This window comes from Rattus norvegicus, chromosome 3, assembly GCF_021556685.1.
Source record: "Rattus norvegicus strain SHRSP/BbbUtx chromosome 3, alternate assembly SHRSP_T2T, whole genome shotgun sequence".
NCBI lineage: Eukaryota > Metazoa > Chordata > Mammalia > Rodentia > Muridae > Rattus > Rattus norvegicus.
In genome coordinates this window covers 94,408,686-94,480,774 of record NC_141536.1, presented here as the reverse complement: position 1 = coordinate 94,480,774, position 72,089 = coordinate 94,408,686, and the positions used below count along the sequence as shown (strand labels likewise).

Here is a 72,089-nt window from a genome sequence, read left to right as displayed (position 1 = left end):
CGGAAGGGGCGGCACAGGTCTTCCTGGTTGCTGCCGCTGCAGAGAGCCCCTGGGCAGCACCCCACGAGCGAACCTGAGCCTCGGGACCACAGGTAAGACCAAATTTTCTGCTGCAAGAAAGCTGCCTGGTGAACTCAAGACACAGGCCCACAGGAACAGCTGAACACCTGTAGAGAGGAAAAACTACACGCCCGAAAGCAGAACACACTGTCCCCATAACTGACTGAAAGAGAGGAAAACAGGTCTACAGCACTCCTGACACACAGGCTTATAGGTCAGTCTACCCACTGTCAGAAATAGCAGAACAAAGTAACACTAGAGATAATCTGATGGCGAGAGGCAAGCGCAGGAACCCAAGCAACAGAAACCAAGACTGCATGCCATCATCGGAGCCCAATTCTCCCACCAAAACAAACATGGAATATCCAAACACACCAGAAAAGCAAGATCTAGTTTCAAAATCATATTTGATCATGATGCTGGAGGACCTCAAGAAAGACATGAACACACTTAGGGAAACACAGGAAATCATTAATAAACAAGTAGAAGCCTACAGAGAGGAATGGCAAAAATCCCTGAAAGAATTCCAGGAAAACACAATCAAACAGATGAAGGAATTAAAAATGGAAATAGAAGCAATCAAGAAAGAACACATGGAAACAACCCTGGATATAGAAAACCAAAAGAAGAGACAAGGAGCTGTAGATACAAGCTTCACCAACAGAATACAAGAGATGGAAGAGAGAATCTCAGGAGCAGAAGATTCCATAGAAATCATTGACTCAACTGTCAAAGATAATGTAAAGCGGAAAAAGCTACTGGTCCAAAACATACAGGAAATCCAGGACTCAATGAGAAGATCAAACCTAAGGATAATAGGTATAGAAGAGAGTGAAGACTCCCAGCTCAAAGGACCAGTAAATATTTTCAACAAAATCATAGAAGAAAACTTCCCTAACCTAAAAAAAGAGATACCCATAGGCATACAAGAAGCCTACAGAACTCCAAATAGATTGGACCAGAAAAGAAACACCTCCCGTCACATAATTGTCAAAACACCAAACGCACAAAATAAAGAAAGAATATTAAAAGCAGTAAGGGAAAAAGGTCAAGTAACATATAAAGGGAGACCTATCAGAATCACACCAGACTTCTCGCCAGAAACTATGAAGGCCAGAAGATCCTGGACTGATGTCATACAGACCCTAAGAGAACACAAATGCCAGCCCAGGTTACTGTATCCAGCAAAACTCTCAATTAACATTGATGGAGAAACCAAGATATTCCATGACAAAACCAAATTTACACAATATCTTTCTACAAATCCAGCACTACAAAGGATAATAAATGGTAAAGCCCAACATAAGGAGGCAAGCTATACCCTAGAAGAAGCAAGAAACTAATCGTCTTGGCAACAAAACAAAGAGAATGAAAGCACACAAACATAACCTCACATCCAAATATGAATATAAAGGGAAACAATAATCACTATTCCTTAATATCTCTCAATATCAATGGCCTCAACTCCCCAATAAAAAGACATAGATTAACAAACTGGATACGCAACGAGGACCCTGCATTCTGCTGCCTACAGGAAACACACCTCAGAGACAAAGACAGACACTACCTCAGAGTGAAAGGCTGGAAAACAACTTTCCAAGCAAATGGTCAGAAGAAGCAAGCTGGAGTAGCCATTCTAATATCAAATAAAATCAATTTCCAACTAAAAGTCATCAAAAAAGATAAGGAAGGACACTTCATATTCATCAAAGGAAAAATCCACCAAGATGAACTCTCAATCCTAAATATCTATGCCCCAAATACAAGGGCACCTACATACGTAAAAGAAACCTTACTAAAGCTCAAAACACACATTGCACCTCACACAATAATAGTGGGAGATTTTAACACCCCACTCTCATCAATGGACAGATCTTGGAAACAGAAATTAAACAGTGATGTCGACAGACTAAGAGAAGTCATGAGCCAAATGGACTTAACAGATATTTATAGAACATTCTATCCTAAAGCAAAAGGATATACCTTCTTCTCAGCTCCTCATGGTACTTTCTCCAAAATTGACCATATAATTGGTCAAAAAACGGGCCTCAACAGGTACAAAAAGATAGAAATAATCCCATGCGTGCTATCGGACCACCACGGCCTAAAACTGGTCTTCAATAACAATAAGGGAAGAATGCCTACATATACGTGGAAATTGAACAATGCTCTACTCAATGATAACCTGGTCAAGGAAGAAATAAAGAAAGAAATTAAAAACTTTTTAGAATTTAATGAAAATGAAGATACAACATACTCAAACTTATGGGACACAATGAAAGCTGTGCTAAGAGGAAAACTCATAGCGCTGAGTGCCTGCAGAAAGAAACAGGAAAGAGCATATGTCAGCAGCTTGACAGCACACCTAAAAGCTCTAGAACAAAAAGAAGCAAATACACCCAGGAGGAGTAGAAGGCAGGAAATAATCAAACTCAGAGCTGAAATCAACCAAGTAGAAACAAAAAGGACCATAGAAAGAATCAACAGGACCAAAAGTTGGTTCTTTGAGAAAATCAACAAGATAGATAAACCCTTAGCCAGACTAACGAGAGGACACAGAGAGTGCGTCCAAATTAACAAAATCAGAAATGAAAAGGGAGACATAACTACAGATTCAGAGGAAATTCAAAAAATCATCAGATCTTACTATAAAAACCTATATTCAACAAAATTTGAAAATCTTCAGGAAATGGACAATTTCCTAGACAGATACCAGGTATCGAAGTTAAATCAGGAACAGATAAACCAGATAAAAAACCCCATAACTCCTAAGGAAATAGAAGCAGTCATTAAAGGTCTCCCAACCAAAAAGAGCCCAGGTCCAGATGGGTTTAGTGCAGAATTCTATCAAACCTTCATAGAAGACCTCATACCAATATTATCCAAACTATTCCACAAAATTGAAACAGATGGAGCCCTACCGAATTCCTTCTACGAAGCTACAATTACTCTTATACCTAAACCACACAAAGACACAACAAAGAAAGAGAACTTCAGACCAATTTCCCTTATGAATATCGACGCAAAAATACTCAATAAAATTCTGGCAAACCGAATTCAAGAGCACATCAAAACAATCATCCACCATGATCAAGTAGGCTTCATCCCAGGCATGCAGGGATGGTTTAATATACGGAAAACCATCAACGTGATCCATTATATAAACAAACTGAAAGAACAGAACCACATGATCATTTCATTAGATGCTGAGAAAGCATTTGACAAAATTCAACACCCCTTCATGATAAAAGTCCTGGAAAGAATAGGAATTCAAGGCCCATACCTAAACATAGTAAAAGCCATATACAGCAAACCAGTTGCTAACATTAAACTAAATGGAGAGAAACTTGAAGCAATCCCACTAAAATCAGGGACTAGACAAGGCTGCCCACTCTCTCCCTACTTATTCAATATAGTTTTTGAAGTTCTAGCCAGAGCAATCAGACAACAAAAGGAGATCAAAGGGATACAGATCGGAAAAGAAGAGGTCAAAATATCACTATTTGCAGATGATATGATAGTATATTTAAGTGATCCCAAAAGTTCCACCAGAGAACTACAAAAGCTGATAAACAACTTCAGCAAAGTGGCTGGGTATAAAATTAACTCAAATAAATCAGTTGCCTTCCTCTATACAAAAGAGAAACAAGCCGAGAAAGAAATTAGGGAAACGACACCCTTCATAATAGTCCCAAATAATATAAAGTACCTCGGTGTGACTTTAACCAAGCAAGTAAAAGATCTGTACAATAAGAACTTCAAGACACTGAAGAAAGAAATTGAAGAAGACCTCAGAAGATGGAAAGATCTCCCATGCTCATGGATTGGCAGGATTAATATAGTAAAAATGGCAATTTTACCAAAAGCAATCTACAGATTCAATGCAATCCCCATCAAAATACCAATCCAATTCTTCAAAGAGTTAGACAGAACAATTTGCAAATTCATCTGGAATAACAAAAAACCCAGGATAGCTAAAGCTATCCTCAACAATAAAAGGACTTCAGGGGGAATCACTATCCCTGAACTCAAGCAGTATTACAGAGCAATAGTGATAAAAACTGCATGGTATTGGTACAGAGACAGACAGATAGACCAATGGAATAGAATTGAAGACCCAGAAATGAACCCACACACCTATGGTCACTTGATTTTTGACAAAGGAGCCAAAACCATCCATTGGAAAAAAGATAGCATTTTCAGCAAATGGTGCTGGTTCAACTGGAGGGCAACATGTAGAAGAATGCAGATTGATCCATGCTTATCACCCTGTACAAAGCTTAAGTCCAAGTGGATCAAGGACCTCCACATCAAAGCAGACACACTCAAACTAATAGAAGAAAAACTAGGGAAGCATCTGGAACACATGGGCACTGGAAAAAATTTCCTGAACAAAACACCAATGGCTTATGCTCTAAGATCAAGAATTGACAAATGGGATCTCATAAAACTGCAAAGCTTCTGTAAGGCAAAGGACACTGTGGTTAGGACAAAACGGCAACCAACAGATTGGGAAAAGATCTTTACCAACCCTACAACAGATAGAGGCCTTATATCCAAAATATACAAAGAACTCAAGAAGTTAGACCGCAGGGAAACAAATAACCCTATTAAAAAATGGGGTTCAGAGCTAAACAAAGAATTCACAGCTGAGGAATGCCGAATGGCTGAGAAACACCTAAAGAAATGTTCAACATCTTTAGTCATAAGGGAAATGCAAATCAAAACAACCCTGAGATTTCACCTCACACCAGTGCGATTGGCTAAGATCAAAAACTCAGGTGACAGCAGATGCTGGCGAGGATGTGGAGAAAGAGGAACACTCCTCCATTGTTGGTGGGATTGCAGACTGGTACAACCATTCTGGAAATCAGTCTGGAGGTTCCTCAGAAAATTGGACATTGAACTGCCTGAGGATCCAGCTATACCTCTCTTGGGCATATACCCAAAAGATTCCTCAACATACAAAAGAGACACGTGCTCCACTATGTTCATCGCAGCCTTATTTATAATAGCCAGAAACTGGAAAGAACCCAGATGCCCTTCAACAGAGGAATGGATACAGAAAATGTGGTACATCTACACAATGGAATATTACTCAGCTATCAAAAACAACGACTTTATGAAATTCGTAGGCAAATGGTTGGAACTGGAAAATATCATCCTGAGTGAGCTAACCCATTCACAGAAAGACATACATGGTATGCACTCATTGATAAGTGGCTATTAGCCCAAATGCTTGAATTACCCTAGATCCCTAGAACAAACGAAACTCAAGACGGATGATCAAAATGTGAATGCTTCACTCCTTCTTTAAATGAGGAAAAAGAATACCCTTGGCAGGGAAGGGAGAGGCAAAGATTAAAACAGAGACTGAAGGAACACCCATTCAGAGCCTGCCCCACATATGACCCATATATATACAGCCACCCAATTAGAGAAGATGGACGAAGCAAAGAAGTGCAGCCTACAGGAACCGGATGTAGATCGCTCCTGAGAGACACAGCCAGAATACAGCAAATACAGAGGCGAATGCCAGCAGCAAACCACTGAACTGAGAATAGGTCCCCCGTTGAAGGAATCAGAGAAAGAACTGGAAGAGCTTGAAGGGGCTCGAGACCCCAAAAGTACAACAATGTCAAGCAACCAGAGCTTCCAGGGACTAAGCCACTACCTAAAGACTATACATGGACTGACCCTGGACTCTGACCCCATAGGTAGCAATGAATATCCTAGTAAGAGCACCAGTGGAAGGGGAAGCCCTGGGTCCTGCTAAGACTGAACCCCCAGTGAACTAGACTATGGGGGGAGGGCGGCAATGGGGGGAGGGTTGGGAGGGGAACACCCATAAGGAAAGGGAGGGGGGAGGGGGATGTTTGCCCAGAAACCGTGAAAGGGAATAACACTTGAAATGTATATAAGAAATACTCAAGTTAATAAAAAAAATATATAAAAAAAAAAGAATAAAAAGGAATTAAATGATACCAAACAAAATTCTTGGTTTTTTTAACAATATAAGCTTTTTTCTAGTATACTTTTCTAAACATTTCTCTTAACTTCTCACTCATATATACCTAAACTGGAGATGCATTTAAGTCTTATTTCTCTTTCAGGATTGTAAATGGGAATGGCAAAGCCTTCACATCTAGACTCATCATACTGTGAATATCAAGGCAGTCATGACAAATAAGCAACCTTCACTGAATTGCTGCTCTCTACTTCAAAAATTTGAGGTAATGTAAAGACAATATGCAGCTAACTTACCATGCAGCCTCTACATGTGTGGTTCAAAGAAGTGTTATATTTCCTTTCAGTATGTTAAGCTATATTTTCCACACAGGTAATAATCAGAGTAAATTGTAAGGCTCAGCTGACTTCAACAGAATAATTCCACTTTCCTCTTGGAGATACAGATTGCCTTTTTTACATTTCATTCACAAACTTTGGTGTTAATTTCCTTGAACCTTCACTAATTAGCACCTCTCAATACCTCTTCTCCCCACTACCCTCTCCTTATTTACACTGCTAGCTTCTTTAGAGTCAAGGAGGAAAAACAGAAAGGACCTTAGGTTATTTTTATTCATTTGTTCTGTTTGGAATTCTATATTGGATCATATTGCCTTCCACTCTTTTTTGCTCTGGCAAGTGTTAAAAGGTTCACATTTTGAATACATATGTGTGTTGCTTAAATGCTTGCTGTCCTCTGTACTGTCTGTATTCAGCAGGTCTTTTCCACAGGGCATAATGAATCTGGTAACTTGCCTATGCAGTTTTTCTTAGCACACTTTTTAACCTAGAGCTATATCAATAAGTTCAACTTGGTTATTTTTGTGAATTCTTCAAGGCTCCCAAAGACATACATGCATATGTACATACATACATACATACATACATACATACATACATACATACCTTTACTGTGATAATGTGGGTTTGATTATAATTTTATTATATTCATCATTCATCTTGTGCTCTGAGGCATCTGTAGTCACCTTGTTCAGATTTTTCTAGTAGAAATAAAAGTAATCTCAATTTAGGATACAACCTTATGGGATGCACATAAGATCAAAAAGCATCATAAAAAACATTGCAATTGGTTCTGTGGGGTTCCTCTCGGGAACCCAATGTGTCTTGGAGCATCTATTGTGTTGTCTTACATCTCTTGGATAGTTGCCCATGAAGAATCAGCTAGCACTTTAGTGAGCAGTGGACACACTCCAGACACATTGCCACTTTGCCCATATTATGCTGTGATTATGGAGTGATAAGCTAAGATTTTGAAGAGAGGGTATAGTAACTTTTAGTGCTTCTGGTATGCCCAGCTAAATTAATAATTCAGTGGCTTTTTATTTAGAACACAGTTGTCCTCATTGTTTGTTTGTTTCTTTGTTTTGTTGTGCAACTTTAGTTAAAATGTGATAACAAGAAACAAGCCATTTTATATCCATGATCATATGTAACTCTAACGGCATGCCATCCACCATGGCATTCAGAATTAAGAGGTTTGATTAATCATTTCTCTTCACCTGTAAAAGGTCCTCAGGCATTCCTGTACTGAGATTACTTATATAACTTTTAAGGGTATATTTAAATTTAACATTCTTATTCTAGTACTTTTTAAATGAGCAAGAAAGTTGTAAGAGAGGGAGACACACACACACACACACACACACACACACACACACACAGAGAGAGAGAGAGAGAGAGAGAGCTGCTTAGGGAAATGGAGAAAATAACACCTTTCTGCACTGAAACTTCTTTTTCTTCAGTTTAGAGGACTATGGGGCCTCATTTGCACTTGCCTTTTCCAGATGCTAACTTGTGGCACAGCTTCCCTGCTTTTAGAACAGGTTGATACTTTTGCCTTAGCATCCAGCCTAGCGCATTTGAAATTGCTGATGAAAGGCACTGTCAAATCCCAGGTCTATTCTTCTCATGATTTTTACTTGTAAGGCAATCTGCCCATTAGTACAGAACAGGGAAGCTTGGGACAGCACTTCACAAAAGGGTCTGTGAAAACATGCAAGGAGCTCTGGAGTTAGCTGGGTAGAAATTCATACTCTTATAGCATTTTGACTCAGCACACAAATGTGGGATGGATGGGGGTGTTTGCATTTGATGCCAGATTGTTTGCCTACACCAGAGGCTGTCCTAAGAGGTTTGCTGAATCTGCCTTGCCTTACAGATGAGAATTCATGGACACGTTACTTAAAAGCCAAACTATAGCACAGACTTTCTCTCTACTTTATCTATGGCTACTCAAAGACAATGACCTGTCAATGACAGTGAGGAGTCCAAATGTGTCCCGAGGCCTGCTCATTAGACGTATTAGCCTCAGTAACAACAGTTGATTTTCTCTCTGGTAATTATACTACTAAACCAGAGGCTATTTGTATACCATGAATGCAATTGATCCTTTCCCCATCAATGCTATAAATTCATTCCATACCTCAATACGTAATTGCAAAAACAGATGTATTGGAAAACCACAAAACAATAATCTGAATAAATTAGGCATAGGTTTAAAATGTTCGTTTATGTGAGTTTAAATATAAAGTTTCCCTTCTGAGCACTTTTCAAGTAGTTACATTAAAAAAAATACCTACACCCCAGGAAAAAGAAATGAGTTACTAAAAGCTGAAGGCCAAGGAAGTTCTTTGGCATTTAAGAGTGGTCAAGACGTCTTCATCTTCTTCCCCCTTTCATGCAGGCCGGAGACTCACTCAGTTCTCTGTTAGAAGTGTTAGTAGCCTGTCACTCCCCAAATTCCAAGCACCCACTCTGATCCCAGATAGCAGGAAAACAGTATTGTGGTCTGCAAACATCTTCCAGATGGTAAGGTGGGGCTCTGCTGTTATCCTGGGCTCTTGTAGAGAGTTATATTCGAGTTCTGCAGTGGGAAGTCCTTCACATCTGCATTTGTAAATTTGGGATTTGTATTGAAGAGGAAATCACATATATGCCGGCTGCCTAAACATGGTCATATTTCAAAGGTAAAAGACTTTGTTGAGATTATTGTTAACACTAAATGCTCATGCAAAGACTGTATTTTTAACAGCACTCAGATGTTTTAACATTTACCAAGGTCTCCACTTCCTAGGTCACCTGGGAAATCACTGAAAATGAAGGAACAAGGCAGGATGGGAGAGCTGGGTGTTGTGAGCCCGTAGCAAACTTCTATTCCTGCCAGTAAACCTCACTGCTTTTATTCTGTTTCCTTTCTTCCTTCTCTCCTTTACTTCTCCTCTCTTTGTTCGTTTATTCATTCCTTTCTTCCTTCTTTGAACAAATTATCACTGTACTGAGAGTTGACCTTGAAGTTGTAGTCCTCCTACATCACCCTTCCAAGTGCTGGGATTACAGGTGTGAGCTGCCATGATCTGCTTTTGCTTTTTTCTTATTTCAGGCATTGCATTCTCTGGTTCCTTTTCTAGAAAGTGTAGGCGCCCATGTGCGTGCGCGCGTGTGCGTGCGCGCGCGCACACACACACACACACACACACACACACAAACTCATTTTGCACTTAATATAGAATTCGATGTAAGAATTACATGATACAAATGGAAGACTTTGACAGAGCACTTGACCCAAAAATGACAATATTGTTAAAACTATATGTGCTATTACTATGTGATCCTCCAGAACTTATATAAATTAGACATTTATTGGTATTATTCTGGTGTCATTAATCCATACTTAAAATGAGACCTTCAGGGTATTTCATTTCAAGAGTCTCCTTCACCTATGTAATTCTTCAGAAGCACTGAGTAATTTTACACCCTGATTTAAAATTCTTACATAAATATTATGTTGATTAGACAATTAAAATATTATACTACAACATGCTCAAACATTTGAGTTATTATGTACATCACAAAACTGTTCAATTTCCATTGGGAAATTCATTATCACCCAAGAGAAAAGGGAAATATTTCACAAGCAGTATTTTTGGGAGGCTTACTAGCAATAAAAACGAGGAGCTAGAAGTAATACAATTTCTCTGCTGTAAATAGATGTTTAAAATTCACTGCAGAATTCACAGCTTCCATCGTTTATAAAAACTAGGATTTCTTCTTCAGAACTTCAGGATTTGGTATTGTCAAGGGTTGGGGTATAAGATTCAGTGTTCTGACTTGCAACATTTGACCGAAATCACATGTTTGTTCCAGAGAAATTACTGTAAATAGTCTCTTTGCCAATGAAGTCATGGAGTATCCCAGTGTAAGACGTGGGAAACTTGCCTTGACTTACTCCCATGTGACTTGTTTCAACAGAATACTTTAGTTCCCCTCTTTACAGAACTTATTTTATACTGTCAACCTGAGCCAGGCAATGTGTTTTCCCAGGATGCCTAAGTATTGGAAGAAGAGATGGACTCACTTGGGTCATTTTGCTTTTATTCTGTGTAACTGTGATTAGGTTTAGTTTGTCTGTTTTCAAAAATTTACAAATAAGTGTGAAGGTGACAATGACCATCATTTGACTAAATAACGATGACAATGGCAACGACTCACTTGTCAATGACTGAATAAAGCGAACATTTAGGATTTTCTTTTGGCTATTCTAAGTGCTTTATATATCAAGAAGTGTTAATTACTTTACTCCTGATATGTAATTACTTTATTTAACATTTGTAAGAGAAGCAATTAAGGAAATAGGTCAAGTAAGTTCGTCAGAATGTTAAATTTGTTAAGACATTATTAAGGTGTGCATTATGGCTGCAGATCCCATATCCTTATAGATAACATCGTCAGTGCTCAAAAGGGTAATTAAGAGGCTTCTAGAATACCACTATGTACTGGTACTTCACCTGTGCATAATGATGAATATATATATATATATATATATATATAATTCACTATATATTAAAAGGTATATATATATATATATATATATATATATATATATATATAAAAGAGTCAGTATGTTCTCTTTCCTTTTTTCTCCTGATAAAGTGAGTTGCCATCTTGTCAAGTATTCCATGGAGCAGCCATGGTAAGAAACTAAGTATGTCTTATACAAGATCGTCATCAGGGAGTTGAGAAGAGCCACCTTGTGTGTACTTGGATGTTGATCTTTCCCAACGTGTGCTGTGCTAGGACTATAGCCTGGGCCAATATTTGTACGGAGGCTTAAGAGAAATTATAAAACAGAGTAAGTAATAGCTGAACTTCTGACCCTGCAAAACGGACATAATGAATGTTGTAAGTCTCTGGCTTGGAGGCTAATTTGTTACATAATATTATGACTGGTTTAATACTCTCCAGCCTTCAAACTACTGTTTCTCTCTTTTCCATTTTTTTAATTTTTGTGTTTTTTATACCCCTTTCCTTGAATTATTATTGTGCACTGTGCAATATTTTCACATAAATAAACTTTTAAATCCTTGTAACAGTCCTATTATATATATATATATATATATATATATATATATATATATATTGCAACTTTCATTTTACAGACTAGAATTCACAGTCTCAGAGAATTTATGGCTCTCATAGCTAGTAAATTGGAACAAAATCAATGGTTTTACAGAGCTCTCTGTAATCTGCCCATCTTTTATAGTTGTATGATTTCCCCCAGGTAATGTAATTCATTCCCTGCTTGATTTAATCCCTAAACCCCAATCCTACAAAGAGATGACCACTTTCTTGTTAGTAACGACTCTTTTGGTATCACATAAAACCGTCCCTACTAATAGATGGCACTGTCATATGGTTTCAACATGCCAGGCACCATGCTAAGACCTTTGTTGATGTTTTCTTATTAACTCTTTAAAAAATCTTTATTTAATTTATTGTTATTGTGTTTACATGTGTATGCTACATAGGTGCATGTGTCCATACATGTGGTGTTGGTTAGTTTTTATGCCAATTTGGCATAGAATTGGGTCCTTTGAAAAGAGACAATTTTATTAGGAAAATGCTCCCATTAGATTGGACTCCAGGCAAGCCTGTGGAAAATTTTATTAATTATATTATTGATATGGGTTGGGTTTAGTGCAGCCTTTGAGCACTTTGTTCTGAAAGATACAAGTAAGCAGGCTGAGGCCATTTCGTGGATGCTACTGCGGGACAGAAAACATCTGTGGGAGCATAGCCAGAGGGAAGCAGTGAGCCTGTCAGATTTGAGCTTGGGCCTTTTGAACTCAAGTTCTCAAAATACATTATGATTCCCGTCCCTTGGACTGTAAGATTTATGTAGGCAATCTTGGAAATAGTAGGAACAAGACTGAATTAGAACAGGCTTTTGGCTATTATGGATCACTGTGAAGTGTGAGGGCTGCTCAAAACCCTCAGGCTTTGCTTTCGACGAATTTGAGGATCCCTGAGATGCTGCTGATTCTGTCTGCAAGCTAGATGGAAGAACACCATGTGGCTGCCGTGTAAGTGGAGTTGTCGAATGGTGAAAAGAGAAGTCCGTATCATGGTCCGCCTCCCTCTTGGGGTCGTCCTCAAGATGATCACCGCAGGAGTCCTCCACCTTGAAGCAGATCCCTGAGAAAGAGAAGCTTTTCCAGAAGCCGGAGCAGGTCACTTTCTAGAGATAGGAGAAAAGAAAGATCTCTGTCTCCTTAGAGAAATCACAAGCCGTCTTGATCCTTCTCTAGGTCTCAGCTGATCTAGGTCGAATGAAAGGAAGTAGAAGACCATTTTTGCAAAAGTGGTGTACAGAAAATAATTTGATTTGACAGGAGTATTACAGGAAATTAAAGTTTTATTTGAGGCTTCATAAGCTTGGTGCACTTTCAAGATGTTTTAGCTGTTTAAATTTCTTTTGTCTTTTGGAACAGTGACACACAAAACAACGTAATTCTCTATGGTTTCAAATGGATCATATGAGGCATGTGATATCAAGAATTGTTAGTTTACAATGTTCTCTTAAGCGAGATTGAATTTTCGTTGAATTTTAGGTTTTCATAGACTGTCCAGTTTTAAGTGTGATGAACTAATGATAATGAAATTGAATAAACAATGGTTCCTCTAGTAGCAAGGTGTGGCACTGTGGGTGAAATGGTAAGCAGTCTTTAAAAGCTGCCGTGATCACAAGCCAACAAAAAAAGGGTATTTGGGGCATAGATATTTAGGACTGAGAGTTCATCTTGTTGGATTTTTCCTTTGATGAATATGAAGTGTCCTTCCTTATCTTTTTTGATGAATTTTAGTTGAAAATTGATTTTATTTGATATTAGAATGGCTACTCCAGCTTGCTTCTTCCGACCATTTGCTTGGAAAGTTGTTTTCCAGCCTTTCACTCTGAGGTTGTGTCTGTCTTTGTCTCTGAGGTGTGTTTCCTGTAGGCAGCAGAATGCAGGGTCCTCGTTCCGTATCCAGTTTGTTAATCTGTGTCTTTTTATTGGGGAGTTGAGGCCATTGATGTTGAGAGATATTGTGTTAGAATGGTGATGGGGATTACACTGACTCCTTATTTTAGTGGAAATGCTTAGTTTCTCTCCATTTTGGTTTATGTTGACTATGGGTTTGCTGTAAATTGCCTCATAAAGAGGTCAACACCTGATTTCCAAAAATAAAAAAAATCATGCACAAAAAAAAGGGTAGGAACCACACTCTGAAGGTTTTCAAAACGGTTCCTCCCTGGTTGCCATATACAGATGCAGAACTGTTAGAAAGTCTTCATTTGGAAATATAAAACTAAGATACTAGTGACCTATTAATTTAAGGATACATTGTAGAGCTGACCTTTTCAGTTACTATGCAAAGTTTTTCTTTTTAAATGCTGTCAATTGTAATATGTTTGTGAGAATCCTTGGGATTAAAGTTTGAGAGAGAGGGAGGGAGGGAGGGAGGGAGGAAGAAAAAGCAAGCGCGTTGAATACTTCATTGAGAACAAGTCAGTAAGCAGTATTCCTCCAAGGTTTCTGTTTCAATCCCTGCTTCTTGGTTCCTGGCTCCCTTGAGCTCTTTCCTGACTTCCCTCACCTATGGTGTGCTATGTGGAAGTATAAGTGAATCAAACCCTTTCTTCCCCAAGTTGCTTTGTTCATGATATTTTATCATAGCAACAGAAAGTCTAGGAACATGAAAGTCAGAAGACACTTTTGTGGTCAGTTCTTAAATTTTACATGTGCTTTGGGAATCAAACACATGAGCTCAGTCTTTTCCAGCAGACACTTTTACATTTTGCTGACTCCCTTATGCAATTTGCCCCCCCTTTTTTGAAAGTGTATCTTAAACTAAAAAGAAATGAATATCTTCTTCCCTCTAGTACCTCCCTTCAGACTTTCAAAGCTCTTCTCCTAGGTATGTTCTCTTCAAACTCTTCTATTATTACTACATATATTTATATACTTGTACATATATGTGCATCATATATATATAACCTTCGGAATCAATTTTTGGTTTTGTATATACATGATTTCAGAAATGACTACATACTATATTGAATAACCAATAAAACACTTACCTGTTATATGAAGAATATATTTAGAATAAAGTGAAGAATTATGCTTATTTAGAAATCAGGCAGTAGTAGATTCCTTTCAAAGGTTCATGACCTCACTAGCCCCAGGTAGTGGGCTCAATTTCTAATCCCAGACATGATTTTAATTCTGTTGACAAGCTTTAGGTCTAACTAGACAGCTTTTGATGATCATCCACATGGTCAATGCCACTTTTATGTGTCTCTTGCCTGGTGGGTAATTATTTTGATACATAGGTGTTGAAACTAGGTAAGGCTATTATATGTTTCTCCTCTGCATCTTCCATTGTATTTTCTGCTACTATGAAAGGTAGACTGCAGAAATGAGTTGTAGACCCAGCTCAATGCATATCCTAAGTTTCAATGCCTTCAGCAAGAGAGGGTTTACATTTAGCCTCTAATAGGTAAAAGTAATTGTATCCAATTCCACTACAGTTCTTGAGATGCTGATATGTGAAAAGAACCTCATGTTCGAAGCCAGTTTTCTGTCACATAGTGATTTCACAGTCAGTTTAAACCACAAAGACCTGATGTCAAAACTACTGCTCTAAAATATTTTGCAAATAAAGCTACTGAGCATGACAGGTGGTGAGAATAACTGGTTCCATGTAATTTGAGAGAAAAATAAGACTGTAAAATCAGGTATTTCTTTCTGTAATTTATTAACTCACATGGTATTAGGTCACCCCAATCATGTTCCCTTTACCATATCCATCCTGTTTCATCCCACATTCTTTACCACCAAAGGTGCCATCAAGATTCTACCAAATTTATAGTTATCGAATAATGAGCTAAGCAATTTCAATAGACAATAATTTAGAGGGAGAAAAATAGAATATACAAAGAACATCTAAACTAGAATTCAGATCAAATTATAGTTAGAGATTAAAATAATAAGGTAACGAGAATATCTTTTTTAAAATCTCATGCATTCCTATGCATCGAATAGTTAATAGTTTATCTTAGAAACTCTTGCCAGTGGTTCATGTTGTCTTGTAAATATTTAAATGTTAAATTATCATCATAATCTATTACGTTACCTATTTTGTTAAAATGTTTAATGAATTCTTACTACTATTAAGATATTATTTTGGCAACGATGAATATAAATTTGCGACATAAAAATTAATGAACCCTGTTCTGTATGCCAGGGGTCCCACTCAACAGTTGTGAAGACAGTCCGAGAAACACTTTTAGTTCATCTAGATGCAGAGACAGGTTTATATTTGGGAAATAAATGAAGAAAGTTTCTGTTTTCCATTATAGGGGTGTATCAAAGTATTGTTTGATATATAAAACTTGCATCCATTCTTATAATTTCCACATAAGCTTCCAAACTCTCTAGAAGGTTCCCCGAATGAGGAAACAGAAATATAGAAACTACTAAAAATAGACAGGCTGGAAAGTTTTGGTTTTCATATTGCAAATTCCTACCCTCTAATGACTCATCCAGAAACATGGCCTATTTGTGTTATATTTCTGTGTACTAACATCAGCACAGAGGCAAACCTGGAGCTGTTGGTCATGTGAGAAGAATAGGAACCCTCAATTTCCCAAATGTGCCCAACTTTGGAAACATTTGAGCTAAATATATTTGTGCCTATCTGCTGCAGTGACTCAAAGGTTTTATAAGTATGTGTCATTTTACATTGCTGGTGCTTCTTTATTAGGATGCAGAGGGAAGCCTAGCACTGGGCCAGGATTGGGCTCTTGCTAATGTACAGTCACTTCGGTCCCTGGGGGAGCTTCAACTTTAATGGAACCAAAAAGAAACAACCAATTTTCACATGAACTCATAGTCAGGGACACATCGAGACTACATCTTTAAGCAAAACGAAGTCATGAGGTTATTTTTTTACATGAAATTCATGATATAGAAAACTATAAAAGTGCTCTCTAAGGATCCTGGCTTAGGTTCTGGCACCATGGCTAAACTTACAAAGAAAGTCCGAATTATTTGGGAAATATGAGTCCCACTAGCGTCTCTCTGGAAAGTAGTGAAGAAAATGGGTCAATCCAGGCACAGTTGCTCTTTCTTCAGTAAGACCAAGATGAAGAGACAAGACTTTGGCATCCAGCACTGTGGTTCTTGCATGAAAACAGTGGCTAGCCTGGACTGGCCTACAACACCGCTTTGATGACACAGCCTGTTAGAAGATGGAAGGAAAAACTTAGAAGAGTGGAAGAAGACAGAAATGGGATACTTTATGTAAAAAGAAAGGAAAATATAAAAGCATTTGTAATTACAAAGCTGTTTATTTAACAATATTCTTGTTTGCCTTAAAGATCACAATCTCCTTCCTTTTCTTTGGAACTTGGAATGTTGGTCAGTACAGCCATCTTCTCCTCATCGGTCACACTCTCTTGTTTCTTTTCTCCTCCTTCACCTGAGTACATTCATTTGCCATGCATTGTTTGTATTCTGAACACCTACATCACCATCGTAATTAGTGTAGACATCTAAAAGTGGACCAAAACAAAGAGTTGCTTCAGAACATCCTAGGCATCAAATGGAATTCCTTATCTCCTGCCTTCAGTTTGGTTTTCTCCCTCACTGTCGTCTAAAGGTCAAGGATAAAACATTTATGTTCACACTGGCTTCTTGGCCTTTATTTTAGTTCATTCATTCCCTTATACTATTCTTCCAGGATCTCTTGCACATAGCTTCAGCCTTTTTGTCCTTGCACTGTCTCCTCCCTCTCAGCCCCACCCACAGACGCTCTTAGATGAGTTGCCTACATCCTACATGTTAGCTCATCCCTTACCTTTGACAACGCACATGTTACATCATAATTATGTCTCATCTAACCTTTCTCCCACTTTAATGCATTTTTTATTTAAAAGTTTTACCATGATATTGTAGAAAATTTGGGAAACGCTTCCATATTATAAAGGATAAAATTCCATATGTGCTTTTTAAAATATTTAGTCACCCACCCAGAATAAGAATAACTGCATTTCATATTTAAAAGTTAAGTTGTCATACATCTCTGGGAAGTTTGTTAGTCTTCTTTATAAAGCTCTGTTCTATTTTTCCTCCCTGTTTCTAGATTATTTTTGAATGACTGTGAGTCAAAACTCTTTGTAATATTTTTCTAATTTATTTTTATTGTTTTGTATAGGAATGTAAATAACCATTCATTTAAAATTTTCTTTCTCAACTCTCACCAATTACAAGAAGTTTTAGTTTATCTTCTTGGAATTTCTGGGAACATAATCAGATAGCTCTTAAATAATAATTCTATACCCTCTTCTTTTTTAAGCATTATTTCCATGGGTCTTCCAGGAAAATGTTAACTAATAACGGAAACAGCCTGCGTCATTGTCCTGCTTTTGATGCTAAGAATGACTCCAGTGTTTCAGTGCTATATTAGGCATGGCATTGCAATCTGTATCCACAAGTGTTCAAAGCTTTCTAGAGTTTTAATTGAGTAACTTAAAAACTATGCCTTTTATTTTTTTTATCAAATGCACTTTGTCATTAGATTAAATATATATATATATATATATATGTGTGTGTGTGTGTGTGTGTGTGTGTGTGTGTGTATACTCGTTATATTTTCAAATCTCTTTTGGGCATGATTTAAATATTTTAATAGAAACAATATGAAGGTCGGTGGCTCGTTGATCAACTTTGCAAATAGATGTACATTTTGTACTGCCTCAATGCCAATATTACTGGTTTCTCTTTTTATAGCCTTAATCATTTTAGACATATTTTGGTAGCCTACTCATGGATAGTGATGGGCTCTATAATGAAGAGACACTTGCAAGTACACTTACTTTAATTTGGAGTCTATGCTACACATTGCCAGATCAAAAAGCCAAATTTCTCTGGGACTGTTTCGATTTTTTCTATAATTATAAGCATTTTCGGTGATTTTTTTTGTGCTAAGTAAAGATTGTTCCCCATTGTGTCCCAGGAACATTCCTGCAAGGGGGTTTGTAAATTATGGTATAATAGCATATACCCCCTTTGCTATATACTGTTGAAATGGTATCTAGTGGAATATTGGATTTCAAAAATGCTTCTCCAGTTTTCTTGTTTTCTCTCAAACTATTGTATGATTTTTATTGTTTTTTTTTCTTTGCCTTGAGATTAAAAACAGTTTAAAATCAGATTCCCAACCTTTTCATATTTTGTTACTAATCTATTAACTTTGGAAAGATCATTTTATTTTCTGATTGACTAGCTTTGGTCTCATGTTTGAATTTAGTTAGTGTCATGACCAAAAACTATGTTTAACTGTGTTTCCTTGGGGATCTATTCTTGTTTGTTTATCTTTAATTGTATTGTGTTTATTTATATTTCAAATGTTGTTTCTCTTCCCAGTTACCATCCTCCATCCCCTCTCCATCCTGCTTTTATGAGGGTGCTTGCCCACCTACCCAGACCAGCCTCACTGCCCCAGCATTTCCCTATTCTAGGGCATCAGGCCTCCAAAGGACCAAGGGCCTCTCCTCCACTGAAGCCAGATAAGGCAACACTCTGCTACATATGCAGCTGGAATCATGCATATTTTAGCCTCTTGGTTTTCCCATATATTCTATAACCCACAAATATTGCTCACATTTAAGGATGAAGGAAACCTTTACATTGTCTCTATAGCTTGTGACTCTAGGATTCTACTGTCCCATTTAGTGATTAGTTTCAATAATGGGCAACCTCCCAAACTGATAGTTAACTGGTAAGAGCTAACTGAAATGAGTACCTGGTTAAATATGTGAACTGAAAAATCATTCTGACATCTCAATCTCAGTCTTGCCTCTTCTACAGTAACCTTTGTGTATTTATTTTATATGTCTGTTCCCCATGTCTTCTTTCTTTCATTGCCTTTGTGATGTTCATATAAAAATAAATAAATCTTTTGTGTTATTCTCTAAGACATACAGAATGAGGACAAGGGTAGAATGTCAACTAGCATGACAGCTTGGTCTCAGAACTACAAAAAAAAACCTCACTTGATTCTTTTTTTAATACACAAGCAGGTGTGTTCTGTAAATGTATATAGAAAGAAAAACACACGATGTAAACACTTAACAATCTTTGAACAGTTTTGATAGCTTAATGTACATTGTTTCGTAGAAGAGCTTAGAACTTTTCTTAACCAATCCTAATATCCCCAACTCTTAGATCCAGGAAACCACAGTTCCTTTTACTTTCTGCATCTGTGAATTTGAAAAGCTCTGTTATCCTATATATGTGAAATCATGCAGAAGTTTTTCTCTTTGCAACTGTCTTGTTTACCTTATGCTCTCATGGTTCATGTGAGTTATACAATAATATTTCATTTCTTAAAATTCTGGGTAGTATTATCATCTATTTCACTTTATGTCTTTATGAAGATATGTATGTTGCCTTTTCTTTGTGCAATTACTTATGTAGAATTCTTTCCCTTTCTTCAACATTGGGGACATTGCAGAAATGAACATGGCAGCCCAAATTTCCCATTAACAACATTTTAATTTTTTTTATTTAAAAAAAAAACACCCACAAAGTAGTAGCTGGTTCATGTGATAGTATTATTCTTATTTTTGTGTTACATTTATATTATTTTGCATAATGAATTCATGCTTTTGCATTCCTATCTACCACTCTAATCCTTTATATACTCTCGTTTTTGCGAGGGCTTGCTTTTTTTTTTGTTTGTTTGTTTGTTTTGTTCTTTTTCAAATTTCGATAATGGCTATTTTATCAGGTATGAAGCAATATACCATTTTATCATTTTTTACTTCTTTGTTAGGTTACACTAATCTCTTATATATTTCTTTGCTATTCGTGTATCTTCTTGGAACTGACTTTTTTATTAGATATATTTCTTTACTTACATTTTCAAATGTTATTCCCTTTCCTGGTCTTCTGTCCATCAGCCGCCCATCCTCTCCCACTCCCCCATACGGGTGTTCCCCCATCCATCCCCTTTACCCCTCCCCCATTCCCCTACACTAGTTATATGAGTACACTGTTGTTTTCTTCAGACACACCAGAGGAGGGCATCAGATTCCATTACAGATGGTTGCAAGCCACCATGTATTTGCTGGGAACTACATGCTGGGAACTCAGGACCTCTGGAAGAGTAGTCAGTGCTCTTAGCTGCTGAGCCATCTCTCCAGCTGCAGAATTGAAATTTTTGTTTATTCCAGTACTTTCCCTCTTAAGCTATTTATTGCTATAAAGATTTTGTGGGAGTCATTTATGCATTTTAAATACTAACTTACTTTTGATACAATTTATAAATAATGTCCTCTAGTATTTCCATCGAACATGTAACTCTGTTCGCTTGCTATCCAGAAGTCTGTCCTTTCACTTAATAAAATCTCAGTTACCTATTTTTGCTTTTGTTTCCTGCACTTGGGATCATTTACAAGCAATCATTTTTAAGACTAAATGCTTTAAATGTTTTCTTCTAAGAATGTTAGAGTTTGTTCCTTACGTGTAGATGTTTAATTCATTGTAAGTTATGTTTGTCCTATTAATTATGTTAGAGCCAACATATTCTTTGTATTTTCAGTTAGATAACCTTGCATGCCTGGGAAAAATACCACTTGGTCATGGTATATCCTACTCTTAATATTCAGTTGAAATCAATTGCCTAGTATTGGAGAATGTTTTGATGAATACTCATTATGGATAGTAACTAGTTTCTTCAAAGTGTCTTTATTTTGGTACTTTAATGTTAAATGCATGTATACTTATGAACACATACTCTTGCGATTTAACTTATGCTATATTATTAATATCTTTTTTCTTTTGTGACAATTTAAGTATGACAATCCTTGACTTCTTTTGGTTATTGGTTACATTGAAAATATTTTCCATACTTTTCTTTTTTAGTATATTGAATAATTTTAATATCTTGCTGACATTTAAGGTTGGTTGCAGTTTTAATTCATTCAGCTATTCTGTGTTTTATACAGAGAGTTTAATTTATGTGTGTTTAGTATAATCTTTGATAAGGTAGGACAAAGTAACTTCACTCTTTCATTTTACATTTTCTCCCTTCAGGTTTCATTGACTTTTTGTAGTAATATCTTTAGATTAATTTTTTCTTTTCCATTTTTATATAATCTGCATGTTTCATTTTCCTTTTTATTTACAATTAGGTTTATATACAGCGTAATTTGGCAGCCTCCTACTTTGTTCAAAAATCAACTGTTCATTTCTGTGGACACATTACTATACAGTTAAAGTTTTCAACTTCAGATTGGATTCTATTCTTTTTCTCTGTTTCTAATATCACCAACTAGAATAATTATGCACTTTATTCTTCTTACTTTATTCATATTCATGTACCATAATTTCTTTTTTATTGGACATTTTTTATTTACATTTCAAATGTTATTCCCTTTCTTGGTTTCCTGTTCATAAACCCCTCATCCCAGTCTCATCCCCCTTCTTCTCTAAGGGTGTTCCCCCTCCCAAACCAACACTCCTTCCAGCTTCCATGCCCTGACCTCCCCTACACTGCGGGTTCCATCCCTGGCAGGACCAAGGGCTTCTCATCCCATTGGTGGCCAAAAAAGCCATCCTCTACTACATATTCAGCTGGAGCCATGGGTCTGTCCATGTGTAGTCTTTGAGGAGTGTTTTAGTCCCTGGGAGCTCTGGTTGATTGGTATTGTTGTTCTTACGGGTTGCAAGCTCCTTCAGATACTTCAAACATTTCTCTAACTTCTCCAACTGGGAACCCATTCTCAGTGCAAGTGCAATGGTTGGCTGCTAGCATTTGCTTCTCTATTTGTGACCCTCGGCTGAACCTCTCAGGAGGCAATTATATCATGGTCCTGTCAGCATGTGCTTCTTGGCTTCACGTATATTGTCTAGTTTTAGTGATAATATATATATATATATATATATATATATATGCTAGATCCCCAGGTGAGGCAGGCTCTGAATGGCGATTCCTTCAGTTTCTGATCCAAACTTTGTCTCCGTATCTCCTCCTATGAATATTTTTGTTCCCCATTTTAAGAAGGGCTTAAGCATCCACACTTTGATTGTTCTTCTCCTTGAGCTTCATGTGGTCTGTGGATTGTATCTTTGGTAATTTGAGCATTTGAGCTAATATCCACATATCAGTGAGTGCATACTATGTGTGTTTTTTGTGATTGGGTTACCTCACTTAGGATGACATTTTCTAGTTCATTCCATTTGCCTATGAATTTCATGAAGTCATTGCTTTTGATAGCTGTTAGTATTCCATTGTATAACTATACCACAATTTCTGTATCCATTCGTCTGTTGAAGGGCATCTGGGTTTTTTCCAGCTTCTGGTGATTATAAGTAAGGCTGCTATGAACATAGGAGAGCATGTGTCTTTGTTGTATGTTGGAGCATCTTTTGGGTATAAGCCGAGAATGATATAACTGGGTCCTCAATGCAATGTCCAAATTTCTGAGGAACCTCCAGATTGATTTCCAGAGTGGTTGCACCAGCTTGCAATCCCACCAACAATGGAGTGGTGTTCCTTTTTCTCCATATCCTCTCCGCCATCTGTTGTCATCTGAGTTTTTAATCTTAGCCATTTTGACTGGTGTGAGGTGGAATCTCAAGCGGTTGTTTTGATTTGCATTTCTCTGATGACTAAGGATGTTGAACATTTCCTTAGGTACTTCTCAGCCTTTTGATATTCTTCTTCTGAGAATTCATTGTTTAACACTGTACAGCAATATTTAATAGGGTTATTTGGTTCTTTGGCATCTGGAATTCTTTGTATATATTAGATATTAGCCCTCTATCAGATGTAAGATTGATAAAAATCTTTTCCCAATCTGATGGTTGCTGTTTTGTCCTAATGGCAGAGTTCTTTGCCTTACAGAAGCTTTGCAATTTTGTGAGGTCACATTTGTCTATTGTAAGACTTTGGCTTCTTACCCTAGATGCACCGAACAAATGAAACTCTAGAAGGTTGACCAAAATGCGAATGTTTCACTCCTTCTTTAAAAGGGGAAAAAGAATACCTTTGGGAGGGAATAAGGAGGCAAAGTTTAGAACAGAGGCTGAAGAAACACCCATTCAGAGCCTGCCCCACATGTGGCCCATACATATACAGCCACCAAACTAGATAAGATGTATGAAGCAAAGAAGTGCAGGCTGACAGGAACCAGATGTAGATCTCTCCTGAGAGACACAGCCAGAATATGGCAAACACACTGGCAAATGCTAGCAGCAAACCACTGAACTGAGAATGGGACCTCTGTTGAAGGAATCGGAGAAAGAACTGAAAGAGTTTAAAGGGGCTTGAGACACTATATGAAAGACAATGCCAACCAAGCAGAGCTTCCAGGGACTAAACCACTACCCAAACCACTACTATACATAGACTGACCCTGGGCTCCAACTGCATAGGTAGCAATGAATAGCCTAGTAAGCCAGTGGAAGGGGAAGCCCTTGGTCCTGCCAAGAGTGAACCCCCAGTGAATGGGATTGTTGGGGGTAGGATGGTAATGGGGGGAGGATGGGGAAGGGAACACCCATATAGAAGGGGATGGGGAGAGGTTATGGGGATGTTGGTCTGGAAACCGAAAAAGGTAATAACAGTTGAAATGTAAATAAGAAATACCCAATTTAATAAAGATAGAGATAAAAGAAAGACTTTGGTGTGTGTGCAGGAAATTCTCCCTAGTGTCCATGTGTTCTGTTCGAGGCTTTTCCACACTATTTCTTCAATTAGCTTTAGTGTATCTGTTTAGATGTGGAGGTCCTTGATCCACTTGGTCTTAAGCTTTGTACAGGGCTGTAAGAATAGATCAATTTGCCTTCTTCTACATGCTGATTTCCTTTTGAACCAGCCCCATTTGTTGAAAATGCTATATTTTTCCACTGGATGGTTTTAGCTCCATTGTCAAAGGTCAAATGACCATAGGTGTGTAGGTTCATTTCTGGGTCTTCAGTTCTATTCCACTGATCCACCTGCCTGCTTCTGTATCAATACCATACTGATTTTATCACTATTGCTCTGTAATACTGCTTGAGATCAGGGATGGTCATTCTTCCAGAAGTTCTTTTATTGTTGAGGATAGTTGCTTGGGTTTCTTGTTTTTCCAAATGAATCTTCAAATTGCTTTTTCTAACTCTATAAAGAATTGAGTTGGAATTTTGATGGGGATTGCATTGATTCTGTAGATTGCTTTTGGCAAAATGGCCATTTTTACTATATTAATCCTGCCAATCCATGAGCATGTGAGGTCTTTCCATCTTCTGAGATCTTCTTGAATTTCTTTCTTCAGAGACTTGAAGTTCTTGTCATACAGATCTTCCACTTGCTTGGTTAGAGTCATTCCAAGATATTTTACGTTATTTGTGACTATTGTGAAGGGTGTCATTTCTCTAATTTCTTTCAGCCTGTGTATCTTTTGAGTAGAGGAAGGCTACTGATTTGTTTGTGTTAATTACATACCCAGCCACGTTGCTGAAGTTGTTTATCAGCTTTAGTAGTTCTCTGGTGGAACTTTTGGGGTCACTGAAGTATACTATCATATCATCTGCAAATAGTGATATTTTTACATCTTCCTTTCCAATTTGTATCCTTTTGACCTCCTTTTGTTGTATGATTGCTTTGACTAAGACTTTGAGTACTATATTGAATAAGTAGGAAAAGAGTGGGCAGCCTTGTCTAGTCCGTGACTTTAGTGGGATTGCTTCAAGTTTCTCTCCATTTAGTTTGATGTTGGCTACTGGTTTGCTGTATATTGTTTTCACTGTTTTTAGGTATGGACCATGCATTATTGACATTCCCAAGACTTTTAGCATGAAGGTGTGCTGCATATTGTCAAATACTTTTTCAGCATCTAATGAAATGATCATGTGGTTTTTATCTTTAGTTTGTTTCTATAGTGGATTACATTGATGGATTTCCATATATTTAACCATCCTGGCATCCTTGAGATGAAGCCTACTTGATCATGAGGGATGATCATTTTCATGTGTTCTTGGATTCAGTTTGCAAGAATTTAATTGAATATTTTTGCATTGATTTTCGTAAGGGAAATTGGTCTGAAGTTCTCTTCTTTGTTGGGTCTTTATTTGGTTTAGATATAAGCATAATTGTGGCTTCATAGAAGGAATTGGGCAGTGCTCCTTCCGTTTCTATTTTGTAGCATAGTTTAGATAGTATTGCTATTAGGTCTTCGATGAAGGTCTGATAGAATTCTGCACTAAACCCATTTGGTCTTGGGGCTTCTTTTGCTTGCCAGACTTTTAACAACTGCTTCTATTTCTTTAGGAATTATGGGACAGTTTAGTTGTTTTATCTGGTCCTTATTTAACTTTGATACCTGGAACCTGTCTAGAAAATTGTCCATTTCACCCAAATTTTCCTGTTATGCTGAATATAGACTCTTGTAGTAGGATGTGATGATTTCTTGAATTTTCGCAGATTCTGTTGTTATGGCTCCCTTTTCTTTTTCAGATTTTGTTAGTTTGGATACTTTGTCTGTGCCCTGTGGTTAGTCTGGCTAAAGGTTTATCTATCTTGTTGATTTTCTCAAAGAACCAGCTCTTGGTTTTATTCATTCTTTGTATAGTTTGCTCTGTTTCTACTTTGTTGATTTCAGCCCTGAGTTTGATTATTTCCTGTCATCTACTTCTCTCGGGTGCATTTGGTCTGTTTGGTCTACAGATTTTAGGTATGCTATCAAGTTTCTATTGCATGTTCTCTCCAGTTTCTTTTTGGAGCCTCTCAGAGCTCTGAGTTGTTGTTGTAAAAATATAAAAATAAAAAGTAATGGTGGTTTTTTACCCCACTAGGTCTGCACCGTGGTGCTCCAAGATATCTGCTAGATATCTAGGCGGAAACACATCCCAGTCGTACACTTTTCTACACTCAAACCCTCACATAAAAGAACACACAACACAATATTCTTAGATCCAATTGGTAAGATATAATTGCCCACTTAATCATACAATGCCCGGTACTATCCATCCTTTGAGAACATTAATAACAATACACAGAGCAGAATCTTAACATCATCTGCCATCTTGTCCTGCCACAGCTTCTCCCTTCTCTCCATCTCTCCTGTCTCTCTTCTAGTCTCCTCCTCTTCCTCCAAACTTCTCTCCCACCCATCCTTCCTTCTCCTCCAATGACAGGCCTCCTTATATCCTGTACCTGACTCACCTGTTACATCATCCTACACTGAGTCTTCCTCTTAGCACTGCTTTTATTGTGTCCCATAAGTTTGGGTACCTTGTGACTTCATTTTCATTAAATTCTAAAACGTCTTCAATTTACTTCTTTATTTTTTCCTTGACCAAGTTATTATTGAGTATAGCATTGTTCAACTTCCATGTATATGTGGGCTTTTCAGTTATTTTTGTTGTTATTGAAGACCATCCTTAGTCTGTGGTCATCTGAAAGGATGCACGGGAATATTTTAATCTTCTAGTATCTGTTGAGGCCTGTTTTGTGACCAATTATATGGTCATATTTGGAGAAGGTACCATGAGGTTCTGACTAGAAGGTATATTCTTTTGTTTTTGGATGAAATGTCCTATAAATATCTGTTACCTCCATTTGGTTCATAAATTCTGTTAGTTTCTCTATGTCTATTTTTAGATTCTGTTTCCATGATCTGTCCATTGATGAGAATGAGGTGTTGAAATCTCCCACTATTATTATGTGAGGTACAATGTGTGCTTTGAGCTTTAGTAAGGTTTTTTTTATGAATGTAGGTGCCCTTGCATTGCAAGCATAAATATTCAGGATCCAGAGTTCATCTTTGTGGATTTTTTTGTTTGATAAATATGAAATATATTTTCTTATCTTTTTGATATCTTTCATTGAAAGTTAATTTTATTTGATATTTGAATAGCTAGTCCAGCTTGTTTCTTGGGACCATTTCTTTGGAAAATGATTTTCTAGCCTTCTACTCTGAGGTAGTATCTGTCTTTGTTACTGAGGTGTGTTTCCTGTTTAGAGCAAAATGCTAGATTCTATTTGCATATCCAGTTGGTTAATTTATATCTTTTTTCATGGAATTGAATCTAATGATTTTAAGAGATAATAAGGAACAGTAAATGTTGTTTCTTGTTATTCTTGTTTTTAGATGTGGAATTATGTTGTTTGTCTGTCTTTTTTTTTCTTTGCAAGGAGATTCCTTTCTTGCTTTTTCTAGGGTGTAGTTTCTCTCCTTGTGTTGAAATTTCCACCTATTATCCTTTGTAGGCCTGGATTTGTTGAAAGATCTTGTGTAAGTTTGGTTTTGTCATGGAATATCTTGGTTTCTCCAAGTTTGGTTTTGTCATGGAATATCTTGGTTTCTCCATTTATGTTAATTGTGAATTTTGCTAGATATAGTAGCCTGCGCTGGCATTTTTGTTCTCTTAGGGTCTTTATGACACGTGCCCATGATCTTCTGGCTTTCATAGTCATTTTTTAGAAGTCTGCTGTAATTCCTATAGGTCTGCCTTTATATGTTACTTGACCTTTTCCCCTTATTGCTTTTAATATTCTTTCTTTGTTTTGTACATTTGGTATTTGACTATTATTTGACAGGAGGAATTTCTTTTCTGGCCCAATCTATTTGGAGTTCTGTAGGCTTCTTGTATGACTATGATCATCTCTTTCTTTAGGTTAGGGAAATTTTCTTCTATAATTTTGTTGAAGATATTTACTGGCCCTTTAAGTTGGGAGTCTTTGCTCTCTTCTCTACCTATGATCCTTAGGTTTGATATTCTCATTTTGTTCTGATTTTCCTGGATGTTTTGGCCTAGGAGCTTTTTGTGTTTTATATTATCTTTGAAGGTTTTATCAATGTTTTCTATGGTATCTTTTGCCCCTGATATTATCTCTTCTATTTCTTTTATTCTGGTGGTGATGCATGCATCTATGGCTTCTGAGCTCTTCCCTAGGTTTTCTATCTCCAGGGTTGTCTACCTTTGAGCTTTCTTTATTGTTTTTATTTCCATTTTTAAATCTGGGATGGTTTTGTTCAATTTCTTCACCTGTTTGGTCATGTTTTCCTGTAATTCCTTAAGAAGTTTTTGTGTTTCCTCTTTAAGAGCTTCTACATGCTTACCTGTGATTTCCTGTATTTTTTTAAATTGGATATTTCTTTTTTTTCTTTTTTTCAGTGCTGGGGACTGAACTCAGGGCCTTGCACTTGCTAGGCAAGCGCTCTACCACTGAGCTAAATCCCCAACCCCTGGATATTTCTTTATTTACATTTCTAATGTTATTCCCTTTCCTGGTTTCCTGTCCATGAGCCCCCTAGGCCCTCCCCTCTCCCTTTCTATAAGGGTATCTCCCTCCCTGTATAGCCCCCTTACTGCTCCCCTGACAATCCCCTACGTTGGGGGTCCAACTTTGGCAGGACCAAGAGCTTTTCCTTCTATTGGTGCCCAGCAAGTCTGTCTTCTGCTACATAAGCAGTTGGAGCCATGGTTCAGTTCCATGTAGTCTTTGGGTAGTGGTTTAGTTTAGAAGCTCTGGTTGGATGGCATTGTGATCTTATGGCATTGCAAGCCCCTCTAACTCTTTCAATTTTTTCTCTAATTCCTCCAAGGGGGTCCCATTCTCTGTTCAGTGGTTTGTTGCTAACATTAGCCTCTGTATTTGATATGTTCTGGCTTTGTCTCTCAGGAGAGATCTATATCCAATTCCTGTCAGCATGTACTTCTTAGTTTCATCAATCTTATCTTGTTTTGGTGACTGTATATATATGGGCCACATGTAGTGCAGGCTCTGAATGGCCATTCCTTTAGTCTCTGTTCTAAATTTTACTTCCATATCCCCTCCTATGGATATTTTTGTTCCCCCTTTTAAGAAGGAGAAAAACATCTGCATCTTGGTCATCCTTCTTCTTGAGCCTCATGTGGTCTGTGGATTGTATCTTGGGTAATTTGAGCTTTGGGGCTAATATCCACTTATCAGTGAATGCATACCAAGTGTGTTTTCCTGAGATTGGGTTACCTCACTCAGGATGATATTTTCTAGTTCATTCCAGTTGTCTATGAATTTTCATGAAGTCATTGTTTTTGATAGTTATGTCCTTAAAGTCCTCTATCATCAACATGACATGTAATTTAAAATCCAAATCTCGCTTTTCTGGTGTGTTTGGATATCCATTATTTGCTTTGGTGGGAGAACTAGGCTCTGATGATGCCAAATAGTCTTGGTTTCTATTACTTAGGTTCCTGTGCTTGCCTCTTGCCATCAGGCTATCTCTGGTGTTCATTCGTCTTGCTGTCTCTGACAGTGGCTTTACCCTCCTGTAAGCCTGTGTGTCAGCACTCTTGTAGACCTGTTTTCTCTCAACCAGATCTGGGAACAGAGAGCTGCTCCTGGGTTTGTGTGTCCTGAAGCCTCCAGGCGTGTCAATTGGAGCAGAAGAGTTGGTCCTTTCAGGTGTGTACCTCTGCTCTCAGATGTGTCAGTGTTCTTAGAGACTGGCTTTCAGCTCTGGGCACAGGCTGAAATTGAAGAGTCCTGCCCCTGACTACTCTTAGTTTCCTGTATCCAGAAGGCACAAGGCAGGTTCCTCTTGGGCCAAGAATGAGCTTTCAGGATTGTCTGTACTTCTGAGAGTCCAGTTACCTCCCCTTCGTTTTGTGTACACACGGCTGTGAGACTGGTTCAGTGCCAGATGCAGGCAGAAACTGGAAGGTTCCTGATGCTGACTGCTCCTTTGTTCCTGTGTTGTACTATCATTTCTTTCTTCTTTTTTTCTTTTTTATTAACTTGAGTGATTCTTATTTACATTTCGAGTGGTATTCCCTTTCCCTGGTTTCTGGGCAAACATCACCCTAATCCCTCCCCTCCCCTTCCTTATGGGTGTTCCCCTCCCCATCCTCCCCCCATTGCCGCCCTCCCCCAACAATCACGTTCACTGGGGGTTCAGTCTTAGCAGGACCCAGGGCTTCCCCTTCCACTGGTGCTCTTACTAGAATATTCATTGCTACCTATGAGGTCAGAATCCAGGGTCAGTCCATGAATAGTCCTTAGGTAGTGGCTTAGTCCCTGGAAGCTCTGGTTGCTTGGCATTGTTGTTCGTAAGGGGTCTCGAGCTCCTTCAAGCTCTTCCAGTTCTTTCTCTGATTCCTTCAACAGGGGTCCCATTCTCAGTTCAGTGGTTTGCTGCTGGCATTCGCCTCTGTATTTGCTGTATTCTGGCTGTGTCTCTCAGGAGCGATCTACATCCGGCTCCTGTCGGCATGCACTTCTTCGCTTCATCCATCTTGTCTAATTGGATGGCTGTATAAGTATGGGCCACATGTGGGGCAGGCTCTGAATGGGTGTTCCTTCTGTGTCTGTTTTAATCTTTGCCTCTCTATTCCCTGCCAAGGGTATTCTTGTTCCCCCTTTAAAGAAGGAGTGAAGCATTCACATTTTGATCATCCGTCTTGAGTTTCATTTGTTCTAGGCATCTAGGGTAATTCAAGCATTTGGTCTAATAGCCACTTATCAATGAGTGCATACCATGTATGTCTTTCTGTGATTGGGTTAGCTCACTCAGGATGATATTTTCCAGTTCCAACCATTTGCCCACGAATTTCATAAAGTCATTGTTTTTGATAGCTGAGTAATATTCCATTGTGTAGATGTACCACATTTTCTGTATCCATTCCTCTGTTGAAGGGCATCTGGGTTCTTTCCAGCTTCTGGCTATTATAAATAAGGCTGCGATGAACATAGTGGAGCACGTGTCTTTTTTATATGTTGGGGCATCTTTTGGGTATATGCCCAAGAGAGGTATAGCTGGATCCTCAGGCAGTTCAATGTCCAATTTTCTGAGGAACCTCCAGACTGATTTCCAGAATGGTTTTACCAGTCTGCAATCCCACCAACAATGGAGGAGTGTTCGTCTTTCTCCACATCCTCGCCAGCATCTGCTGTCACCTGAGTTTTTGATCTTAGCCACTCTCACTGGTGTGAGGTGAAATCTCAGGGTTGTTTTGATTTGCATTTCCCTTATGACTAAAGATATTGAACATTTCTTTATGTGTTTCTCAGCCATTCGGCATTCCTCAGCTGTGAATTGTTTGTTTAACTCTGAACCCCATTTTTTAATAGGGTTATTTGTCTCCCTGCAGTCTAACTTCTTGAGTTCTTTGTATATTTTGGATATGAGGCCTCTATCTGTTGTAGGATTGGTAAAGATCTTTTCCCAATCTGTTGGTTGCCGTTTTGTCCTAACCACAGTGTCCTTTGCCTTACAGAAGCTTTGCAGTTTTATGAGATCCCATTTGTCGATTCTTGATCTTAGAGCATAAGCCATTGGTGTTTTGTTCAGGAAATTTTTTCCAGTGCCCATGTGTTCCAGATGCTTCCCTAGTTTTTCTCCTATTAGTCTGAGTGTGTCTGCTTTGATGTGGAGGTCCTTGATCCACTTGGACTTAAGCTTTGTACAGGGTGATAAGAGAGGTGAATGTTTATTGAAGTCAGGGATCATACTGCAAAGTTACAAAGCAAATAAAGAAACACAAACGCATGATCCAAAGGTACAGAATGTATCTCTAAAAGGTAGCCTTAAAGAAATGATGGTATGAGGACCTCTATCAATCTCTGTTACCTGCCTTTAAATCTTGTACCAGTCACCAAGGTTCAGATTCTGGAGCCTCTTGTATATTTTCTATGACTTGGTTTTTAATGCTTGTCATTGTACATTCTTAAAAATAACTTGCTGGGTGTTTACCTCAGGGTCTCATATCACACCCTGTGGTACCTTTCTCTGCTACACAAGTTTTCTGTAAAAATCCAACATCTCCCTGCCCTTAGTAGATACTTAAGATACTAAATTAATCTAAACTGCATAAATTCTCAAAATGACACAAGATGAAAGTTATCGTTCTTGTTTCAAAAGAAAAAGGACAATGTTGATTATGAACTATATTCATCTCTTTCCATGAACAAGTTGCTAAGCAGACCTCAGCTTTCTTTGTTTTTACAGATTATTTGGGCAGCAGCAAGAACATCAGCTCTATCTTGACTTCTAACCATGTAGACTTTGCCAAAAACACTAAACATATAGACAAGAGAGTCAGAAAAACATCCTTCATAGAAGTCTTTGAAAAACTACAGAGTTGGTTATATGTTTGAAATCCTTTCTTTGGCAAGAATAAAGAAAGGATTTAGATATTCTTCTGAGTTTGGCCAAGAGAGTAGGCCAGGGCATGTGAAGACTTGCTAGTCCATACATCTGAGTTGTCCATTTGCAAGTATCATGCACACTGGCACCTTTATTTGCCAGTGTTGAAATTCAGGTATGGCTGAAGCCTTTGGAATCCTTTCGTTTTCAAAATTATGAATTCTTTATGCAATATTGGATTTCACTTTTCTCTTCCCAGGTAGAAATTAGGGATTGGTAAGTTTTTTCTCCTTTATGCTGTCCTGAATCAGAAGGAAGTCCTTTGGCAAGTGGATGTCATGGCTTCTCCCTCTAATTTGATGCAGTTCGGTCCTCCTACCTGAATCACAAAGGACTATTGGAAAGCTCATTCACCTATCATTAGGTAGATAGATCTAAAAGGAAGAAACTCCTCGGCCTTTCTCTTCCCCTGTCTCACAGAAAAAAAAAATCTCTATTTCATATTTTCAAGTCTAATGTTAATAGTAATTTGTTTGACTTGATGTTATAACATAAATGCTTTCTGATTTTATTTAATCTTTAACTTATTTTCTCTGGCAAACTTTACCAGATTATGACAAGTTTTCTCTAAGTGAAAAAGTCATTAATTTCTGCTTGACCTTCAAGGTAATTTAATGTATACATTTTGATATTAAAATAACTTAAACTCTTTTGGGAGTTTTACATACATATTTAAATTTTGAAACAACACATTATATATTACCTATGAACTTATAATAATAATAAACCAATAATAATCTGTCAACAGAATATGTTGGGAGTGGAGAGAGATATAGGAGTGGGGAGAAAGGTATCAATCAGATGATTTGTAGATAGATTATTCTGTTGAGGAAATGTTGTAATCTGTTTGTTGACACATCCTAGGCATACCCAAGTGGGTGAAATAAAAGGCCCTTTGAAAATCACTTGAGAAAGAACAAAAAAACATAAGATGTAGGAACTATCAATTTACAAGATTTATGAAGGATAGAAATGACTTTGTTCTCTGTGCTAATATATTTTAGATAGGAAGACACCCAAGCTGCTAACCATATATTTTCTTTAAAACTCTTCTTTTGCCTGCTAAAACTTTATAATGAGGCTATGTAATTGAAGAAAGCGATGCTGAGTCACCGCTGAAGTGTGCATATTGTGCAGGTATTAGATTGCCATGTAAGTTATAAATCCACAGCTCAAATCCATCTTTCCATTTAGAACAGGTGTATTCTTAGCTGCTTGAATGATACATGATGATGTGATTAATCTCTCTAATTTGTCTTTAGCAAATCCTCATTTCACAGTTGCAGTGCATATGGGGCATCATCTTCTAATAGATACACACCTCATTAACAAGTGTGTATGACGTGCTGCAGTTATTAGAATATAATGATCTATGCAGTGAATGTGGCAAATTGAAACAACTGCTCAAGCAATGACTAAGAAGGATGCTTCTCTTTGAGGCTTTTATGAACTGACAACACTTATATTTAAAATTATGTCAAATATCACCACCACATTTACATATTAATTCCATGCCAGTTTATTTCTTGTCTTTGTTTTTCTTTTTAACATACAAAGATTCAGACTATATGTTTTTTGAAAATGCATGTACAATGAGTCAGAGAATGTTCTTTTTTCTCTCTTTCTGTTCTTCATATGCAGAGCGGAGTTACTTCACCACCCTCAGCTGTGGAGTTTTGTGAAAGAAAAATTATTTTCAGAGGACCCTTCTGTACAACTCCTCAAATTTTAGGTCATGTATTTAAGTATGAATTAATAGAAGCTTTTGCTTATATTTGTGTTTTTTCTTTCCTTCTTTCTTATTTTTGTTCTTTCTCTCATAACCCATAATAGTATCTTCATGACTTTTTGATGACATCTTCCAAGGTTAGACAGGGTTGAATGATGTGTGTAATTGATTGCACATGTAGTTTTCATGTTAGGACATGGTTTTGCTCAATGTAGCCTTTTGTTTTATACATCTAAACTTCTGTTTTCACAATTATTCATTTCTATTCCCACTCCTCTGGAACACTTGTCAATGGGCCAGGGCACTCATATTCATTTCTTTTCTTCTATTTTGTTGTTTACTTCAGACAACAACATATTTAGTGCTTATAATGCCAGTCCTATAGTGATAGGTGGGGAAAAGTTGAAAGCTTGAAGTCAGAAACTCCTTTGGTCTTCCAATGATTTTTCTTCTTTCAAACATCTCTGCAAACTCATTGTTTATTCTTTACTGCAGTTTATATGAGGGTGTTTTTGGATTTCTTCTTGCTTGTCTTTTGGTTTGAACTTTGATTCATTTTATTTCTTTTGTTGTGTCTTCTGCTAATATTAGAATTATTTATTTATTTATTTGTTTATTTATACTTCAGATTTCATTCCTCTCCCAATCCACCCTCCAACTGTTCAACATCCAGTACCTCCTCCCCCAACCCCCATCTGCACGAGGATGTTCCTACCTCACCCATCCCACCAGACCTCTAAATTTCCTGGGGGCTCTGGTCTCTTGAGGGTTAGGTACATCTTTTCTGACTGAACCCAGACCTGGGAGTCCTCTGCTATATATATGTGTTGGAGGCCTCATCTTAGCTGTTGTATGCTGCCTAGTTGGTGATCCAGTGACTGAGAGATCTCGGGGGTCCAGGTTAATTGTGACTGCTGGTCCACCTACAGGGTTACCTTACTCCTCAGCTTCCTCCAGTTTTTCCCTAATTCAACCAGTGGGATCAGCAGCTTCTGTTCATTGTTTGGGTGCACATATCTGCATCTGACTCTTTCAGCTGCTTGTTGGGTCCTTTGGAGGGCAGTAATGATAGGTCCCTTTTTATGAGCACCCTATAGCCTCAGCAATGGTGTCTAGTCTAGGGGTCTCCCTTTCAGCTGGATCCCACTTTGGGCCTGTCTCTGAACCACCTTTTCCTTAGGCTCTTCTCCATTTCCATCCCTGCATTTCTCTCAGACAGGAAGAATTATGGGTCAGAGTTTTGACTGTAGGATTATAACCCCATCACTCATTTGCTATCCAAGATACACTACCCAAACTTTAGTCCACAAAACTCAAAAAGGTCAACAAACTGAAGGGCCCAATTGATGATGCCTCAGTCCCACTTGGGAGGGAGAAGAAAACAACCAAAAGTGGGGAGGGAAGGAGAGACAGGGAAGGAAAGAGGATAGGGATTGGGGAAGAGGGAAACATTACCTGGTATTGGGTGGGAGAAAAGGACTGAAGCCCTGAGGGCCAGGGGAAAGAATGTAAACAGGTGACCTCTGGAAGAAGGAGGTTGGAGAACCTTTCAGAGACCTGGAAAGTGAGAGACTGAGGTCTCAAAGGGGGGAACCTAGATGAAATGCCCTACAGTGGGGGGAGGGAACTTGTTGAGCCTACCTGCAGCATTTTTTTGAAAAAATATTTTATATAATAATATTTATGCAATAACATGAAATACCATATGCACATGCTCTTATGTGGAAACAAATGTTGGTCTTTTAGAAGCAGAGAGCAAAACACTGGGCACTGGTTAAGAAGCATCAAAAAAAATGAATGACCACACATTAAAGGCAACCACATTTCATTAAGCTAATTTTCTTACTTTTTTACCGCTTTCAAATATTTGCTCTGTCACTTTCACTTTTAATTTCACCACCTATAAGTGACCAATTCTTAGTCATATTATTCTTCTCTATTTCTTTCTTTATTCAACAAGATAATACAAAACATTATTACTAATTATATTTTTGGTTATAATCTAACTGTCCCACTTACAATGTAAAATGCTCTGTAAAGATTGTATTCTTTGTCTTTGGTTTGGTGGTAAACTCGTAAAGACTCAGAATAATACCTAAAAATAAAATATTGCTCAAATGAGTAAAGGGAAAAACCAGCTACAAAACAGAATTCGTGAAAAAGAAGAAAATGATGCAAAATGGTTTAAAACAGGTTGACAGGTTCCTATGCTTCTTCAAAGAAGGAAGAACACATTTATTATATAGAGAAACCTTGGTGATATATTTAGAGTGGCATGGGATTATTGGTTAAATGTTGAGATATTACTACATGTTCAATATGTTTAATTTATATGATTAAAATTAAACATGAGCCTGGCAACAGACCTTGCAACAAAATCACAAATATGAAGAAAGTGAACATTCATCAGTGATAGGAAATTAATCTCTGAAAAGTCATGAGATTGCTTAGTGAGTAAAGAACATTTGCTACTAACCTGACAACTTGAGTTCAATCTAGACAGAGATCAAACCCATGGAAGCTATTTCCTGACCTCCACATGTCATGCCACATGCACATTTACACACGTTCATAAGGAATTCATGAATAAAAATGCAAAATTAAAATAGAAACCAAATCCTGGGTGAAAAATGTGAAAACTTTCTAAAGAAATTCTGTGCCTTAAAATTTCATGATAGTTTAAGGTATTTAAAACAGGTAAAAATGGGTGTTTAAAGTCATCATAGAATCCTTGTCTCTTTAATTAATTCTAAACTATCCCACCATTTACCCTTGTGTCCCTAGGTATTTATCCTAATAGAGTTTATCCCCCCAAAAGTTCACATCTCCATGGGATAAGGGTAGACACTCTATTCATTTTGCATTAGTATATAACCAGTGATAATATATATTTATATATATAAATATATATCATATATTGAAGTTATATATATATATATATCACATATGATACATTAATAGTCAATATACCTCAAGGAAATGTTATACTTCTACCATAGTCTTAAGAGATAGTCTATGGTATATATATGTATATATATATATATATATATATATATACATATATATGTTTGATGACATATGATACATTTTCTTTTTTTATTGGCTATGTTCTTTTTTTACATTTCAAATGTTATCGCCCTTATAGATTTCTCTTTTGCAAACCCTTTATCCCATCCCTACTCCCCCTGATTTTTTGAGGTTTCTCACTCACCCACCCACCCACCCACTCACACCTCACCCCCCTAGCATTCTCCTACATTGGTGTCTTCATTCCCATTGATGCCCAACAAAGCCATCCTCTACTACATAAGCATCTGGAACCTTGGGTTGTTCCGTGTGTACTATTTGGTAGTTGGTTCATACCCTAGGAGCTCTGGGAGGTAGGAATATAGCTAGAAGATGGCCAATCACTGTAAATCATCCCTAGCCTCTTTAAGGTATTTGCAGACTGCAATTTGGTGTTTTGCTAGATGATTTCCACTAGAAATCTAAAGTAGTTTTTCTAGCCTTGAAAATTTTAACTGAAGTGTATCTGGAATTGAGGCATTGCAATTTATTTTAAGTAGAATTTAGTGTGCTTGTAAACTGGATTTCCATTGGCATTTATCTATTTGAAAGGTTTCATGATATTTAAGATATAGAGCAGTAACAAACTCAGCTACTGTTTGTGTGCACTCATGCATGTGTGTGTGTGTTGACACTAGACTTTTTTTGGTGTTTTGAAGAAATGATCAAACTTTGGTAATAAAGTAGAAATGGACATGCAGATGGGCAACATTTTACACCCTCTTCTGTATCCTCCACATCCTCCTTCCCTTGGTACACTGAAAGAACATATTCTGAAGCCATGAGCTTAAGGAGTTACATCTCCACCCATGACAAGCTTGTACAGTCCAGCTTCTCAAAAAAAAGCACACACACATATAATGTGATAGAATTTATTTTCTAATTCTTATTTGTAAAACATATCCTCCTTAATGTTAGGGTTAAATGACATATGGAGTTATAATTCTTTAATGTAATACAATATAAAAATGTATTTATTTCCGTCTTCTCAAATTCCATGTGTAGAGAGGCAGGACAGAGTGAGTCTATAATTATCGCCCTTTAGTAACTTCATACGTCCTGGAGTGTTTGAGAGAATTTTCCATTTTATAGATGGAGTGTGTTTGAGTAATTTTACTGATGCAGCTGCATTAGTTCACAAATAACTCTACTAGCACAGAAACGATAGAATGGATAGAATGACAATAACATTTTCACACAGCTTGGGCATGAAAAAACTTTGCACTTCATTAAACACTAGTACTTTTCATGTCCGGTATGTGTTGTGTGATATCATAATACTATCAAATTATTCTTAATATAGATTTGAAGAATTTTATGTACTAAATTGCACCAAAGATAAAACCTAAGAAAATCAAATGTCTTGTTACTGTTCATTGCTTTATGACCTGTGAGTGATTGAAACTCTTATTAGAACAAGTTTCTTGAAGCTGAAGTCAACTTTTACCTCCATAAGATTCTGACTTTTTATTTTCTATTTACTTTTACTTCACTTTATTGTTGAATATGTTTGAATTACATTTTTAGCTTAGTTACTATGAGGCCATTAGAAAGGCTATGAAGTTATTAATTTATTAATTTATGGTGTTGACAAGGGAAATGTCATGGAAAAATATATTCAGGTACTATTTCTAAACATTGTCAGGCTTTTATTGCATGTTTTCTCAAATTTTGTTGTATAAAAAACTCTAACTAATGATAAAAATCAATGAAGGATATCATTTGGGGCTGAAGAGCTCAGCAGCTGGGAGCACTGACTGCTCTTCCAGAGCACTTGGGTTCAATTCCAAGCACCCACATGGCAGCTCACAAATGTCTATAACTCTAAGATCTGACATCCTCACACAAGCAGACATGCATGGAAAAGACCAATGCACATAGAATAAAATAAAATAAAGCTGGGCTGGAGAGATAGTGCAGAGGTTAGAGACCTGGCTGCTCTTTCAGAGTTTCTAAGTTCTATTCTCAGTAATCACATGGTGGCTCATAAAATATTGGTAATATTTTTTTTATTAAATTGAGTATTTCTTATATACATTTCGAGTGTTATTCCCTTTCCCGGTTTCCGGGCAAACATCCCCTCCCCCCTCCCCTTCCTTAAGGGTGTTCCCCTCCCAACCCTCCCCCCATTGCCGCCCTCCACCCAACAGTCTAGTTCACTGGGGTTCAGTCTTTTTTTTTTTTTTTTACGCTTTTTTTTTTGTTTTGTTTTTGTTTTTTTTTTTTTTCTGACTTTATTCACCCTCTGTTTTTTTTTTTCTTTCTTTTTTTTTTATTAACTTGAGTATTTCTTATATACATTTCGAGTGTTATTCCCTTTCCCGGTTTCCGGGCAAACATCCCCCTCCCCCCTCCCCTTCCTTATGGGTGTTCCCCTCCCAACCCTCCCCCCATTGCCGCCCTCCCCCCATAGACTAGTTCGCTGGGGGTTCAGTCTTTTTTTTTTTTTTACTCTTTTTTTTTTGTTTTTGTTTTTTTTTTTCTGACTTTATTCCCCCTCTGTTTTTTTTTTTTTCTTTCTTTTTTTTTTTATTAACTTGAGTATTTCTTATATACATTTCGAGTGTTATTCCCTTTCCCGGTTTCCGGGCAAACATCCCCCTCCCCCCTCCCCTTCCTTATGGGTGTTCCCCTCCCAACCCTCCCCCCATTGCCGCCCTCCCCCCATAGACTAGTTCGCTGGGGGTTCAGTCTTTTTTTTTTTTTTTACTCTTTTTTTTTGTTTTTGTTTTTTTTTTTTCTGACTTTATTCACCCTCTGTTTTTTTTTTTTTTCTTTCTTTTTTTTTTATTAACTTGAGTATTTCTTATATACATTTCGAGTGTTATTCCCTTTCCCGGTTTCCGGGCAAACATCCCCCTCCCCCCTCCCCTTCCTTATGGGTGTTCCCCTCCCAACCCTCCCCCCATTGCCGCCCTCCCCCCATAGACTAGTTCGCTGGGGGTTCAGTCTTAGCAGGACCCAGGGCTTCCCCTTCCACTGGTGCTCTTACTAGGATATTCATTGCTACCTATGGGGTCAGAGTCCAGGGTCAGTCCATGTATAGTCTTTAGGTAGTGGCTTAGTCCCTGGAAGCTCTGGTTGCTTGGCATTGTTGTAATTTTGGGGTCTCGAGCCCCTTCAAACTCTTCCAGTTCTTTCTCTGATTCCTTCAATAGGGGACCTATTCTCAGTTCAGTGGTTTGCTGCTGGCATTCGCCTCTGTATTTGCTGTACTCTGGCTGTGTCTCTCAGGAGCGATCTACATCCGGCTCCTGTTGGTCTGCACTTCTTTGCTTCATCCATCTTGTCTAATTGGGTGGCTGTATATGTATGGGCCACATGTGGGGCAGGCTCTGAATGGGTGTTCCTTCAGTCTCTGTTTTAATCTTTGCCTCTCTCTTCCCTGTCAAGGGTATTCTTGTTCCCCCTTTAAAGAAGGAGTGAAGCATTCACATTTTGATCATCCGTCTTGAGTTTCGTTTGTTCTAGGCATCTAGGGTAATTCAAGCATTTGGGCTAATAGCCACTTATCAATGAGTGCATACCATGTATGTCTTTCTGTGATTGGGTTAGCTCACTCAGGATGATATTTTCCAGTTCCAACCATTTGCCCACGAATTTCATAAAGTCGTTGTTTTTGATAGCTGAGTAGTATTCCATTGTGTAGATGTACCACATTTTCTGTATCCATTCCTCTGTTGAAGGGCATCTGGGTTCTTTCCAGCTTCTGGCTATTATAAATAAGGCTGCGATGAACATAGTGGAGCACGTGTCTTTTTTATATGTTGGGGCATCTTTTGGGTATATGCCCAAGAGAGGTATAGCTGGATCCTCAGGCAGTTCAATGTCCAATTTTCTGAGGAACCTCCAGACTGATTTCAAGAATGGTTGTACCAGTCTGCAATCCCACCAACAATGGAGGAGTGTTCCTCTTTCTCCGCATCCTTGCCAGCATTTGCTGTCACCTGAGTTTTTGATCTTAGCCATTCTCACTGGTGTGAGGTGAAATCTCAGGGTTGTTTTGATTTGCATTTCCCTTATGACTAAAGATATTGAACATTTCTTTAGGTGTTTCTCAGCCATTCGGCATTCCTCAGCTGTGAATTGTTTGTTTAACTCTGAACCCCATTTTTTAATAGGGTTATTTGTCTCCCTGCGGTCTAACTTCTTGAGTTCTTTGTATATTTTGGATATAAGGCCTCTATCTGTTGTAGGATTGGTAAAGATATTTTCCCAATCTGTTGGTTGCCGTTTTGTCCTAACCACAGTGTCCTTTGCCTTACAGAAGCTTTGCAGTTTTATGAGATCCCATTTGTCGATTCTTGATCTTAGAGCATAAGCCATTGGTGTTTTGTTCAGGAAATTTTTTTGGTAATATTTTATAATTAGGACAATAATTGGGACAATTAAAATCAGATAAAGAAGTGGAAAAAAGATACCATTGTTAGTGATGTCACATGTATTGAGAGCGATAGCTTCGGATCAGAGGATTTTAGAAGTATACAGAATGTGTCCTCAGGGGTCACACGCTATTTAAAGAGCCATTCATCTCATAGTGTTTTCAAATGTGATCATAACTCATATGATAAAATATTTTAAAGTATCCTGAGCGCTGTGTAAAAGACAGACAGATAAAAGCCTATCTGGTGGAAGGATAAGATAGTATAGATTTATTTCTTGATAAAGCAATGTTTAAGACAGATTTGATGAACTTAATAGTATTTCAAATTTGAAGGATATAAGTACGTGACTCATTCATAAGTGTGAAATTTATTATGAAGAATGGGAATATTTCTTGTGTGGAGAAGATTGTAGAGAACTGAAATGGAAATAAAGGAGAGCCAGACTTGGAAGTGTGCTTAGAACTAGCTTAAAGACTTTGATTTTTTTTTTCGACAGACATATGGGTTTATTAAGGAATTTTAAGCTGGGATATTTAAAGTTATATTTTTAATTTTAAAATTTATTTTAGAGTCTTCATGTTTGCATTCAAATGTTGTCTAGACAGAAATAGTTTCAGTGTCTTAGAGAAAGGCATTGAAAGACTGAAGGTAGAAAGTACCAGGGATGTGCTAGGGTAGAATGGAGTGGAAATGTATGAGAGTATGGTTGAAGAAAAAAACTAAGATAGTTGGATATAAGGACAGAAGATAGAAAGAATCTTGGAAGTATTGAATAGAAGTTAATGAAGAAAATGAATTTGTTTTGATTTCAAAACAATGGGTTAAAATTCAAAAGAAGTATGCTTCTTGTGGCTACACTAAGTAGTGATTTCTAATGACTATGGTGCCCACAAGCACTGCCCACTCATAAGTGGGAACTTCACTGAAAATACAGACTCCAGGGTGACTTCATGGGTAGGAATTAGTTATCTTGGAGGAATGGAAATTGAATATGACAGTCCTAGATAAAAAATGAAGGGTTAGGGAAAAGGACGGGTAGAATTATAGTTAAAAATTTGACTGAAGAGAGGATAGAGATTCTTGATTGCACTTGGAAGAAGTTTGTCTGCCTCCAAAATCCACATGTAGCTTTCTTATTTGCCATTTTCAAAAGAGTAAACAAGAGGCAAAGTGAACTGATCAGTTGTGAGTCACTTAAATGCTGGTTAGTGTGACATTGTGTTTGGGTTCATTAGGCAGGAAGATTCTCAATGTTAACAGAAACTGCTAGAATTAAATATATAAAGATGGAGAAGAACACACAGTAAAAGACCCTGTACATAACAGAAGGGGAATAGAAGGGATTGATAATAGTGTAAGGGCCAAAGAATGGAGATCTAGACTGGTGGTCTGAAGACTATGAGACTTATTTTTCCTTTCCATCCGGGAAGTAATGGCCATCCTAGTGGACCTGTACGGTGACTGGTCCGTAAGTGCAAATTACAGCCAAAAGACCTCCTGAATTACTGGGGAAGGGAGAAGGTATGAAACAAATACTACATTTAGAAACATTGAAGCTACATTGTCCTCTAGTTACTAATTACGTGGTCTATACTCAAATACCTAGCACGGACACTCTGAACTTCAGCTGTTAAATAGTAACTATTGAGTTTCTTCTTCTTAATATGTATGTCCTTGGTCAAGATATACTAACCTATTAGCCAACTTGTAAAATTTGTATCAAGAAAAGCCTTATAGAATTATATAACAAGAATTGGTAAAACCGATTATCTAATGATGTTACTGATTAGTCACTTTCCTCCTGGCAGGATTCCACTAATGATGTATGTGCCTGGACTACAGTGGCTACAGAAGGTGTCCATGTCGGGTTGCATATTCCCCACTGCTAGAAGTCTCTCAGCCAGAGTCGATCCCATAGACCCCCTGGAGCCTCCAACATTCTGGGTCTCTGGCAGATCCTAGAGATGCATCCCCCTACCCTCAACACAGATTTTTATTCTTCCACTACATGTGATCACCCACCCTATTCCTCTCACCATCCCCTGTCCCACCAGTTCCTTCCCACCATCTACCTCCAATGTTTATTTTATTTCCCCTTCTGAGTGAGATTCAAGTACCTTCACTTGGTCCTGCCTGGTTGTCTGGCTTCCTTGAGTTTGTGGATTGTAGCATGGTTATCCTGTACTTTGTGGCTAACATCCACTTATAATATCCACCTATAATATCCACATACCATATGTGATGGTTGGAGTCTGGATTAACTCACTCAGGATTGTGTTTTCTAGTTCCATCCATTTGATTGCAAATTTCATAATTTTGCTTTAAATAGCTGAATAGTATTCCATTGTGTAAATAAACCACATTTTCTTTATCCATTCTTCACTTGAGCTACGTCTAGGTTGTTTCCAGTTTCAGGCTATTATGGGTAAAGCTGCTACGAACATAGTCATGCAAGTGACCCTGTGGTATGGTGGAACGAACACCTTTTGGGTATATTCCCACGAGTGGTATAGCTGGGTCTTGGGGTAGAACTATTTCCAATTTTTTGAGAAATTGCTAAATTGATTTTCAGAGTGGTTGAACAAGTTTGCATTCCCCCTAGCAATGGAGGGACCATATTTTTATTGGTTTATGTAATGAGTTTAAGGAGGTATGTCTTCTTTTTCTTTTCCCCCCACCCCAGGAGGTAACTCTTCTAACTACCAGGTAAAAAAGCACCATGTTTCAGTCAAGTTGTTCTCCTGCTGATCCAGCTTTGTGATTGGTAACCTGTTCTTTGGACAGCTTTATAAAGATGCATTTTTGAAATTTAAAGTTAGGTGGGACTTTCACATAAGTGTAGCAAAGAAATCGAGACGTACAGTTGCAAATGGTTGCAAGCCACTGTGCGGCTGAAGGAAAATAAACCTGGATCCTCTAGAGTTGCAAGCCACTGTGCGGCTGCTGGAAAATAAACCTGGATCCTCTAGAATACCAGCCAGTACTCTTTCATGACAAACTATGTCTACAGCAAAATAAAAATCTCAAAATTCAAGTGCACGCGTTAGTCAACTTAGACCCCAGAAGCTGGTTCCAACTACATTGAATAATTTAATTCCATAAACTTGGGTCTGTGATTTGAAGAAGAGTAATATTTTCATTGAATCTGCAACAGATACTTACTATATGCTTTGTGGTTTCTATGAGCCTATCTCACTAACTAAACCAACTACAAAATTTAAAGGCTGAGTAGCGTAACTTTTAAAATTAGTGTCAGGTGGATGTGGCCGTAAGTTAGAGCCAATGTGCTTACACGTCTGACACCATGAGCCACTTTCTGTGGTCACCGACTTTCATTCCTCCCATATTAATATAGTTTTATGACAGTTATGAGAAAATAATGAAAGCCTATGTGGAAAGTGATTACAGGCCCACTTGACATTTCAAACCCACAGATTATTGTTATCATCATCATTTCATCATCTTTCTAAAAATGTTACTACTACATTGTTCAATAGCAGAAAGACATATGATAATTTAAATTTTGTATTTTGTAAGATTTCAGGCATGTTTATTTTGGTGATACTGTGTCTTAATAAGTATGAGATTATTTTTACACACCGTTGTAAAACAAAAAACCTTCCGTTTTGTATTCTATTCCAAGAGCATGGTGAAAAACAGTTTCAGAGGCTTTAAATATTAACAAGAGGAATGAAACATAATGGTACAGGGAAAAAACTGAGAGCCGGGATGCTCAGAATTGCTTTTAGTGGGAAAAAGCAGCCAGCATTTGTTGAGAACTAAAGATTTTTTTTAAATAGATCTGAATTTAATTGGCAGGAGTTGGCATCATTTGCAGGAAAGTATGTTTTATTTATTTGAGTTTAAATATATTTCAAACACTATTTTAAAATACTATTCTTCCAAGTGTTGGGGCAGCTGTTAAGTGGTTCAGGATTTAATGCTCTCATTAGCCTTTCACCTCTGAGGCCCTTGATCCATCTCCATGTAATTAAATTCATACATTAAATGACTTTATGGGATGCAGGAGCCCCGAGTGGATTATGTACATTGTACATTAGGAAGCCAGTTTGTGTTTGAAACCATTGGCACTGTGATCCAGGGGTGTTGGGAGTGCCTAGCAGTACTAGAAGAAACGAAAACTGGTAATAAAATAAAGCTCCTCTTGGATTTATTCATAGACAAACCGAGGCCAAGTGAAGAACTTCTTCGTAATTAGACCTCTATCAGTTTTTCCCTCTCTCTCTTTTTTTTTTATTTCACCTCAGTAGGAAATGGGGCTCGGAGTTGTGTTTCCTACTGGGCCTCCGCTGGCAACAACATACTGCAGACTGTCTACGCTGAGTTCATCAGTTCCTTCTATATGCTTTGTCCTGCTAGTTCGTAACTTCATACCTTTCATCGTGCTGCTACCTCTGTTCACAATGATAACCCCTAAAACCCTAAACCTCAGTGCTTCCTGATGAATATAATGTTTAATTTTCAGAGTTGAAATAAGAGCATTCTTCCTTCTAAACACTTCAAGTGCAATTGCAGGCCAGGCACAACTCCCTGAGCTCTGAATCATGAACAGGCATCTCTTGTAGTTCAGTATGTTTAGAGCAGGATCCCTAAATTCTACTGACCTATCTCAACAGTGTATTATTCAGCCTCCCACAAGTCATGGCCATTTTATAGTGTAATTTTCATTATAATGTTAGTGGTGGTCTGGGTTGAGAGAAGTTTCTCCATATTTTTAGGGGACCAAGATTAAAACTGCTCTCCAGGGTTACTTACGCAGGAAAAGAGAACACACACAAAACTTTTTCTTCTAAATTCTCACAACCAACGTGACGTAACAAAAGTATATAGTTTCTACCTCCAATTGACATCTGCTTGTGAAGGTAAACTTAGTTTTCTCCAATGGAGTCTCACTGGGTTTGAAAACCACATTTAAAGACAGGAGTGGTACCTAGCAGTAGATGGCAAACATAAGTAAATTTGATAGCACTGAAGAGGACTTTAAATCTATGTTATTTTATTAGTGCATTTTTTGGTTTTTGTTTATATGTTACAATTTCTGATTTTGTGTTTTTACTGGCTAGTGGTGTGTGTGTGTGTGTGTGTGTGTGTGTGTGTGTGTGTGTGTGACTTATACTTATCTCTTACTATTTTTCTTTGTTATTTTATTCTAGTTTTTTGATTTCTTTATTTTAATTAATCAATTATTTAATTAATTTTTACCTGTCTGTTTTCCAAAGAGACATATAAGATGTGGATTTGGATAGGTGGAAAGAATCTGGGTTAGGTGAGAGGGGATCATGCAGCATCCATCTTTTTTCAATAAAAGTTAAAACAAATCTTCTTTTGGGATATTAATCAGACCCTGACACTTTGCCAACCTCATGATGGCAGAGTAGAAGAGGTGTTATAGGACTGGAGATGAGCTTGTGTGGACAGTGGTATCCAACATAGAGCTCATGGCTTACTCCTTTCTCTGCAATATCGTGTCAGATGCTCAAGGACTGGACATTTTCTTTACATGATATTTAAATATTGTGCACTTATAATGAAGTGACAATGGGGAATTAATATAGTATATTTTAAGGAAAGTAACAGAAAGGAGATTTAATACCTTATGTATGTGAACTTATTAAAGTTCTACTGAAATGTAAGGTGGCATGACTTTCTTCATTTTAATTTTTTAAATCATTGTGTCTATTGTACTTACATTCTACAATAATAAATTTTTACAAGAGTTAAAAAGTTATCAAAATTTAACAAGTAAATAATTATAAAAAGCTAATTACCAAAAACTTTGTATTCAAATTTAAAGATGCTACTTATGTTAAGGGTATGTTTTTAATGTTAATGAATATTTATTTTCTGAAATTAAAATATAATTGCATTATTTCTCATTTTCCTTTCCTTCCTCTAGCCATATATTTGTCTCCTTTTCTTTCTTTTCAAATCCATGGCCTCTTTTTTTCATTCATATATATATATATATATATATATATATATATATATATATGTTTGTTCTTTCTTCCTTTCTTTTCATTCTTTTTTTCATTGTTTCTTTCTTTGTTTCCTTCTTCCTTCCTTCCTTTCTTTCTTTCCTTCTTTCTTTCTTTCATTTTCATTCTTTCCTCACATATCATGCCAGATGCAGTTTTCCTTCCCTTCTGTTCTCCTATCCTCTCCCTTCTCTCCCAGAACCACTCTTCCTTTAGATTCCTTAGCAGACCTTTCAGGGCTATCGACCAAACATGGCATGCCATGATAAAATAAGTCTAGGCACATACCATCATATCAAGGCTGGAGCAAGCCAGTAGGAGGAAAGGTGTTCCAAAAGCAGGCAAAAGAGCCAGAGTAAATTTATGGAAGGAACTAGAAAATATCATCGTGAATAAGTAACCCAGCATAAAAGAACAAACAAGTAGATTTTAGTCCAAAGGCTCAGAATACCCATGATACAACCCACAAACCATATGCATGTTAAGAAAGAAGACCAAAGTGTAGATGCTTCAATCCTACATAGAACTGCGAACAAAATTGTCATAGGAACGAGAGAGAGGAAGGGAGAGAGGAAAGGGAGGGAAAAAGCAGGGGCAGGAACAGGTATTGCAAGACACAGGAGAGAATAGAAATATGTAGAAGAGGGAAATGGGGAGCTGGGGTAGCCACTAGAAAGTCCCAGACTCCAGGGAAGCTAGAAACTCCCAGGAGTCAATGGTCATGACTTTAGCCAAAATACCCAACAAAGGAAAGATACGAGCTGTAGAGACTACCTCCAGTAGAGATAGGCATTGCCCCCAGTTGAGGGATGGGGCCACTCAAGCATCTCAAAATTTTAAACCCAGAAATTTTCCAAAGAAAAGACAGAGGCAAAAAAAAATGGAACTGAGACTGAAGGAAAGGCCATCCAGACATTGCCTTACCCATGGATTTATTCCATCCGTAGACACCAACCCCCACATTATTGCTCATGCTAAGAAGTACTTAGTAATAGGAGCCTGATATGGCTGTTCCCTGAGAGTGTTTACCAGCACTTGACTAATAGAGATGCAGATATAGCCAACCGTTGATCCAAGCTGGGGTACCCCAGTGGAAGAGCTAGGGGAAGGATTGCAGGAGCTGAATGAGGATTGCAGTCCCATAAGAAGAACAATATCAAGTAACTGGACTACCCAGAGCTCCCAGAGACTAAACCACCAACCAAATATACATGGAGGAATCCAGGACTTCAGATACATATGTAGCGGAGGGTAGCCTTATCTGACATCAATGGGAGGGGAGAGAGGCTTTATGCCCCAGCTAGGGGGATGCTAGAGGAGTGAGGTGGGAGTAGGTAAGTGGGTGGAGGAGTACCTTCATAGAGGCAAAGGGAAGTGGGGAGGGGAAAAAGTTGTGGGATTGGTGGAGGGGTAACTGGGAAGGGGACTATCATTTGAAATGCAAACAAAATGTAAAATGATTAATAAAAACAAACAAACAAAACAAACGAAAAGAGGCAGAGACAGCCCCTGCTCCCACTGTTAGGTGTCCCACAAGAATACTGAACTATACAACAACATCATGTCTGCAGAGAACGTAGGTCAGATCCATACAAAATCTTTAATTGGGGCTTCAGTCTTTACGAACTCTGATGAGCCCTGCTTACTTGATTCTGTGGGCCAGCTGTGATCTTGTGGTTTCTTTGACTCCTCTGGCTCTTATGGTACTTCGTCTTCAATCCCTCCACCTAATGTTTGGCTGTGTGTCTTTGCATCCGTTTCTATTAGTTGCTGGATAAGGCTTCTCTGTTAACAATTATGGAAGCTCTGGTTTAAGAGGAAAATACCATTAGGAATTATTTCACTGACTTCCCAATACATTTCAGTCTATCCCTACCCCCAATTTTGTTTGATTCTATCTAGTTTCTGAGATATTCATTCTCTGGTTTCTGGTCATCCAGGTGTTATCAAGCATGGGCTTCCTCTCATGACAGTGGGTCTCAAGTTGGACCAGTCATTAGTTGGCCATTCCCACAAGTTCTCTGCCACCTTTAACCCATCTTGCAAACACAAATCATAGGTCGAAAGTTTTGTGGTTGAATTGGTATCATAGTCTCAACACTGGAGCAAATATATACAACTTGCTGAGTTCTGCATAATGCTATTTTCATGGATAAGCTTTCTTCATTGTATAAAGGACATTAAGGTTTAAATAACTTATCAGAAAGTTGAAATTCTGTTGTGCACTGACTCTCAAGGGCATACCATATTTTAATTTTGAAATATGATGAAGATATGTCTGGAAATTTTGAAAATTAAATTCCTCATATGAAACTCTTATGGCTTAAGGGAAAATTTACATGTACTTCAGGGATCTTTACATCATAAAATCAATGTGTTCCTGTCCAGGGTTCAAATGCCATCATGGAAAACACATTCACTACTTGAAAATCTGACCTTTAAGTTTAAGTGATACTGAGTGCTCTCTTATCTGCCTTTGATAAAGATTGAAGGAGGCAGGTTCATCAAGCACCTTGAATATTATCTGGCATTATGTGAGCACTCATAATCATTGGCTTCTTGCTTTCTGATTATGTCCCCTGTTGTGATGAATAGATTGATTCAGGTGCTGCTGTACAACAAGCAGATATACTGCAGAGTTGCATTATTTCTTTAGGAGTATTATGACAGAACTTCTGATCTAGCAAGGGCTTTCATGGGAGACCAGTCATGTAACAGATGAGATTCATGGGTCAGAGCAGAACATGTAGCTGTCTCGACGTCATGAATATGACTACCCCTACCCTGCCCCATTCATCATGCTCACTTCCTTTGAAAATCAAGCCTATACTCAATGACAATACATGTGAGTGTATGTGTGCTGGGGTGGTAGTTGGAGTCTAAGTGTGGAAAAGAGGAACATTAGTTCCTATCTTTAGAGCATTTTGTATCTAGCCAATGTTTTCAATAAAATAATTGCCTTGTATTCACAACCAATTCAAATTCTTTTCAGCAACCACTTCTTTCCATGTGAGAAACACAGTGAACATTCCTATTCCACATTGAAATAATATTTTCATTCTCATGTCTAATCATAGTAACTAGGGTAAAGACTTAGTCTAAACTTAGCGACTAATAGCCCACGCTGTTAAATTTGTCATTACAATAATCCTTTTTTCCTGTGTTCATAGCTATTGCATAGTAAGATAAAAGTCTTTTGTTAGCAACAAAAACCATTGCTTTTAGTTAGGCAATTTCCAGAAAATTAACAGGGCAGTGCAGAAACTTTTGTTGCTTATTAACAGATGACACTACCGCAATGTGAAGACTCTTGTGGTGAAAGAAATGGCAGAGTGCTGAAGTGGTAGAAATTGCACTGGGCTACCAGGTCCTGAATCAGGTGACTGCAGTTACTTCTAAGGGCTACTATTTGCTTCTGGAGGTGATTGCAATGTGGTACATGTTTTATTTCAACAGTGATGAGTAACTGTAAAAGTTTGCTTTCCTGATAGACAATTGACATCTTTCTTCATATTATTTCTGGTTCATTATGCTCTCAAAAGGTAATTCTATGTTTATAATTAAATCATCTTCAAGTACACTGCTCTGCTCCAGTTCCTAAAACACATGTACATTAAAAAAGAACAGGTACATGGACTGGAGAGATGGGAAAGTGGTTAAGAGTACATAGAGGTTTGACAGAGAACTCAGCTTCAGTTCAGCTTTCACTCACAGCCATCTTTAATTCCTTCTCTAAGGGTTCCAGTGTTCTCTTCTGAACTCTCCTGGCACCTGTGTGCCGTATGAAGTTCCTTTAGTCATTGGCCATACACGTACCAAAACTAAAATCAATATATTTAAAATATAAAAGGGAGACTTGGAGCAATAGTGCAGTTGGTACAGTGTCTGCTGCACCAGTATGAGGACCTAACTTTGAATCCCCAGGACACACAAGAATACAGAGATACAGGTGTCTGCACTTCTTATTTCGAGGAAATAAGGGACACTTCGATGCTGCAAACTGCCGAGAGCCTCAAAGTCAGTGAAAGATGCTGTCTTAAAAACTAATTGCATTTGTTGCAGGCATATACAATATAAATTTTACAAGTCACGAGGGAGAGGGAGTTAAAATTCAAAAGTCAATAATTATAGAATGGAACCTAAAGTCACAAAGATATTCATGTAACATAAAGCTTCTCTGGTTTGTGAGGTTTGTGTCTCCATATTCTGCAGATTGCTTTTTTATTCCAGAACATCATCACCCCTTTTTCTCACTTAGATTTTTGATGGAAGTGAAAATGCATCTACTAATGTCTTCATTCTCCTGCCACCAAATTTATGAGGCTCTCTTCATCTCAGCGTATGCTTTCACCCATTTCTTTGGATAGATGGTGTCCCCAGATTTTCCTGGGCTTCCTTATATTCATTATAAGATTATATTCCTTATATTATCCCAAAGATTTCATTTCTGGTAATGTTGATTGTTCTCTGTTTATTGGTATCTTATAACAGAATATCAATATAAAAACCAGAGGCAGACTAGCATAGTTCACAGGATTGGCCCAAACTGTGAATTATAAAATCTTACTGTCTATTCAAATACTTGCTCTGACACTATGGAAAGCACACCAATTTCCTTCTTTATACTTTGGTGTCCTGGGCAGTGGGGCAGAAACTCTAATAGTCCTTATCTATTTGCAAGTCTTTGTGAGGATTTGCAAAGAGCATTGGGGAAAATATGTACAATACACTCTAGCATATTCCACCCAGAAAACCAATCTTAGCAATTAGTAATCTTCATAAGTTTTATCCAAAAATGACATGAAAATAAAAGGTAAAAAGGACAATCCTCTTTGCTTAAGTGTCTATATTGACTCTCTCATATATCTTCCATTTTCTTTATGTAAAGACTATAGATTATTCATGTGCCCACTCCCTAATAGTCCACCTCCTGATGCATTCAAACTAAACTTCATTACCAGTTTGTTTGAATCCTTCTTGAAAAGTAGTTAATCCATGTGGCTAAATCCAGGTCATTTTTCCATATCCTTGCTTGATCTCTCAGTACATTCTGCAGGAGCATGCTATTTTTATTCTTTTTTTTCTTAATGTGGTACTACTATTACCTGACTTTTCTTCCTACAGACGACTTCTTCTCTGTTTTCTTTGTGATATCTTCCTGTTCTATTCAGGCTTTAATGAACACCTTTGCTCTTAGCTCAGTACTAGGTTTTACTTTTTCCTAATTATAGATTTTCCTAGACATAACTTATCTTTGTGGTTTTAGGTTCCATTCTATAACTGTTGGCATCCCAATTTTAAGTCTCCCCCAACCCCGGCTTACCAATTTACTTCCAAAAATGTATGTGTATCAGTCTTAATTTTCTGTTGCTGTGTTTAGATATCATTTAACTTACACCAAATTAATTTATAGAAGAATGCATTTATTTTGGGACTCAATTCCAGAAGATTAGAGACAATGTCCATTATTGTGGGGACCAAGAATTCAAATATGCAGACCTATGGGAAACAATACCCTTCAATTTACTATCTCCACTGAGATGGTCAAAGCGAACTATCCAACCTTTTTTATTCATTATTTTAGCAAATGGTAGGATTAAGTGACCTAAGCAACAAATCAATGGATCATATTTGTTATTTTCTTCAGATGATATCCATATCAAACTTGTCAACAAGTTGTATTTTCAACTATAGTCTTTGTCTCTTTTTCAGCTAAAATACTGCAGCTAAATTCAGCTAAAATAAAATACTCTCCTCTCTATAAGAATGGCATCTGAATATACCTTACCTTTTGAAAAACATTCCCTTTACCTTTTTAGGCATAATACTCTGTTTCCTTTCTCTTTGAAAATTCATCTTTACCTAATGTCTTTAGTCTTTCTCTCTGCTCTGTAGGTTTCCATTTATTGATGATACTCATCAAGTAGTTCCCAACTTAAGCATCACTGTTTTAGAGAGACTTCCTAGTTATTTTCTATTTTTCCATGTATATTTGCAAGTTGCTAACTAATAGCATGCTATCTTATGCTCAATTTCTTCAGAACCCATAGGAAGGTTAAAAAAATAAATAAATAATAAAATTAAACTGAAGCTCTTCTAAGTTGTAGACCTGATTCTCTTCACAGCTTATTTCACCCTGTTTTGCCTTTGTTCAGCTTTCTTTCCTTGTTTCTTTCTTTGTTTCTTTGTTTCTTTCTTTCTTTCCTTCTTTATTTTTTTCTATTTATTTTTATTTATTTATTTTACTTAACATTTCTTTGATAAAGTTCTCTCTGATACATTCTTTTTTTTATTTTAAAAAATGTTTTATTTCTTTTCTCTTGGCATAGAAATGACAGTACTTTAACTCTTTAAATTTTAGGCACACACCACACACACACACACACACACACACACACACACACACACACACACACACACACATATATATGATGCATTGGCACACCCCCACATGCAAAAAAATTTTAAAGATTAATCTTTAATATTTCTTTTTCCCTTAGTAGACTGCCAACTCCCAAGTCATAATGAGGGCATCTAGGATGCATCACTCTGTACCATTAAACCACTTTTACTCTTAAGATAGACATCATCAAGAATCAAACCTTTGGGGGCTGGAGAGATGGCTCAGCGGTTAAGAGCACTGACTGTTCTTCCAGAGATCCTGAATTCAATCCCCAGAAACCACGTGGTGGCTCACAACCATCTGTAATGGGATCTGATGCCCTCTTCTGGTGTTCTGAAGAGAGTTACAGTGTACTTATAATCAATCAATCAATCAATCTTAAAAAGAAGGAAACAAGTCTTTACAGTTTAAAACTGCTTAAAATTTTAGGACTGTCTATGACAGCAGCACAGCTAACCTTTTCTTTGTGTGCTTCTGTGTGTACTCTTGCTTGTCAATATGTGTGTATGTATGTGTACATGTGTGTGTGTGTGTGTGTGTGTGTATGTGTGTGTAGGCATGTGGATGCCAAAGGTCTAGGCTCAATGTCTTCCTTCACCTTAGTTTTTGAGAAAGGATCTCTCATTGAATTTAGAGCTCATCAATTTAGGCGAGATTGACTGGCCAGCGAGCCCAAGGGGTCCTTCTTCCATCACCCCAGCATTGGGATTCCATGTGCACTGAAGCCCTCAGTTATTACAAGGATGTTGGGGATTAAACTGGGGCCCCCATGTGTGAGTAGCACTTGCCCGACTAAGTTATCACCCAAGCTCCAAGCTAGCCCATTCCAAATGGATATGTCATTAAGGCAAAATGAAGTTCTTAGACATAGACCAGGCAAGTCTGTGCTTTTTCTCTCAGCTGTTTTATGGATTCATTTTACCCATTGGAGAACTGATGGGAACACACACACACACATACACACACACACACACACACACACACACACACACACACACACATATATATATATATATCACATTAGCCAATGTATTTTAGAACCTTAAATGTCAACTTAGTAATCAGAGAGACACTATGTCTGGCTCTGAGCAGTCACCAACTCAGTTACATTATTCTTGCAGGATTATCTAAGACACACGTACAACTCTGGTACAATAAACTGATTCTGGATCTAGTGGCTAAACACAGGTTATCTCCCAAATTTGATTCAGCAGGGCATTTATGCAAAGGTGGCAATACTCAACACTGCTGCCTTCCTCACATCACTTGATATGCTGAACTGGCTGGATTGTTTTGCTTTTTGTCAGTCATTTTTCTCTTCACCCAATTTCTCCAATTGCTTGCTTTTTTTTTTATTTTTGAGTGAGAGCATTTTCTTTTTTTTTTTTTTATTAACTTGAGTATTTCTTATATACATTTCGAATGTTATTCCCTTTCCCGGTTTCCGGGCAAACATCCCCCTCCCCCCTCCCCTTCCTTATGGGTGTTCCCCTCCCAACCCTCCCCCCATTGCCGCCCTCCCCCCATAGACTAGTTCACTGGGGGCTCTCTGGTACATTCTTTACCTGGTTGGTCATGACCTTCTTTGCAATGTAAGTTGGATTTGTCTCTACGAGTCCTCACCTGTGTAACCCCCACTTCCAAAACTTTTCTTTAGGATCTCTACTGAAATATATGTTTAAGTTTGCTCTTGAGACTCTAAACAAGTTTTCTATCCTGTTGGCCTGAGGTAATGGGATTTATTTTTATTATTTTTCTTTTTTGTTTCCCAAATTATTCCAGTGTTAAGGAATTGCTCCCAGAATGGGGAGTGGGTTAGACATGAGAGGAATGCTATCTTTATCTTGAACTTTCTTCTTTAACAAAACAATTTATGCTTTTGAAAGGTGTTATTTAATAAATAGTGCTGTTTGTGTTTTTGTTTGTAAATCAATTTGTGATGGTTGGTGTCAAATATAAACTTGACAAAATCTAGAATAACCAGGAAGATGGGTGTTTGGGCTTACCAATGCAGAATTACATCCATTGAGGTGTGAAGACCTCCACATTGTGGGTGGCTCAGTTCCCTGACTGAGATGCTGGAACTCTGGACCATACAAACAAAGAAAGAGAACTTAGCAACAGAATGAATTTACTACTCTTTGCTGTTAACTATGGATCTAATATAACCAACTACTTCAAGTTTCTATCACCTTGACTTTCCATAATAATGAATTGTAGCTTGAACTATGAGTCAAAATAAACACTTTCTCCTAGAAGTTGCTCTGGTCCGGATATTTAATCATGGCAATAGGAAAAGAAATGGAGGCACGATTGTTTACGCTTCTTTCTTTAAAGGGTTGGAGCTTTATGGAGTATGTTCTGCAGTCGCAGCCTCTATTTTGTAGTGACTCGTTTTAAAGTGATAATCTTAACAGACTCATTCAACTCAATGTGTTTGCTGTCTGATGGCATTTAAGTAGCGTTCATTTAAATCTCAATGAAATCAGGAGGAAAACCTTATAATTTGGGAACTACTATTGCTTTCATTAACTATTTTATCATATTCCTTTATTATGTGTCCATTGGGTAGGTGGACAGTGCTCTATGCTCCAGGCTTCAGAGTCCTCTAATTATGGATCTCACGTAATCAGAATCCTTTGCTAAGGGCCCCCATTTCTTTTTTAATTTCTTTCTTTCTTTCTTTCTTTCTTTCTTTCTTTCTTTCTTTCTTTCTTTCTTTCCTTCTTTCTTCCTTCCTTCCTTCCTTCCTTCCTTCCTCCTCCTGCTCCTCCTCCTTCTTCTTCTCCTCTTCCTCCTCTTCCCCTTCCTCCTTCCCCACCTCCTCCCCAGCCTCTGCCTCTGCCTCCTCCTCCTCCTCATTATTATTTTTGTTTTACATCCTGCTTTCTGACTCCTCCCTGTCACTCCCTCCCACAATCTTTCCCCCATTGCCCTTCCCATTCTCCTCTGAGCAGGTGCCCCTCCCCCCTGGTATCCTCCACTTTGGCATATCAAGTCTGTGTGAGGCTAGGACCATCCTATCCCACTGAGGACAAGAGCCTCCATTTATTGATCATGGAAAATGTTTACTATGAGACAAGCATAGTTTAGAAGAAACAACATTGTTAAAATCTGCCCAAATTCTTTCAATAATATGGAGAAGCAAGTGTTAGGATTTTCAGTTACAGAATAAGGAAACTGAGGCTTTAGGAAAGTTAACAGAGTAATCCAAACACAAAGATAGTAAGTGGAAACAGATGTTTTGTTGTGCTTTGAAGATGAAGTGTCTCCCACACACTTATGTATTTGAAAACTTGGCCTGCCTCTGGTGGCACTGTCCTGTGAGACTGTGGAATCTTTGCGAGGTGAGACCGAGCCTCTGGATGTGGATCAGTGGGGTTGGGCCTTAATCATAGCTAATTTCCTGTTTTGTTCTCTGTTTCCTGTCAGCTGTCACTCTGTCTGCCCTAGGGTGATAGTGGTGATTAATGAGAACATTTTATCACCTATTTTTTCTGTACTATTTCTTAATATTGTGTTTCTTCATAATGACGGTGAGAAAAAAATAGAACAAATCCCCTCACTTTAACCTTTATATATGGAAAGGCACGGTTCTAAGACTTCACATAGGAAACATAATAGAAAATAAATAAGTGCTGTGGAGGCAAGAATATGTAGATTTAAGTTCTGCTTTCGCTATTTAATGCTTTCCTGGAGTACAAGGATTCTTACAACATTAAAGTCTCGAGTACATCATATGAAACAGGACTGTGTCTAGTTCATAGGACTGCAATGACTATTAAATGAGGTAACTTCACATGAAGTTAGGATATGGCAGAAATGAAGCCTTCCTTGTTAGCCCCCCTTTCTTCAGAAATTATAATGCAGTACAATGAATTTTAAACCACATTGTAGTAATTATTTATATACCTAAATATTGGCATGCATCATTTTTTCACTGAAGTAATGAACAAGGAAGTAAAAATTAAAATAAAACGTAGAGGCATAATACTGTACTTACACAATGGAGTTCTATTTACAAATAATAATAAAAAATGAATGAGGCATTTCATGTATATTATAACATAGAAAAGTCTCCAAAACATTATGCATGGGAGGCACAGATGTATTAAAGTTCTCATGAAATGCTTTCATGTATACAAAGTTCCAGAATAGACAAATGTATTCCTGTTATTGACTGCCTGGACACACAGGGGTTTACTGGAAAATGGCATAATGGAAATGGCTGATGGGTAGAAATGTCCTTTGCTTTGGTTGGGGCAGAAGTTGGCTGAATGAAAACTCAGAACATTTAAAATCCATTCATTCTATCACTAAGTTTATTGTAATATGTCTATTCAGGCTTATATAATTATAAAAGTCTAGTTGAGAGAATGACAAGGACATTCTCAAAAAGAGTTTGAACAGAAGTACAAGGGATGTTATCTAGGGGATAAAAGAGTTTGCATGGCAATATTAACCTAATGGTGGAGACTAAATTATATAAGGCCTTCTATACCAATGTCATGTTGACAAGTAGTTCTTTGAACTAAAGGCACTACAGCCAAGTTTCTGTGAAGAACAATGGTTAGACGGAGCAGTGCTTTAGAAAGATTATTTAGTCAAACCTGTCAAGTAAAGAGAAGACAGAGAATACTGATATTGAAAGCTACATGGAGAACAATCACATAGGACTATACAGAACATTCTCTTCAATAGACAAGTGCCACTCATGGTATAAAAGTGATGTTTTTGTCAACAAAGTAATCAATTGTTTCTTTTATTGTCTTTTTCCTCCTTTACAATTTGCAATGTAGTGTGTGCATCAGCGACTCTAGCTAGGTTAATTTGAGGACACATGAAGCTATCTAATTTTTCATGTCTGAAGAAAGGAAAACCTTTCTAATATGTGGTCATACATACACAGGCCCTCTTATCAGGCAATTAAGAGACCTCTGTTGCTAATGCTTTTTCTCTGATCAAGCTGCCATATGGGAAGATTTGGCCAGAAAATACAAGCTCATAAACTCTTTATTTTACCTTCAGATGCTATTAGACATGAAATTCTAGCTAATCCTAACCAATGTCATGAAAAGATTGATATATGGACAAGAAAATTACTTTAATTGATTAAAAAAGACACACAAATAAGACTACAGTTATAGATCAATAAGTGTTGATTAGGTACAGAGAAGTGACAGGAACATTTGGGACAATGGAAACTGGTTATGCTTCTGTAACATCACTTATCCACTGATACATCAACCCCCTCCAGGCTTATGACTTTTGCATGAGAAATTAGTGTCTAGGAAGTAAAACAAGAAGTTATGCAAATGTCCATTTTCTGACTATCAACATTGCTAATGTTACTGTTCAAATTGTTATCCAACTATATACATTCATTCCTTAGTCTACACTTACAAGGTGGTGATCTATATCTAAGATGAAGAGGAAAATGCATTTCTTTGAAACTTCCAGGTTTTATTCTGCAAGGAAAATCTGTAATTCATACTTAAAGTGTGCATAAACTTGAGAACTGTCCTGTCATACATTTAGTTGCACTGAAAGCATTTGTTTTATGAAGATCAAGGATCCATAATGTATTTATGTTTATCTTCCATTCATTGACATGTGAACCCTTAATTGGCACATGTTCCACAAACTGATTCTGACTGACTAAGCCATCCATGCTAAGCATGACAAAGTTCCTGGGAAAATCATGTTCTGCCATGCCTTATGCTTTCAACACACATGGAATCCATCACTACTCTGATCTGGCTGATATCTACTCTCCAGCAAGCTACCATAACTTCAGAGTTCTTCTCATTGTAAAATAGACTGTAGTGGTCATGAAGTTCTGATGAGTTTCCATTTCTGATCTTGACCCTGATTTATAACTAGCAAATTTTCACAAGTAAACTCTTAAATCCTGCAGATGGGCCATCTCATTCAATCTTGTTTATCTTTCTTGAAATCTCATATTTTTACTCTGTTTCATGTAACTTGGTTTCTTGAGCATATTACTCTGTGCATGACTTAAAATACTATACATAAGAGAATAGCTCCAGAGTTTGAATCTGTATGGTCCTTGTCAAAAATCTCTCTTTGACTTTAAGATTCATACAGCCAATGTATCTTCTCCATATTAATGCCTTACAGACACATCAATTGTGATATTCCCAAACAAAACTCCTTTGTCTGTTTGTCCTGATCCCTCTCACAATAGAACCCTGGCTGCTTGAAGTGATCCTTATCAGTCTCCTTCTGTGAAATGTTCTATTCAAGTTATAAGTGTGGTTAGGAAGACTTCTCCATCTACCACCAAGATAATTCTTGATTGTAGTTCACATCTCGGCACAGGTACCATTTTTATTTTAGTCTGCTGAAATAGCAACTTGTGCCTGGGTTTCTTATATTCTTTTTTCATCATTATGTCTGTGCAAGATTTGCTCAGCATCATAAGACAAATAATTTGATTTTATTATCATACGTAAAAGTCATCTGATTCTAAAAATAACTTATTCATAAAAGTAGTTATCGTCTCAGAATTATTACACGCTGACAGATACTTCTTTTTCTCATTTCTTCAAAAAATTTGTATAATTTAATTGGATTCACATCTTCTTTCCCAACTCTCTTTCATCTCTTCTCCTTCCCATACCTACCCCAAATTATTACTTCTTTCTTTGTTTTTAACCAATAGAGTCCATATTATGCTGTCTATCTACTTTTGGATATGTGGTCTATTGGAGCTTGGACCCCAAAACTTACAGAGTAATGACTGTTCCTCTTACTAACGAGTCTTCAACTAGGGGCGGGATGTCCTGTTCATTCTTTCCTTTCATGCTGGGATTTTTTTCTGTGTTGAGTCTGTCCAGTTACTGGACATGCTGTTCCAACTAACATGAGTTCATATATGCAACTGTCCTACAGTGCCAGGAAAACTCAGTCTTTTCATAATCACCTAAGCTTCTGGATCTTAGAACTTTTTTGGTCCATCTCAGCAATAAGCCCTGAGGTCTTTCAGGAGAAGATCCATAATAGGTGCCCCATTTAGGTATGAGAATTCATCAGTCTTTAATTATCTGCTTGTTGATCAGTTGTAGATCCCTGGGATGATCTCTACCTACTGCAAATAAAATCTTTTTCAGCAGGGGTTAAGGTGATTTGCATGAGTTTGGCCCAGGGAGTATCACTACTTGGAGGTGTGGCCTTGTTGGAGAAAGTGTGTCACTGTGGAGGTGGGCTGTGAGCTCTTCCTTCTGCTCTGAAGGTAGAACTCACAGGTCTTTTCAGCGCTTTGCCTGCCTGAATGCTGCCATGCTTCCCATCATAAGGATAATGAACAGAATTTCTGAACCTGTAAGTCTGCCCCAATTAAATGTTGTCCATATAAGAGTAACCTTGTTTGTGGTGCCCGTTCTCAGCAGTAAAACCCTAAGTAAGATTGGGATGAAGAGACACATTGATCTATAGATATAATAATAATTATTAAGAAGTTGGATTAATACCATGTCCCTTTAGCAGAATAATGATAATAGATTTTGTCCCAGGGGTTACAACCTGCCTAATCAAAGATTCTTGGCCCTGAGTAATTATGATAGATTGGGTTTTCAATCTGTTTTGGAACAAGACTTTTGCCCAATCAGAAATAGGTTGGTTACTCATGATATTTATGCCACTATGTGCATGAATTTTGCTTTCCTGGGCTTGTTTTACTAACTCACTAAATCTCAGAGTTTAAATATGGGTAAGATTATTGATAACTTTTTTCCTCTAGTTTGTGAACAGCACCTTTCTACACTTTAAAGCTAACCAGTAGGGACGGAGTTCAGTACCAGCGTGATTTTGCCACTTTCTCTGACTCAAGAATGTGGTGTCTTCAGCAGCAGGATATCAGTGTTAAGTTATGGAAAGTGAACAATAGAATTGACAATAGCTTATTATGTTTAGGGGGCCACAGGACCTCACAGACCAAAAGCTTTAAGACAGCAAAGCATTTCTGGACTTACATTTTTTTTATTTGTTAGCCTGTGTGTATGTGTGGGTGTGTGTGGTAGAGCCGTTGTATACTTGATAACTCACTTTTAAACTCTTTTGATATATGTCGTGTGTGTGTGTGTGTGTGTGTGTGTGTGTGTGTGTGTGTATTGTAGGAAGCTTCTTTTTTTCAGTATTAGTTTTTTTAATTCCTATTCCTTTCTCTAAGCTTTCTTCTCACGTCCTATTTAACCCTTTCCTGTTCCATTATTCCTCCTTTAAATCTTTATACTTGTGAGTTATCGAGCCCTTTCTGCATAGCCACTTACTAATTTCCTGGCCTCTAGGATTATTACTAGTAAAGCTTACATATCTAAACTTTCAAAGCTATCATCGTAAGTAAAAGAAAACATATGCTTTTCTCCCACTCTTTCGGGGTCGGTTTAACTCATTCAGAATGAATGTTTCTAGCTTCATCTATTTATTGAAAATTTTACAAATATTGAAATTAAGAAGAAATTCAACTATCGTCAGGGGAACTAGACAGCGCCGGTGATTGCTTTATCTGCATTTTAAAGGTGAGGAAACTGAAGCCCAGAAAGAAAATTCATTCAAATTATACACCTATGAAATGGCATATTCATAGTTTGGATTAAGCTGGCCCAGATAATGCCACTGATTACTCTAGATACAGCGACCCCTTACTAATGCTAGCACCAATTAAAAAGTGAAAATTTTACAATAGTCATATTTTAGCACTGAATACTAGGAAGTAAGATTCTAACAGTATCATTTATGGTGATGACACAACCAAGAATTATCTGGAAAGAGAGTCTGAATAAAGAATTATCTACATCTTATTTCCAATGGGCTTGGTTATAGGAATGATATTTTATTTCAGTTTTTTAAATTTGAGAAATTCCTATAGTCACAGAGAATATATTCTTTCCATTTACTTTTTGTAGTGGACTTTTTTTCAAACGTTATCCTCTTTCTCAGTTTCCCATCCAGAAACTCCCTATCCCATTCCCTCTCCTACTTCTTCTATGAGGGTGTTCCCCCACCCAACCACTCGCACCTTCCCACCTCCCCATCCTGACATTCCCCAACATTGGATGCTCCAGCCTTGGTAGGACCAAAGGCTGCTCCTCCTATTGGTGCCTGACAAGGTCATCTTCTGCTACATATGCAGCTGGAGCCATGGGTCTGGTCATGTGTACTTTTGGATGGTGATTTAGTCCCTTGGACCTCTACTTTCTTGGTATTGTTGTTCTTATGGCATCAAGGACCTCCACATAAAACCAGATACACTCAAATTAATAGAAGAAAAATTGGGGAAGAGCCTCAAACAAAGGGGTATTAGGGAAAAGTTCCTGAACAGAACACCAATGGCTTATGCTCTAATATTAAGAAAAGACACATGGGACCTCACAAAATTGCAAAGTTTCTGTAAGGAAAGGACATTGTCATTAGGACAAAACAGAAATCAACAGATTGGGAAAAGACCTTTACCAATCCTACATCCAATAGAGGGTTAATATCCAATATATACAAAGAACTCAAGAAGTTAGATTCCAGAGAGTGAAATAACCATATTTAAAAAATGGGGTAGAGAGCTAAACAAAGAATTCTCAACTGAGGAAGGTCGAATGGCTGAGAGGTACCTAAGGAAATGTTCAACATCCTTAGTGATCAGGGAAATGCAAATCAAAACAACACTGAGGTTCTACCTCACACCAGTTAGAAAGGCTAAGATCGAAAACTCAGGTGACAACAGATGCTGGCAAGAATGTGTAGAATGAGGAACACTCTTCCATTGTTGGTGGGATTGCAAACTGGTACAACCACTCTGAAAATCAGTCTGGAAGTTCCTCAGAAAATTGGACATAGTACTATCTTAGCACCCAGCTATACTACTCGTAGGCATATACCCAAAAGATGCTCCAACATACAACAAGGATACATGCCACACTATATTCATAGCAGCCTTATATAAAATAGCCAGAAGCTGGAAAGAACCCAGATGCCCTTCAACAGAGGAATGGATACAGGAAATGTGATACATTTACACAATGGAGTACTATTCAGCTATTAAAAACAATGACTTCATGAAATTCATAGGCAAATGAATGGAACTGGAAAATATCATCCTGAGGGAGGTAACCTATCAGTGTGCACTCACTGCTAAGTGGGTATTAGCATAAATGCATGGAATACCCAAGATACAATCCACAGACCACATGAAGCTCAAGAAGAAGGATAACCAAAATATGAGAATGATCGTAATCATTAACTGAGATGTGAAGTGTCACATAAATGTGTATGTGTCACCTCTGTTAATGGCCATTGACAGGATATTGAAAAAGAAAAACTGCTTTTATTACTTGTTTAGCCCTCAATATTGCTGTTAAATTTTTCTAGTTTGCTGCTATAGCTGACATTTTTTTCAGAGATGTTAGAAGAAGTTTCATCAGGAATCCAGTATGGACTGAAGAACAACAGGTTTCCAAGAATCCTCTAGATTCTTCATGCCACATTAGGACTACTGAGACACTCAGCCTTTTGGACTTAGCAACTGCTCAGTTCTATACTCTCCAATGTGAAACAGCTATTGTTATAATATTCAGACATTATTCTGTCCTCCAATCTAATATGTCCTCTTTTAATGTATCTACTTGCTCTTATGAGTTCCTATTTATTAATAAGCAGTTACTATTTGTCAGCCTATGTGACTCACCTCCATAATACTCCCAGATTTTTTACTAAATAACAAAAGGTCAGTAGTTTTAATTTATTTTTGTTCAATGCAAATTCGAGTGATGGGAAGTCTGAGTGAGTCACTAATGACCATGATGGATATTTAAAATTGATTAGATACTTAAAATCAATCCTCATGCTTTTCAGTAGCCACATTTATAAATACAAAATATGTCTTCTTCTGCCTCATTAAATATGAAGTCTACAGGGTATTTGGACTAGAGTTTGTGGGCATACTGGTAAAAGACCTGGCAATTTTCTTATATCAACTTTATAAAACATATAATTTAAATTAATATCTGTGGCAAAGTAACTACAGATGAACATTAGGTACCTTGGGGTTACCTAAACAGTAGCACATCCATAAAATGCTAAATGCTTTCATGCAGAAGAAGATCAGCATGTTGTGTTTAAATTGGCATTCATGAGGCAACTTTAATCAGTTTTTACCACTTTGGATATTTTGAGACTGTGACTCATGTGGTAACTTTTTATTGCTCCCTTTGACCTTATACCTATTGGTCCACTAGAAATCATTTTGAAAGATGACAAACAAGAGGACTTGGGATAAATTGTCATGAATAAGTGAAAGCAAAGCATGATGAGTGTTAATAATAAGGGTCCCAGTTGAATTTAACATTAAATTTCAAAACACACAGAGTATGAAGAGAGTTGGGTCAGACATCTTTTTTTGTTTCTCAGAAATGAAAGTAACTAATGTTAACTATTTACTGGTAGTAAATTCCTTCTAGCAGGTAAAAGTATCAAACATAGGTGGCATCTTTACACTTGTATTATTTCCTTATAAAAATCTATAGCCCTCTTAAAATAAGGAATTAATATTAAACATTCCATTGGCTGAATCCCATGCAGACACTAATGGGAATCTGAAAAGGGCTTGCATTTGGTAAGCAATCTTGAGTGATTCTTTTGTTTATAATATTAAAAACATGGATGTCATTCTCATGTTACTCTCCTTTTAAAATCCATTATATATGCCTTGACTATAAATGGATATGTTCATATAATTCAAGAAGAAGTTGACAATGTAACCCAATTCTCTTAAAATTGTCTTTGTCTACCTGAATAGATGGCCATAAAATGAATGAAAACAAGTGTCAACATCAAATCTGAGAACATTGACAATGGTATGGTCTGGCAGCCTCAGTAACCGTCTCTCATAGCCCACAAGTCAACCTTAGATTTGCAATTTTCCTGTGTTTCAGTCATCAATGTTATTGCTCATTATTAACTATCTATATCAAGTTAATAATTGATAATAAGAAACAGTCAAAGCAATCATTTCCTGCAAGTCACATTGGTATCTCCCAGTTTAATTCTATTATTACATGTGAACATATGATTAGATTCTCTCTCCTCTCTCTCTCTCCTTCTCTGTCTCTTCACTGCTAGACTCTCATGATACTGTGTAAAAACAAGCCACAATCTTTTTCTATCATTTATCTAATTGACTATTTTTCTTTATCAGATCCAATATTAACTTGAATTACATGTTACCGCAAGCTGCAAGCAATCCTATTCAATTTATTGTGGTCCACTGGTTGTATGAAGACATAATTACTTACCAACTACTTTTAAGAATAAAATAGTTCTGTATTCCAGGGTTGATAATTTCCAATGTAGACTCGGAGAACAATTCTGTAATCATAATAGTCCAGTATATCAGACCTGCAGTTCATCATGAATATACACTAACCAACCTTCAGCGAACCATGAAAACAGTAGCTTATTTCAATGGGTGGGAAGAAACTTTTTTTTTCTATTCTTTTTTTCGGAGCTGGGGACTGAACCCAAGGCCTTGCGCTTGCTAGGCAAGCGCTCTACCGCTGAGCTAAATCCCCAACCCCGGGAAGAAACTTTTTATATGTGAGATAATTTATTATGCTCTTAGAGTCAACTTGGAAGTACCCCAAAGTTTAAATTATATAGATAAGTAGCTCTAGATTTATTTTACATGAGACCTCATCTGAGATAAGCATTATGGCTGAATTTAAATATTTACATGTTGTTTTCTGAGTGAAGGGAGGATCTTACTTGTTTGGTCATAATTACTTAAACAGATTCTGAGCTTTAACAGACACTCACCAGAGGAACTCCTTCAGTGTCCCCTAGGTTGCTTCACATAAGATTTCACATACTATGTGACAAATCGAGAGTTCTCAGACAATGTGCATGATGAATAGCAATTATAGTAGGATTTTTCTTCATGGATGCATCTTAGAACTAACAGCAAAAGTACTTTCTTAGACTTTCATGGATGAATATAAATATTGAAATGCTAGGTTTTATATCCAGCAAGATTGGTCTGTGGGAAAAAAGCTCTTACTCCAGTTTATCATCTGAGTGTGATCCTTAAAACCCATGGCAGCAGAAGAGAGCAGATTCCCACAAGTCACACGCAACTCCATACACAGAATAATAAACAGGCAAACAATATTAGTTACAAAATATACTCCTTTCTGTCTAACGCCAGTAATCTCTTGTATATAAAAACATGTAGCCTACACTCTTTTGCCTCCAATTTTCTCTCATTTTTGGACAACTGCTTATTTTCTTTCATTATTACCCAACTTGTTCTTCTAATGTTTGTTATGAACTAAGCTTTAGTAAATACTCCTTGTTCTTTACCCTGCTTACTGCCTTGCATTTCCCAATAACTTTGAAATCCTGTTACTAACAAAGACTATGTTTCTCTCCCTAATGACTATGTTTGGCCATTGCGTTCATGTTTTGAGGAGGTAATATTAGAAGGTATGAAACAAAAATAAATGTTTATAGATGCTGTGTTATTGGGATTCTATTCTTGTAAACTTGACTTCACATGAGAATAAAATTTGTAGGTTAAGCTGTTCATTCAGGAAATATTATAAAACTTATAAACTGACTCAGTGAACGTAACCTGGCTCACCTCAACTCTTCCCATGCCAAAGATGAATTTTCTGAAAACAAATGATTTCTATTTTAAACTGCTAGCTAACTATTAAAAAAGTAGGTAACAGGATGTGTGGCGTTATCATATTATATACTTAACAACTGATACCACGTGTTTTATAACTGGCAAACCAGTGATGAAGGAACAATTAAGTCTACATAAATAGCAATTTACAACATAATGATGAGATTTCTAATACTGAGTTTTAAAAACTGTGGAAGGAGAAACAAATTAGGTAGAATTTGATGCATTTCTCTTGTCTCTCAATATAAAAGAAGAATCTTTTATTTAGACAAATTCTGAGTGAAGATTAAATCGTGAACTGCTGAGAGACATGACAATAAAGGTCAGATTCTGGTCAGTGATACAGTTTGGTTATAAGTCACCTTGACCTTTGAGAAAGGGTATCCAGCAGACTTATTTGCCCAAAAAGTTGTCTAGAAAGGTTAGATGTTAGTTCTATTAACCTATACAGATGTCTATTAGCCATCTAATTATTTTAAGATTTAAAAATCAACCCACTTGAAATATACTTAGTATGAGTAATGGATCAGTTTTTAAATTTTATTCTCAGCACTGAACCATTTATGAATTTTGTCATTAACTGTCAATTTCCTGCTACAACAAGAATCTTTGATGAATACAGAGAAGCAGGTTCTACTCTATGGCCAATGAACTCCATGGCAACCATTAGGGTTGGTCAAGTTTTTCAGAGCTAGTCATGAGGTTTCTTTTGTGGGCAGGCCTCAAGTCCCATCAAAAAGTGTTTTTTTCCTATTTCTCATGCCACTATTACCCTGTGGGCACATATTACCTAGAAAATGGTTATTTTTTACAGCTAGGTAAGACTGCAGATGCCTTTTCTCCCCAGCAACCTGCATAGCACTTTGAGTACCATGAAAGCTACTGATCAATTTTGGTAAGCAACCACAAAGGAAAACAATAGTCTGTGTTTTTCTGGGAGACACTGAGACCACCCTGATCAAGAGCTAGTACAGAGAAATCTCATACCTGGCATTAGTATTTTGGGTTAATAACTTTGGAATTCTCTAAGCTCTATCATCTACCTATGCATTGTACCTCCCTAAAACTAATTTTTACTTAATTTTTAACATGCTCATGAAATAGTAACTCCATAGGTCTTTTCTTTGTGGTCTTAATGTTCATTATTCTTTGCCGTAAACTCTCCATAGCCAAATGCTCCCATCACCCTGGCCCCTGAAGCAATGCCAACCCTTAACTAGGACTATCACCTGTAGATAGACTTTCCTAGTCTCTACTGGCATACCAAGTTAAATACAGCACTCTAAAATTTCTCAGCTAAGATCCACAAATAAGAGAGAACATAACTGATTTGTCTGAATTTGAATTACCTCACTTGGCATAATACTTTTAAGTTCTATCCATTTTCATTCAAATCTTTATGACTTCAGTTTTCCATACAGCTCAATAAAATTCTGTGTGTAAATGGACCACAACTTCACTATGCATCTATTGGTTTAGAGACAAGTAGGCAGGTACCATTCTTAGCTGCTATGTAGAGAATCAGAGAATGAGAATCTGCTAATATCTCCGCAGTAGGGTGTAAATTGTTTTGGATGTATGCTTAAGGGTACAACTATAGCTAAGTCAATGACAGTCCTATTTTTAGTTTATTACAGATTCTCTACACTCAATTCCACAGAGGTTATATCTGTTTATACCTTACCAACAGTGAAAAGCATTCCTCTTTTCCCACAGCTTTGGTAGGACTTGATTCTAGTCATTCTGACTGGAATGAGATACGATATTTAAAGTAGTTTTAATTTTGAAAATTTTTTAAATAATTATTAGATATCTGTATTTCTTGTTTTGAAATCTCTGCTCAGTTTTTGTTGTTGTTCAGCTCATCCCTTCTTGTTTTTAATTGCATTGTCTGTTTTATAGATGTTTAGCTTTTGCTTTTGAGTTCCTTGTATATTCTTGTCTAGATATACAATTGCTTGTCAGATATCTTAACTTGCCATAGTCTATCTCTTTATTTAATTAACATTTTCTTTTGAACTAGAGTAGAGTTTTCTTTAATTTTATGAGCTCCCACCTGCCAGCTGTTGGACTCACTTCCTAGTTGACCAGGGTGCGATTGAGAAAGCCCTTATCTTGTGACTAATATATTTGTTCCCATTTTCTTCATTGCTTAAAACATTTTGATAGCTCTCTAAATATCTGAAGATAAAAACAGTGTTCCATAGTTGCTGATGAAGCTTATGCTAAATAATTTATTATTCAGTCTATTGGGGCAGGCAAAGTACTTGTACCTCCACTACTGGGTAGCGTTATCCACAGTGAAGTCTTCTCTTGACTTCTGAATCTACTCTAAGGTTCATCCAGATCAGTCTGTTTGTCCTCCCTTTGCTTGGAATCCTTTTTCTTTTCCTGAGTACTGCAGTTATCATCTCATCATCATGGGTCTCTACTAGGGTCTTGACCTTGTCTTGTATGTTTATATTTACACATGAATTTTAGCTGTTTCTTAAAGAAGCCAGGCACATTCCAATCTGCTAGTCCTCACAGCTTCCATAAAGATTGACAGACATTAGGCACTCAATAAACTTGTGCTGAAACACATTTTCTGATTTCTCTATCACATTACCTACAAGTGGAGTCAACGTACTAACATTTGCCACATGACAAAGAAGAAGATAGCAAGGTTCTGAATTAATAAAAACCACCCACTCTACCCTCATCATTCACAGTACAACATCGTGTTCCAGATTCCACAGGTGCAATGCTTACATTTAATTGCACGGATCCAGCTCTCCTTATGCTGAATGTCTGTGTACATCATCCTCTGGGTAGGATCAACTGTGCAGTTTCAGATCCATTTGCTTCAAACCCCAGGAGGACTCTGTGTTCTTGTGTGACTTCTTGTTACTTCCTGATGAGTCACAGAGTATAAGAGCAATGAAACTAGAGGCTGTGCAAATAGATTCTCCTGGGGAGAAAAATTCCTCTTTAAATCAATTTAATTTTCCAAGTTTTGTTTGAAATGTGAGCAGAGCATGTTGCGTCTTTGTTTTAAGGAACTCAGGCATCTTTTACAGGTCTCTCAGTCTTAAAGTCTTCTTGAAACCCAAAATGATTGCCTTTATTTTACAAATTGGATCATTCTTATAGTGTGGTAAAATATCAAAGGCTAACATTCATTTGTTCTGCTTTTATTGACAAGACAGTGGTACAACAGAAAAATAATAAATGTTAAAGTGATGGATTTCTATAGAGTGTGTTTTAGCTCCAGAACCAGAAAAATCTCATATCCCACATTGTACTTATTTATTAGGTTAATATGACATAAATGTAGAAGTGAAATAGCTTGAAACACAGAGGCATAAGAAAAAAAAATTCTGCTCAAGGCTTAGCTTCCTGTTTATATTCTCCAAAGCACACTGTCCCGCCCACATTTAAAATGCTGGCTCATAATCTTTTGAACAATGGGCATATTGGCAAAATTCTCTCAGTTGTCCTCTGGCTAGGAAGCTTTACAAAGAAAATGACTCCCAATTGACCAATGCTATGTTTTGAATACACATTATAATGAGTCAATTTACACAGGCAAACATTGGCTCCCCATACTGTTTTGTTTTTCTGAATCCTACAGGCCAGAATTCATTAGTTTGGCTCTCTAAGTCTTCTGCCTTGATTCCCGAAGCATTTTCTTTCTGAACTCCAACCAATAATGTTGCAATGTATATTCACTGAACATTAATCCTGGAAAGAAGGATAATTCTAGGCTATACTACATATCTTGCAGATTTAAAATGCCAGTTAGCATGAGATTTCAAAGAAGGTTTTTGTAATAAAACTGTGCCTTTCTTATTTAATCTAGTATTTTTTAGATGTTATTTGACAGAAAATTTCGTTTAGATTTTTTTTTACATCTCAAGGGAAGGATTACATTTTCATATTCTTTTTATTTTTTAACAAAAATATCTTTGACCATTGCATAAATGTATACAATGATTTTCTGTCCTGTTTATCTCTTATGACCCTCTCTTATCCTCCAACATTTTCCCTTGTAATACTTCTTCCTTTTAGTTGCTTCAGAGATCACCAGTAATAACAAATAATAATACAAACATTACTACTATTACTACAACTACCACCTCCACCACCACCACCACCACCAGCACCACCACTACTACTACTACTACTACTACTACTACTACTACTACTACCACTACTACCACTACTACCACTACTACTACTAATGGT

At 37.3% G+C, this 72,089-nt stretch overlaps 1 long non-coding RNA gene and 1 pseudogene across 2 annotated transcripts; one reads left to right on the top strand and one right to left on the bottom strand.

Moving 5' to 3' along the window:
- The first annotated feature begins 9,036 nt into the window (after nt 1-9,036).
- Nucleotides 9,037-12,706, top strand: LOC148006528 (serine/arginine-rich splicing factor 3 pseudogene; annotated as a pseudogene).
- A 2,446-nt stretch (nt 12,707-15,152) lies between these two features.
- Nucleotides 15,153-70,727, bottom strand: LOC147995625 (uncharacterized). Of its 2 annotated transcripts, XR_015683709.1 has the most exons (5): nt 70,614-70,707; nt 66,472-66,544; nt 56,173-56,252; nt 49,410-49,569; nt 15,153-16,647 (listed from the first exon to the last, which is right to left on the bottom strand). It is a non-coding gene; the product is annotated as an uncharacterized LOC147995625 (long non-coding RNA). The 2 variants fall into 2 exon arrangements; XR_015683708.1 differs by lacking the exon at nt 66,472-66,544 and having other exon boundaries at nt 70,614-70,727.
- Nucleotides 70,728-72,089: the final 1,362 nt, after the last annotated feature.